The sequence below is a fragment of the Callithrix jacchus genome, chromosome 22 (assembly GCF_049354715.1).
Source record: "Callithrix jacchus isolate 240 chromosome 22, calJac240_pri, whole genome shotgun sequence".
Lineage (NCBI taxonomy): Eukaryota > Metazoa > Chordata > Mammalia > Primates > Cebidae > Callithrix > Callithrix jacchus.
The window spans coordinates 1,650,418-1,718,409 of NC_133523.1; the positions used below are offsets into that span (position 1 = coordinate 1,650,418).

At 60.9% G+C, this 67,992-nt stretch overlaps 2 protein-coding genes and 1 long non-coding RNA gene across 25 annotated transcripts in view; 1 reads left to right on the forward strand and 2 right to left on the reverse strand.

The window, feature by feature from the left end:
• Positions 1–14,778: 14,778 nt before the first annotated feature.
• On the forward strand, positions 14,779–41,971 carry ONECUT3 (one cut homeobox 3). Its single transcript, XM_054249354.2, has 2 exons — positions 14,779–16,122; positions 41,533–41,971. The coding sequence occupies exons 1-2, from the start codon at positions 14,937–14,939 to the stop codon at positions 41,823–41,825; spliced, it is 1,479 nt and encodes a 492-aa protein (XP_054105329.2). The 5' UTR covers positions 14,779–14,936; the 3' UTR covers positions 41,826–41,971.
• A 1,189-nt stretch (positions 41,972–43,160) lies between these two features.
• LOC128930421 (uncharacterized) lies at positions 43,161–44,999 on the reverse strand. Of its 2 annotated transcripts, none has more exons than XR_008478452.2 (3): positions 44,888–44,999; positions 44,722–44,793; positions 43,161–43,297 (listed from the first exon to the last, which is right to left on the reverse strand). It is a non-coding gene; the product is annotated as an uncharacterized LOC128930421 (long non-coding RNA). The 2 variants fall into 2 exon arrangements; XR_008478453.2 differs by having other exon boundaries at positions 43,189–43,325.
• A 2,654-nt stretch (positions 45,000–47,653) lies between these two features.
• ATP8B3 (ATPase phospholipid transporting 8B3) overlaps positions 47,654–67,992 on the reverse strand; it is a 25,787-nt gene continuing 5,448 nt past the window's right edge. For 9 of the 22 annotated variants that reach the window (XM_054249353.2, XM_078361413.1, XM_078361415.1 and 6 more), the window contains 21 exons: positions 67,605–67,687; positions 65,135–65,293; positions 64,558–64,646; positions 63,093–63,283; positions 62,798–63,006; positions 60,925–60,953; positions 60,680–60,836; positions 60,124–60,312; positions 59,930–60,042; positions 57,316–57,480; positions 57,093–57,204; positions 55,823–55,898; positions 55,272–55,368; positions 54,754–55,120; positions 53,932–54,155; positions 53,114–53,197; positions 51,829–52,068; positions 51,526–51,664; positions 51,169–51,296; positions 48,413–48,667; positions 47,654–48,140 (listed from right to left, as the gene is read on the reverse strand). In XM_054249353.2, coding sequence (XP_054105328.2) covers positions 47,847–48,140; positions 48,413–48,667; positions 51,169–51,296; positions 51,526–51,664; positions 51,829–52,068; positions 53,114–53,197; positions 53,932–54,155; positions 54,754–55,120; positions 55,272–55,368; positions 55,823–55,898; positions 57,093–57,204; positions 57,316–57,480; positions 59,930–60,042; positions 60,124–60,312; positions 60,680–60,836; positions 60,925–60,953; positions 62,798–63,006; positions 63,093–63,283; positions 64,558–64,646; positions 65,135–65,293; positions 67,605–67,687 — 3,400 coding nt within the window. In that variant the 3' untranslated portion in view covers positions 47,654–47,846. Of the gene's footprint in view, positions 48,141–48,412; positions 48,668–49,812; positions 49,921–51,168; positions 51,297–51,525; positions 51,665–51,828; positions 52,069–53,113; positions 53,198–53,931; positions 54,156–54,753; positions 55,121–55,271; positions 55,369–55,822; positions 55,899–57,092; positions 57,205–57,315; positions 57,481–59,929; positions 60,043–60,123; positions 60,325–60,679; positions 60,837–60,924; positions 60,954–62,797; positions 63,007–63,092; positions 63,284–64,557; positions 64,647–65,134; positions 65,294–67,604; positions 67,688–67,992 lie in introns of those variants that run through there. The other 13 variants (XM_078361417.1, XM_078361411.1, XM_078361404.1 and 10 more) reach the window with 6 other exon arrangements.

Here is a 67,992-nt window from a genome sequence, read left to right on the forward strand (position 1 = left end):
GGCATGGTGGCGCGTGCCTGTAATCCCAGCCACTCGGGAGGCTGAGGCGGGAGAATTGCCTGAACCCAGGAGGCGGAGGTTGCGGTGAGCCGAGATCGCGCCATTGCACTCCAGCCTGGGTAATAAGAGTGAAACTCCGTCTCAAAAAAAAAAAAAAAATTTTTTTTAAATTAAATTTTTAAAAAATTCACAAAAATTAGCTGGGCACGGGGGCACAGGCCTGTAGTCCCAGTGACTCAGGAGCTGAGTGTGGAGGAGAGCTTGAGCCCAGGAGTTCGAGGCTGCAGTGAGCTATGATCACACCACTGCACTCCAGCCTGGGTAACAGAGCAGGACCCTGTCTCTCAAAGAATTAAGTCAGCCACCCTCACACTGTGAGCCTCTCCATCACCACCACACCCTCCACACCCAGCTCCAGGCCTGGCATCCGTGGGCGCAGGAAAAGCTCTGTGGAACAAGTCCGAATCTAGGGCTCGCTTGTAAAATTAAAATTAGTGGAGACCCCCAGCCACACGCAGGCAGTCGGAACGCGGGAGACGGGATGGGCTCCGAAGGGTTGTTAGCAGATGCCTCGAGCCCCCTCCCGCCCCTCAGAGTCGGGGAGGATGGCGGGGGCCCTTTTAAGGACCCAGCGTCGCCGTCCCCTCTCGGCCGGCCCGGCACCCACCCACCTGAGCGAGCCTGGAGCAGCCCATTAAGCGATTTTTTTCCTCTACTTACACTTGGCAGCATTGACAAGCATGCTCAATATCTGAGGAGGTGCTGGCCTTGGAAGAGAACAAGCCGCCTCAATAAAATATTCCCTCTTGTCAGCGCCTCCTCCCACACCCAGCCCGGAGCTCCGCGTTTGATCCCCTCCCCTAATGAGCTCGGTTTTCTCCCTTCCAGGCGGAGGGGACGCTCCCCCTCATCCTCACCCGCCCAGCCTTTCATGTTCAGCAGGGCTGAGATTCAAGGTGGGGGCGGCGGTGCTGGAAGGAGGTTGTCACCTCCCCCAGGAAGTCCTCCCAGGCTTTCTGCAGCTCAGATGGTCTCGTGCATTTGTGGGGAGGGGGCTGGGGTAGAGAGAGACCGGGACCTAGGTATGGGGTGGGGCAGTTATACAGCAGTGTTCTGGTGCCAAGATTGTCATGTGTCCATTCATTTGACAAAGGGTTGGGGGGGTGCAGAGCTGGGCGCAGGTGCTCCCAGATGAGGACTGCACCGAAGTGAGGGGCAGGGCAGGGTTCCAGGAGGCAGCAGAGCTGCAGAGACCCTCAAGAGGAGATGGTGACCACCTGAGGAACTGACAGACACAGAGTGGCCAAGCCGGGGTTGTCCAGCCTACCTGAAAGTGGGGCACAGAGAGACGGAACCCCAACATGGGGAGAGGCTGGCAGGTGGCAGGGTTGGGAGGAAGCCCCTTCACAGACCAGAGACCCTCCACTCTGGTTTCAGCACCAAGAACAGCTCCCTGCCTCTTCCTCTCTGGAGCTCCAGAGGGACCCTCATTCGTCGGTGGCCCCCAGCGTGGGAGCCATGAAAGCTGTAGCCCAGATGCACCCAGCTTCTTCCCGCCGAGGCCTCCGGGGCTTCCTGGGACCTCCCTGGGCTCTAGCATCTTCAACAAAATGGGAATCGTGCCACGACCTTGGAGTGGGGGTGTGCAGGCACCAGCGCCATTTCTGGAAGATGGGCCAGTGGGCACCAGCTGATTTTTCTCAGCATCTCCAACATTGCAAAGTCTGCCCACGAAAGGGGCGTGGTGCCAGGCGCGATGGCTCACACCTGTAATACCAGCACATTGGGAGGCGGAGGTGGGAGAATTGCTTGAGGTCAGCAGTTCAAAACCAACCCGGCCAACGTAGTGAGACCCTGTCTCTGCAAAAACGTTTGAAATTAGCCCGATTGGTGGTGCCTGTAGTTCCGGATACTTTAAAATCAGATCCAAGCCCCCCAATCTTATTTTTTTTTTTAGACAGAGTCTCAAGTTGTTACCCAGGCTGGAGTGCAATGGCACGATCTCGGCTCACCGCAACCTCCGCCTCCTGGGTTCAGGTGATTCTCCTGCCTCAGCCTCCCGAGTAGCTGGGATTACAGGCACGCGCCATCACGCTCAGCTAATTTTTGTGTTTTTAGTAGAGACGGGGTTTTTCCATGTTGGTCAGTCTGGTCTCGACCTCTTGACCTTGTGATCTGCCCCCCTCGGCTTCCCAAAGTGCTGGGATTACAGGCTTGAGCCACCGTACCTAGGCCAAGTCGCTTGTTTTATTAAAACTGAACCTGAGGCCTGAGAAGAACTGGGCACCTCCTACCAGCCAGATTCCAGAATCTTCTTTCGAGGATGAAGGACCTCGTGGGCAAGAGGAGGCCAGGAGGGAAGAGGGCCTCCCAGGAAGGCTTCCACCCAGAAAAAGGAGTGCGGTGGCTCATACCTGTAATCCCAGCACTTTGGGAGACCCAGGCGGGTGGATCACAAGGTCAGGAGTTTGGTAACAGCTTGGCCAACATGGCACAACCCCGTCTCTACTAAAAACACAAAAAGTTAGCTGGGTGTGGTGGCAGGCACCTGTGTTCCCGGCTACTCAGGAGGATCGTTTGAACCCGGGAGGCAATTTGCAGCGAGCCAAGATCGGACCGCTGCACTCCAGTACGGCGATAGAGCAAGACTCCATCTAAAAAAAAGGAGGAAAAAGGAGCCCCATCTGTTCTCCAGATTATAATGTCGCACTTTACAGGGCGATGCTGAGGTCCTGGAGGGGAGCCAGAGCTCCCAGGAAGCTCCCCCAGGCTCAGGGGAGACAAGGGACACAAGACTGGGCCACAGGGAGAGTCCTGAGGCTGGGGGAACAGGAAGCAAAGGCACCTGCTTTCGTAGAGCGGGCATCGGAGCTGGGCTCTACAGGCCGAGTAGGAGTTTCTTACCGAGATGAGAGAACATGGCCCATGTGGACAGACTTGAGAGGGGCTGACACCTGGGCTCAGTTCGGGAGATGCCCCTTCCTCAGAGGGGCCTGTGGGGGTGGATCTGGAAGGCCGAGGCTTGGAGCCATGCTGGTCACCTGGGCTCACAGCCCAAGGTCTGCTGGGGCCTCAGCCAGGACGAGGAACAGGTGGCAGTGGTTGCAGGTTGGCTGGAGGAGCCGGGCCTGCCTGGAAGGAACCAGGCACCCTCGGAGCAAGCAGTGAGGGAGGAGGAAGGCAAAGCCTCACCCCCACCCCCTCCACTCACCAGACATCAAACCCAGCCTCCCACCTTTCGAGGTTATTAATTTTTCAGAGAAGAAAATGCTTTTTGTATTTTTTCCAGGCAAAATATTGATAATGGACTTAATGTGGCCTTCCTGCTTTTGTGTGTCGGGAGAGAGAGCTTTTCTGTCCTGGCGGCTGCAGAGGCTGTCCGCCCCCCTCCAGCCCCCGCAGCCCCCGTCGGCAGACCCCACGCGCTTGGCTGCTGAAGCCCAGGTGGAGGGGGGGGCGTTTTGATCGACACCGAGCGGGTTGGGGCAGCCCCCTCCCCACCTCGAGCCCCTCTACCTCCGCCTGCACAAAGCTGGATGCCCGCCCGCCCCGCCATGGGTCGATGCGTCCTGCCAGGGGACTGCTGCTTCCCGCGGCTCCTGGCTGATACATCTTCCAGTTGTTTGAAATTTTGCTTCCTTTCTCTTGTAGCAATGAAGAGGCAGAAAGGCAGGGGCCTCTGTGCATTCACTCCTTCATTCATTCACTCCATTCATTCACTCATTCACCCATTCCCCAGTCACCACTCACCTACTGTGCCCCAGGCTCTGTGCTGGGCGCTGGGGCAGCAGCCACTGCTGGGACAGACCTGGCCCTGGCCAACATGGTGAAACTCTGTCTCTACTAAAAATACAAAAACTTAGCTGGGTGTGGTGGCGCGCACCTGTGTTCCTGGCTACTTGGGAGGCTGAGGCAGGATAGGTGGAGGCTGCAGGGAGCAAAGGTGGCGCCACTGAACTCCAGCCTGGGTGACAGGGTGAGGTTCTGTCTCAAAAAAAAAAGGGCCGGGGGCAGTGGCTCACGCCTGTAATCCCAGCACTTTGGGAGGCCAAGGCGGGTGGATCACCAGGTCAAGAGATCAAGACCATCCTGGTCAACATGGTGAAACCCCGTCTCTACTAAAAATACAGAAATCAGCTGGGCATGGTGGTGCGTGCCTGTAATCCCAGCTACTCGGGAGGCTGAGGCAGGAGAATCGCCTGAACCCAGGAGGCGGAGGTTGCGGTGAGCCGAGATCGCGCCATTGCACTCCAGCCTGGGTGACAAGAGCGAAACTCCGTCTCAAAAAAATAAAAATAAATAAATAAATAAGGTCAGGAGCGGTGGCTCACGCCTGTAATCCCAGCACTTTGGGAGGCCGAGGTGGGCGGATCACGAGGTCAGCCTGACCAACATGGTGAAATCCCGTCTCCACAAAAAATACAAAGCTAGCCGGCCATGGAGACGCATGCCCATCATCCCAGCTACTCGGGAGGCTGAGGCAGGAGAATGGCTTGAACCTGGGAAGCAGAGACGTGAGCCACCAGGCCCGGCCCCCAGGAAGACAGTTATTACAGGACGGGGCGGGTGCACAGCAGGGCCCTGCTGGCCATGCCAGCCTCTGACTCGAGTCCCCCACCTGAGCCACATCTTTGCAGCTTCCTGGAGGTCCAGGTTGCTCCTGGCACACCTGAGTTTCCCTCGGGCCGCCCTCTGGGCAGAACGGCCGACATGGATGAGCACTGAACACATGCCACGGCCCGGGACAAGCATGCAACTTACATCAGCTCAGTAAGTCAGCGTGGTCCCCCTTTTACAGGGGGGAAACTGAGGCAAGCCAAGGGACCCGAGGTGGCCGAAGCCGGCAGCAGGGGAAGGGGCGCCAACTGAACTCAGGAGCTCCACTGCCTGAGTCCACACCCCAGTCTCTAGCTTCGAAGGAGCCGGGGCCTCAGTTTGCTCGCTCATAAAATGGGAAGGCGCACTCCCGCCTAGGCAGCCTGCTGGGAAAGGAAGGGACATGAGGCCCCCCCCATTCCTAAAGAAACAGAATCCAGGCCGCCACCCCAGCCCAGCTCAGCAGCAGGCGGCTCCCAGGAGGCCTGGACTCTGCCTCCAACGCCCATTCACTGGTGCAGCCCCAGCGTTTTTCGGCTTGTTTTACTGAGATGTTTCGCTCTTGTTGCCGAGGCTGGAGTGCAATGGCGCGATCTCAGCTCGCCGCAACCTCCACTTCCCAGTTAAAGTGATTCTCCTGCCTCAGCCTCCCGAGTAGCTGGGATTACAGGCACGCGCCATCGTGCCCAGCTAATTTTTTGTATTTTTAGTAGAGATGGGGTTTCTCCATATTAGTCAGGTTGGTCTCGAACTCCCGACATCAGGTGATCCTCCTGCCTTGGCCTCCCAAAGTTCTGGGATTACAGGCATGAGCCGCCATGCCCAGCAAGCGTTTCAACCCATTGAGAGGAATTGAAAAACAGCCCCAGCCCCAGGAAGGTGGAAGGAACAGAAGACCAGGGGCTGGTGCCCACAGGGAAACCACAACGAATCCATAAAACCGAGGCTGGCGAACCCCAGGCCTCCCAACTCCAACTACACGGGATCCCTGGCACCACCTCCCCTGGAATCTGCCCCTCGGGCCTCCGTTTGCTCACCTGGGAAATGGGGCCTGCACCACCCAGCTCCAGGGACTGCGAGGGAATCGGCAGAGGGGGACGGAGCACCCTCCCTTCCCTTTGTGCAGACTCTCTCCTCCTCAGCCCGGCCTCCTCCTGGCCTCCAGAGCAGAGCTGGCCCCACAGCTGCAGCTCCCCCAGGATCGATGGGAGGATCAATTCCAGCAGAAGCACCATGCTGTGGAGTGGGGGGGCTCCGCTGGGAAGCCTCCCATTCCCCTCTTCCCCTCCCTTCCTCCCATCCCCCTTCTGCTTCCTTCCCACCTCCCCTTCCTCTCATCCCTTCTTCCTCATCCTTTCCCTCCCCTCCCCCTCCCTCCTCCTCTTCCCCGTCCTCCTCCCTCCTCCTCCTCCCTCCACGCGCCTCCAGCTTCTGTCCTCTGAGCCTTGCCCAGGGTGCCTTGCCCTTCCACCACCCGTCTGCCCTTCCCGTTTGCGGGGTGGGCAGAGCCTGGTGACCACACCTGCCACGGCTTCTCCTGAGTGCTCAGATGTCCTCCGGCATGCACTACATGTGTTTTATCCCCACCCCACGGATAGGGAAACTGAGGCTCCAGAGGGGTCCCTGATATACAAAGTGAGGGTAGGGCTGGGCCTTCAGTCTGGAACCCACTCTCGACCCCCAGAGAGTGAATTCCTGGGCACCACGAAGGTGCTTGGCTATGAGGTACCCCAGGCTGACGGAGCTGGGCGGGCTGGGGTCAGAGGTCATCGCCCCAGAAAGCAGCCTGGGGAGGTCCTGGTGTACCTCTCAGGAGCCTTCTGAACCGCGGAAGCCCCCCGTGGAGATTCGGGGCTGGCTGCACACGCGCCCAGCCCCATCTTTCATTCCCCTCTCAGAGCTGGGGCCTCCAATTTCTCTCCAGGAAATGAGGCACCCTCTCTGGGAGGCAAGAACCTTGGACCTGCCTCAGTTTCCTCATTCGTAGAAGCAAAGGGTCAACGGGATGACCCCATCGCTCCCCAATCCGCTCTTCTTCTTCTGGTGCTGTGACCCCAAGGGAGCCCCTGCACCCCTCCCCAGGCCTGGCAGCCCCCGGGGGACCGTCCTTCTGGGGCCTGTGACGGGGAGGATGATGTCCCTGGCTTCCCACTCTCTCCCCTGCAGGCAGAGGTGGGGTGATGAGGGGCTGGAGGAGGCTTACTGGGAGTTCAAGAATAACATAAATGTTTCCTCTGGTTTTGTTTAAAGAGGAGGAGGAGGAGAGGGAAGCCGCCTGCCCCCCCCAGCCCAAGTGCGGGGATTGATCATGGAGATGATTACTGAGCAGTAATCGGGGGTCCCGCGCATGTTAGGGAGGTGGGAGAAACAGCAATTACAGCTGTTAGCTCAGAGGGGAGGGCAGGAGGCAGGAGGAGAGGGGAGCAGGGAAAAGAACAGGGAAGAGTGGATGGGGGAGGGAGGGGAGGGCTGAAGGAAGAGGGGGAGTGAAGGAAGGAAAGGGAGGAGACTGGAGGGAGGGGAGGAAGGGGAGGAGGGAGAGGAGGAGGGGAAGAGGAGAAAGGAGGAGGGGGAGGAGGGGGAAGGATGAGGAGGATGAGAAAGGAGGGGGAGAAGGGGAGGAGGATGGGGAGGAACAAGAGGAGAAGGAGTGGGGGGAGGAGTGGGGAGCGGGGGGGGAAGAGGAGAGGGGAAGAGTGGGGAAGAAGGGAGGAAGAAGGAGGGAGAGGTGGGGAGCAAGGAAGAGGGGGAGGAGGGGGTAGGGGGAGGAGGGAGGAGGACAGGGGAGGTGGGGGAGGACCAGAGGTGAGGAGGGGGAGGAAGGGGGGGAGGGGAGGAGGAGAGGGGAAGTGGGGGAGGAGAGAGGAGGAGGGGGAGGAGGAGAGGGGAGGAGGGGGAGGAGGAGAGGGGAAGAGTGGGGAAGAAGGGAGGAAGAAGGAGGGAGAGGTGGAGAGGAAGGAAGAGGGGGAGGAGGGGGTAGGGGGAGGAGGGAGGAGGACAGGGGAGGTGGGGGAGGACCAGAGGTGAGGAGGGGGAGGAAGGGGGGGGGGAGGGAGGAGGAGAGGGGAAGTGGCGGAGGAGAGAGGAGGAGGGGTAGGAGGAGAGGGGAGGAGGGGCAGGAGGAGAGGGGAGGAGGGGGTAGGGGGAGGAGGAGGTATGGGGATGAGGGAGGAGGACAGGGGAGGTGGGGGAGGACCAGAGGTGATGAGGGGGAGGAAGAGAGGGGAGGAGGGGGAGGGGAGGAGGAGAGGGGAAGTGGGGGAGGAGGAGAGAGGAGGAGGGGGAGGAGGAGAGGGGAGGAGGGGAAGGAAGAGGGGAGGAGGAGAGAGGAGGAAGGGGAGGAGGAGAGTGGAAGTGGGGGAGGGGGAGGAGGAGGAGAGGGGAGGAGGAGAGGGGAGGAGTGGGGTGGAGGGAGCAGGAGGGGGATGAGGGGGAGGAGGACCCTCAGAGAACCCCATCCTGCCCTCACCTTTCCAGAGCATCAAATCCCCATTTTCTTTCCCAGCGGGGGAAACTGAGCCAGAGAGAAGTCTCTGCTCCGACACCCCCAAGTGCTCTCCCCAACCAACAGGCCCCTCTGGGACTCCCTCTCTGCCCTGCCCTGGGCCCTGCTTCCTGCTGGCTCTCTCCAGGCTCGGGGCTCAGAGGTGGGGTGGCGATGGCCCCTTCCCCCCCCCCCGCCGTCTCTAATGATTAACCAGATGGCTGCAGGGAGGGGTGGAGGTGGGGAGCCAGCTCCTCAAATCCCTTCCAGGCCCTGGGCCGGCTCACAGGCCAGAATGGAGGCCCCCTCCAGCTCCAGAACAGCTCCCCGACTGCCGGATCCAGAGGGTCCCTTGTTCCTAGGATCGCCTGAAGGACTCAGTCAGAGGGGGACCCCAACGCAGGGACATTCTCTGTCACTGAGATCTGTTCAACCCTCTCCAGGGACCGGCCCCATCGCCAGCCAGCCTGGATGCTGAGTGTGTCCACACCAGCTGCACACACTGGACACCGGCTGGGACTCAGCTCCAGGTCTCACAGTCCCTCGGGCCTGAGGTCAGCTGGCCAGCTGGTGGCCTGAGGCAGATCTCAGGACCTCCCCGTGCCTCAGTTTCCTCACCTGAAAAACGGGAATAATTAAAGTTGCTTCCTCAAAGTACCCCCCCCCCACAGCTCCCTGCAGACACAGTGGGGACAGAAGGGGACCTGCAGGACGCACCCCTCCCCCAGGGAATCCGAACGCCACCCCCACACCTGGGGAGCCCGGAAGGAGAAAAACAAAGGGAGCAACAAGCTTCCTTCTAGCACAAGGTGACTCACCTGCTGGCCCAGGAACAAGCCCCCCCCAGCCACCCCACACCGCCTGAGACACACACGCGCACACACACAGGCCTGCCCCGGAGGGGGTGGGGCATTCTAGCCCCGCCACATTTGTGAGGCCTCCCTGGGTGCAAACTAAGGTGGACTATTCTAAGAGCCTCCTGGGACCCTCCCTCCTTGGCCTCCCAGCTGAAGAGAAGGCCCAACCCCTTCTGAGCTCGGCATTCAAGGCCTACCTTAGAACGCAGCCCCCACCCGCAGCAACCCCCAGTTTATTCAGTTTTATCTCATTGACTCATTCAACAAACATTCCCTGATGGAGGCCGGTTAGGGCCCCGAAACTGGGCTAAGACCGCCTCTTCCTCAGGTAACAAGGAGTCTTTCCGTCCTACCCTACTTGGACTCCTACACCACCTACAAAACCCAGCCTCAGGGCTCCTCCTGCAGGAAGGGAGGAGAGCCTCCTCCCCAGTCCTGACCTCTGGGGGATGGGGATGACTTTCCCCCTCCCTAACCACGGGAGCCCCAGAGGGAGCGGCAGGGCTGAGGCCGCAGCGCTAGGGTGGCTGGAGCAGGAGCCTCCTGAGAACTTTGTTAGATCCAGGGAATGGCCGGGTTCCCCTCCCCCATTCCCAGTCTGCAGATTCGGCCTAAGGAGGTGCCAATTCCTTCCCCTTTCCCCCTTCCCCTAGTTCAACCCTCCTCCCCACCCAGAGGCCCGGGAGGGAAACAGACCGAGAGAGAGGCGAGGACAGGGGCGTTGGTCTGTCTTACGGGAAGGGGGTGCCCTCCCCTCCCCGCTTCCTGACCCAGCAGAAAGGGCCCGGGCGTGTCCAGATAAACCGCGACTTAATGGAGGCTCAATCCCTGCCCTGAACAGGCCAGGCCCAGGTGAGGCTCAGAGCCAGATGCGCTCAGCCTAACCCACCCGGGGTCCCCCTCGGACCCTCCGGGGGCGGGGTCCTCACTCCGGGCCAGCACCCCTGCCCCTGTGTCTGCGGAGTGGGCGCCCCCGGCCTGTGCTTCCCCCACCTGCCGGTCGTCCGGTCTCGGCTTTCAGGGTGCGGATACTCCCAGGGGTCCGACCCCAGCCGGCGGCAGAGACCGCGGGCCAAGGGGGGCCCTGGAGACGCCCCAAGGGCAGCCCCGCTGCGGCTCTGCTCCGCTCCCCTCGCCCGGGGCCTCCGCAAACGAACCCACCGCGCGCCGCCGAGCGCGGGTCCAGGATCCTCGGGCCGCCTCCAACCTAGAGGAGAACGCAGATAATTAAACTGAGCTATTTACATTTTTAAAGGTGAAAGGAACCTGCCTTCTGGGAGGGCAGGGACGGCGCTCAGGTGGTTTAACTCGGCGCCGGGATCCCGCTCAGCCGCGGGGGGCCTCGAACCCCGCCTCGGGGCCGGCGATTGGGCCCCTCCGGAGCGCGGCGCCCAACGCGGGTTTCGTTGCGTCGGGGAAGTCCGTGGCCTGCAGCGCCCACGCGCCGCGCGCTCAGCCGAGCCCGGGATAAGGGCGTTCTCCGGCCCCCCAAGCCCTGATCAGGCCGTTCCACTTCCGCGCACCCTCCAGGGGCCTGCAGCCCGCGCCCCTCCCCGCCAAGCCTTTTTCCCAAACTGCAAACCGCAGCGCGAACTGGTTTTCTCCTGGGTACGCGCTGGGAGGAGACGGTTCTAACCGAGCCCAGCGAGGCGGGACCAGGCCTGCGGGAGGGGGCGCGTTCCTGTCCCCAGACCCCTCCCGCTGCGCCTCGGCCCCAGCCCGGCTCCCTGGTCCGCACCGGTCGGGCCGGGCGCAGAGGAGGCAAAGCAGGCGGAGGCGGCGAGGGGAGAGCGGCCAGACCTCCCGCCGGAGCCCGGACCCTTCCCCTCCCCTCGGGTTACTTTCTAGATGGGGAAACTGAGGCGCAGCCAGGGCGGTGCGGCGGAAGCCCCGCGCCTGCCTGCCGGAGCCCGGAGTGAAGGGCCCGGAATTCCTTCTTCTAATCGCGTCCCAGAACTCCCGGAGGACGGAGGCCGAGCTGCGGAGGGAAGGGACGAGGACGCGGGGCCCCGGGGACCACCCCCTCCGCTCCCCCGCGGGCCGCGGCCGCCCAGCCCCGGTGCCCCGGCGCAAACAGGCGCAGTGTTTGCCCAGCGCGCGGCGGGCGGCGCGGCCCGAGAGCGATGAGGATTCGATGGAGCCGCTCGCCGCGGCGGGGGCAACAGAGCCCGAGCGGGCGCGGGGATCGATCGCGCACAGCTGTCGCCGAAGAGCCCGCGGGAGCATCCACCCTCGGGCCAGATCTGCCCGGGCGCCCCGCAACTGCGGGCAGGAAATCTGGGACGCTGGGCCCGCCAGGGGCGAAACCCCAAAGTCACCGCACCCCGGTGGGGCGCTCAGGACGTCCCCATGGCCAACGTGGAACCTTGGGCGCCCCGCGCCCTGCCCCGCCGGAAGCCCCGCCAGGCCGAAAAAGCTCAGAGTCTCCCCCCAAATCTAAATAAAGTCCCCGGACCCCGCCGGAACGAAGGCGGCTGGAGCCCGGTGGGAGAAATCCCGGCAGACACTAGGCGCCGGCGGCCGGGATTTGGGGCGACCGCAGGTTTCGGGCCGGGAGTGGGCGCAGGGCGGATCTAGGGCTGGGGCTGGGCCTGGGTGCGGGGGCGTCCATGGCCATCACGTAGTAACAACCTCGCTTTAATAAAAGCAGCGACAGGAGTGCAGCGCCCGCTGACTCTCATTTCGGTGGGAGACAAATCGAATCAGAAAGACGGTTCTGGGGGAGCCCCAGGAAGGGACACTGGAGGGACCTAACTCTGTCTTTGATGTTTTTAGCTGCAATGAGAGAGTAACTACAGGGAGGGTGGCGCGTCCAAAAATGGGAAAGGGTGGAGGATTAAGGGGGGTTCCAGCTCAGGGGGTCGGTTTACGGAGGTTGAAGGGGTGAAGGCTGCACACCCCTGGGCCTGGGGAGTGGGTAGCGCCCCCGCAATTCCCCCCCTCAGGACTCTCCAAGCCCTGAGGTTAGTGGGGCCAGAGGCTGCCCTTCTTGACCCCTCCCAGACCCAGGCCAGGCACAGAGAGGGTGGTCTTTGGTCTGGGGCAGCCCAGCACCTGCTGAGGTCCTCTCCCCCACTCCCAGGCGCGGACTCGGGCTCTGGGAGCCAAATTCCAATTTTCCTGGAGGGGATACTGAAAGCAGAGAGCTTCCTCGAGGTGGCTGAAGTCCCTGTGGGGCGGGAAAGGGGTACTCCTTGTCCCCATCCAGCCCACCCCTCCCCTCGCCCACAATTTGCCTAATGACCCCGGATCGATTCGGGCCTGGGCAGCCGGCCTGCCCCGTGGTCGGCTCAATTCTATTTTACTAATTACTAAAAGGCCGCTGGCTGGTGGGGAGAAGCAGGCTGGGGGCTCCAGGGGGCCACACTCCCTCTCTTGGGGCCAGCAAATTTCTGTTCAGTCTCCCAGTGGGCGCACAGCCTCCGCAAGGAGTGAGATCCCGGACCCTGGGGAAGTCCAAGTCCCCATCAGCCTAAGGGGGGGATGAGGGGCTTCGCAGACCTGGATAGGGTTGGGTCCACCAGACTGGGCTGCCACTTCCAAGTCTAGGAAGCTTTGGAAGGGGTCTGTGGCCACCTTAGGGTGTCCTGAGGAAGCAGAGGGGAGAGACGCCCTTCCTCTCGGAGCCCCTGACCCTCCTCTCCTCTTTCTCTTTCCAGCGGGATGCTTTCCCTGCTAGAAACGCCACACACGCTTGTTATTAAAATGAACACGATAATCAAGCTGTAGAAAATACATGTAAAAGCAAGCCTGCATAATCCCAGTTCCCACGGAGCTCCCCCACGTCGGCATTTGGGGGAGCTTCCTTCCGCCTTGGTATCCTCCCACCCGTAGAGACCCCCCAGCCCCCACCTGGCGTGCGCTTCCCTGAGCCTGGGATGCTAGCGTTTTATGGCGGCTGATTGATTTTTAGATCTCACGATTATTTTTAATTATCTGTGATTGTTGGAGGGTGAGATTGAGGAGCCCAGGTTGAGGGTTCAGCGCAGCCTCTTCCCCCCGCCCCCCAGACTCAGCATCTTCATGGGGAGGGGGGCACGCAGCTGCTCAGACCTGCTCCTCTCTTCCCACCTGGAAGATGGGTGCAATTATGTAAGCAGTCCAGAAATTATACAGGAATCCTGCAACTGGCAAGTTGAGGGAGGCGGGAGTTAGCACTTAGGCAGAGGTAGAAATGAAAGGGGGGCTCTAAGGTCAGCACCCCCACCTTGGGACATAGGCACCCAGGAAAATGGCGACTTGACTCCCTCCTCTCTGGGGCTGAGTGAGGAGAGAGTATATGTGGTAAACAGCAGACACTAAATGCTGAGCCCTATGCAGCGAGTAGTAACAGGGCTTCAACCCTCCCCTCCCCAGGAGTGGGATCAGGCCACTTCAGGCTGCGGGCCCAGATCAGGCCCCCTCCCTCTCTGCTATTCTGGTCAGAACAGACCCGCCTCCAGCCACAGCTGGGCAGGCTGGAGGGCACCCCTCCCACATCAGAGAGGGGAAACTGAGGCACAGGAAGGTTCCCCGTTACAAAGCCAATCCTACCTAGTCTTACTTCAGCAAATCGAATCTCCGGTGTGTAGCCACGTCTCCAGGGGCCAGGGAATCTGGATGCAGGTGCAGAGCTGGGGGTGGGTGGGGCCCCCATGAAGATTTCCATGGAAGGGGAGTGACTCTCTCCTGTGCTCTTCCCTCAGCAGAGACAGGGTAACTGGAGGCTCCCACAAACCGGACGCAGCACCAACCTGACCCTCCCCTTTCCTTTTCTAGAAGGTGCTCGAGGGTTACCTGGGGGCAGACGCAATGGGGAAGCAGGAAGGCACTGAGGCTGGTTTTTGGACTCTGCATCCCAGACTCTGGCCCCCAAGACAAGGCCCCCTCTAGGTTCTGGTCTAGACCCTCCCTACCCCCAGCCCTGACATTACCCCACTCCAGTGATCTAGTCCCCTGGGGGTCTCTGTGACTACAGGAGCTCTACCGCCCTACCGCCCTCTATTCCAGTTCCCACGGGGCTCCTGGGCCTCACCTGTCTCCAGGTGCTGAGGAGAGCCCCGGCTTCCCCCACCCTGAGAAGTCCCAGGGCCAAAGAGTTTGCACCGGGGTCGTCTCAGAAGACGGGCAGGGAATCCAGCCTCAGTGGGCTGCAGGGTGACACAGGCTCTCAGTGGTCACCGCCAGGCTCCAGTGTCTCCAGCGGGCCCTGCCAAAGCGGCTTTGGCAGCCCTAAGACCGACAGCCCATTGTACAGTTGGGGACTTGGAGGCCCAGGTGACCACACCTGGGCAGATGCTGGCACCTGGGGCGCACAGAGGCCCTGATCTAGCCCGCGGACCTCCCTTTTCTCCCACTTCCCCCAGTAAGAGGTCGTGGGAAGGGGGCTGTGACTCCTTAGGTGTGACCGAGGGAAGGGGTAGCTGAGCTACTCCTTAGGTGTGAGCAGGGACCCAGCTCCTGGGGGTCTGCAGGGAAGGGGGGACACGTGCATCCGAGGTGACCGTCCAGCCACACTTCGAGAAACTCCCTGGAGATGGACTTGGGGGCTCCAGGCACGAAAGCCACATTCGGGACTCTAGAGAGAACCACACCGAGACGCGAAATCGCAGATGCAGGATCGAGGCCCCCAGCCCCACCCGGACAGAGTCTGTCCTCCGACCCCCGCCCGCTGTCCCCCGGGTGCGGCCCGCCCGGGGGGGAACGCTGAAGCCCCAAGTCTGCCGGACTCCGACCTGCCTGGTGCTCGAGGGGCCCGGGGCGGGCGGGGAGCTAGGCTGCGGGAGGCCGCGGCGGCGGGAGCAGGTGGGCGGGGGCGCTGACGTCAGACCCGGGCCCGGGCGCCGGCGGCCGCTCCCCTGCCACATCCTGGTGGCCGCGCTCGCAGCCGGGCCGGGCCGTGCGCCGCGCAGCCGGGCAGCCTCGCGCGCAGCCACCGAGGAGCGGGCGGGAGTCATGCGGCAGCCTTGAGCACGCGGGGCCGGCGCTGAGGAGCGCGCGCGGCGGGCGGGCGGCCGAGCATGGAGCTGAGCCTGGAGAGCCTGGGGGGCCTGCACGGCGTAGCCCACGCGCAGGCGGGCGAGCTACTGAGCCCGGGCCACGCGCGCTCGGCGGCGGCGCAGCACCGCGGCCTGGTGGCGCCCGGGCGCCCGGGCCTGGTGGCCGGTATGGCGAGCCTGCTGGACGGCGGCGGCGGCGGGGGCGCCGGGGGCGCGGGCAGCGCGGGCGGCGCGGGCGGCGGCGCGGACTTCCGCGGGGAGCTGGCGGGCCCGCTGCACCCGGCCATGGGCATGGCCTGCGAGGCGCCGGGCCTGGGCGGAACCTACACGACGCTCACGCCTCTGCAGCACCTGCCGCCGCTCGCGGCCGTGGCCGACAAGTTCCACCAGCACGCGGCGGCCGCGGCCGTGGCCGGGGCGCACGGCGGCCACCCCCACGCGCACCCACACCCGGCGGCCGCGCCGCCCCCGCCGCCCCCGCCACAGCGTCTGGCGGCCAGCGTGAGCGGCAGCTTCACCCTCATGCGCGACGAGCGCGCGGCGCTCGCCTCCGTGGGCCACCTCTACGGACCCTACGGCAAGGAGCTGCCCGCCATGGGGTCGCCGCTGTCACCGCTGCCCAACGCGCTGCCGCCCGCGCTGCACGGCGCCCCGCAGCCCCCGCCGCCGCCGCCTCCCCCGCCGCTGGCCGGCTACGGCGCGCCGGGCCACCTAGCCGGGGACAAGCTGCTGCCACCCGCCGCCTTCGAGCCGCACGCCGCGCTGCTGGGACGCGCGGAGGACGCACTGGCCCGCGGGCTGCCCGGAGGCGGTGGCGGCACTGGCGGAGGCGGAGCGGGCAGCGGGAGCGCCGCGGGGCTGTTGGCGCCGCTGGGCGGGCTGGCTGCAGCCGGGGCGCACGGGCCGCACGGGGGAGGCGGCGGCGGCCCCGGCGGGGGCGGCAGCGGCCCCAGCGCGGGCGCGGCGGCCGAGGAGATCAACACGAAGGAGGTGGCACAGCGCATCACGGCGGAGCTGAAGCGCTACAGCATCCCGCAGGCGATCTTCGCGCAGCGGATCCTGTGTCGCTCGCAGGGCACGCTCTCCGACCTGCTGCGCAACCCCAAGCCGTGGAGCAAGCTCAAATCCGGCCGCGAGACCTTCCGCAGGATGTGGAAGTGGCTGCAGGAGCCGGAGTTCCAGCGCATGTCGGCGCTGCGCTTGGCAGGTAGGAGCGTGGCGCGCTCTGCACATTCGCGGGGCGCCAGAGCCCGTCTCCCCAGCACCTAGCCGGCGGTGGCCCGGTGCCCAGGGCCCGCTCCCGAAGCTCCGCCCGTGCGCCCGGCCGCCCGGGACCCCCTAGCAGGGAGCTAGACCGCGATCCGCGCCCCTGCCCGTTTGCACCGTTGCCAAAAGGGAGAAAGGGATTGTGCCGCCTCCCCACCCCCCTGCCGCCGCTTCTGCCCTTTCGGAGCGGGTAGGGGTTCTCTAGTACTGTTTGGACTGCTGGGAGGCCCGGAGCCCTCCCCAGGCAGCCCTGAGGAAAGCTCATTGTGTGTGTGTGTGTGTGTGTGTGTGTGTGTGTGTGTCTGCGCGCGCGCCTCTTCAGGGGAGCTGTGTCCCCGAACGAGCTGCTGTTGTCAGCTAAGGTGCCACTCCCCTCCTCCAGCACTGGTGGAGAGGGGCTGCTGAGCCCCCAGCCCCAGGCCACAGAGCTCCGAGACGGTGCGGCGGGCGCCTGCAGCTCAGCAGCAGATACCGAGCCCGCGCTCATCGCCCCCCCCACCCGCCCCAGCGCGCGCTTCTTTGTAGTTCGGCCGGGCGATCGATACCCCCTCCCTCTCCCCTCCGGCCGCTGGCAAAGGTCACCCGAGAATGGCGGGGGAGGGGCGGCCCGAGGGACCCTCGGCTCGCGCGGCCCGGAGGCCTTCACAGCCGGCCCCGGCGCCCGCCCCGCGCAGTTTGGCCCTGGCTCGGGTTGCGCGCGCCCCTGCCCGCCTGGCTTTTGGGTTCTTGTCTCTCCTGTCTACTGCTCCCCTCTCTGGGTCGGAACACACTGTCATCTGTATTTTTCTCTCGCTGTCCGTGTTTCTCTTGTTCCTGCTCCTTCTCTGCTCCCTTTCTGTCTCTGCCTCAGTCTCTGTCTCACACTCAGCCACCGGCCCCCTGGGGACCCTCCTCCCTCCTCCCTCCCAGCTGACAACAGCTAAGTCCACACCTGCCCTGTGACCAGCCCGCCCGGGCCCCGTTTCCTAGGCGGGGGTGGGGGTGCAGGAGAGCCCCTGGCCTAGGTGGGGGTCACTTTCGCTGGTGGTGCTGGGGAGGGGCTGCCCACCCGGGCCACAGGGACAATAGCCGCGGCGGCTGGCGCCTGATCGATCGCTTCTCTGAGCACAAGGGCCAGAAAGGCGGGGGCTCTGGGAGGCGCCCCACTAGCAAAGAGGTTGGGGGGGGGTTGTGGCTGTGCCCCAAGGCAGCCCAGCCAGGCACGGGGGCGGGGAAGAGAGAACAGCGGGGGGCCCCTTCGCTGTTCGTCCCCAGCAGGCCATTTCCTCCCTCCACCCCAGGGGGACCAGACAACGCCCCCTAGCCTGGACCCACAGACTGGCCTCAGTTTCTCCCTTCTGCAGAGCAAGCAAGATGAGTAGCTGGAACCTCTTCTGGGATTCTTAGATTCCTCCACTTTGGAGCACTGGAAAATAAATTGTCTTCTGACTGTGGCAGGGCAACCTGGTGCCCAGGGAGGTCACGTGAACCTGGATGGTTTGAGTCTGTACTCTCCCCATGACACGTGCAGAGACACCCGTGTGCCCATCACAGACAGGTGGTCACATGCTCACCCAGCCACGGCCCTCAAGGTGAGGTGCAGCGTGGGGCCTCAGGTGGCAGAGGGCACACGCCTGGCTGCTACCTTCCTTTCGCTTTCTTTCTTTCTTTTTTCCTTCTTTCTTTCTTTCGGCCGAGTTTCACTCTTGTCACCCAGGCTGGAGTGTAGTGGTGCAATCTCGGCTCACTACAACCTCTGCCTCCCAGGTTCAAGTGATTCTCCCGCCTCAGCCTCCCAAGTAGCTGAGATTACAGGCACCGGCCACCACAGCTGGCTAATTTTTTTTTTTTTTATTTTACTAGAGACGGGGGTTTCACCATGTTGGCCAGGCTGGTCTCGAACTCCTGACCTCAGGTGATCTGCCCTCCTCAGCCTCCCAAAGTGCTGGGCTTACACAGGCCTGAACCGCTGCACCCGGCCTAGCTGTGACTTTTAGACACCAAGTGGCTGCCATCACACCAGTAAGGCAGGGACGGTTTCCCCATCGCGACACCCACTGCCTCCTGCCTCCTCCCAGCACGTATCTGGGGGCACTGTGTCCACCGTGGGTGCACCCGGAGTCCGAGAACTCTCCATTTTTCGTGCGCGACACGACCCAATCTGCAACATCGCAGCTACTGGAATCGCAGATTTGGGGGCCACAGAAAACATCGGCCAGAGCGTCACAGAAGGACAAACCGCAGGCGACAAGTTCCATGGGGGGGGGTGTCCCCGCAGCAGGGTCAGCAGCACCCGCCGGCACTGCGTGGAGACCTGGAGACCGCCTGCTTCCCCTGCACCCCGGTCCGTGTTCGCTCTTGCCCCATCCAGGCCGCCGCCTTCCCCTTCCCGCCGCGGGTGGAGTTGCAGGTGGGGAAACAGCCTGCGTTTGTGCCTCGGTTTCCTGACTTGTGACAATGACAGTCTCAGCTCTGGGTTCCCGGGCTTCCCGTCGAGGAAGGGAGAGTGACAACAGTCGCCGCCGTCTCAGGGGTGCGTGGGGGACCGGAGGGGTGGGCGCCGCGCCTGGCACCACCGAGTCTCCGGCGGGGCGCTGGGGTGTTGAGGATGGTAAAGCCGGACCACCCTGCCCGCCGTGTCTCTGCCGGGTCCGCGGTCCCCGCAAAGCGCCGTCCCCGCCTCCCCGGCCGCGGGCTTCACGCCCTTAGCGCCCCGCACCTGTGGCGTCTCAGGTGCGCCGAGGGCCGCGTCTACACCGCCGGACTCCGCCTGGGACGCACGAGGTGGCGCCGGCGAGGGCCGCGGGGTCATTAGGCTCCGGCCGAGGCCTTTAGTTCCGGTCGCTGCGCAAATGAAAAGCGGTTAAATGGCGGCAAATCGCGGCGGTTAGAGGGAGGCGGCCGGGCGCGTCCCCATCTCCACAGCGTCGCCCCGAACGCCCGGGCTCAGATGCGGAACTCGGCCCCCTCCGCCCCATTTCGGCCCCGCGGGGGACTCGCCGCCCTTCCTCCTCCTGCGTCGCCACCTCCCGCTCCGCGGGCACCGCGGGCCTCCCCGGGCAACTTTGCGCCCCGGGTCGCGCTTTGCGCACTCGCCTGGCCTGGGCCGGCCACGCGTTTCCGCAGCTGCCGAGCGTCCCGCCCGGCGCCGGGGCCTCGAGGGAGACGGGGACAGGGAGGGAGAGACCCGCAGGTACCGACGGAGAGGGAGGGAGAGAGGTGGAGACGGGGAGAGGGAGGCGGATGGAGTTGGAGGTGGGGGATAGGGAGGCAGAACCGGAGCCGAGACGCGACGGGAGGAGAGAAGCAGCCCGGAGAGGAACCGAGGTGCAGGCGGGACGGGGAGAGACAAAGAGAGAGAGAGGAAAGGAACTGGGCGCTGGGGGCCACCTGTGCCCACCCCCACATCCTCCTTCCCCATCATGGGGTAGGAACTGGGGAGAGAGGAATGGGTGGGTTCTTTGTGTCACCAAAGCACGCAAGGAATCCCACGGCAGACCTCTGGAGTCCCGGCCCCACTGCCCCTGCTACCTGCCTCAGTTTACCCATCTGTAAAATGTGCGTGTGGGGGCACCGAATTCCGGGTCTGACACTCTCAGATTCTGGGCCCCTCTAGTTCGGGAATCCTGCAGCCCCCAAGCCATTCCCACGGGCCGGGAGCCTCACCCCACCCCCACCCCAAGGTCCTCCGAGTCCCGCAGCTTCGGCGCTGCCGCCTGGTCGAAGCCTTCCCCCGGCGCCGTCTCCAACAGTAATTATGGGAGAGGGGATGGGGGAGGGGCGGGCGGGCTCCTGGCGGGGGTGGGGGCGGTCGATGAATTCGAATTACCGTCTCTAATTCATCACCGTCGCCGGGTCGATAGCTTCGGCCGTCTTCAAATATTGTTTAAATTGCAACTCCGGAGGAAAAGTATTTTTTGTAACTGATCAGAAAAAATACGTATGTGGATTATACAAAGTTAGGTGGAGGCGGGTAAAGAAGGGCCTCATCTCCTCCCAGGGGCAGCATGGGGAGGCAGGAGCCCAGAATCCCTGAAGGATGGTGGAGCCCTGTGTGGGGGAAACCGAGGCAGGGAGCCCCCCACCCCCAACAGGTGGATGGGATGCTTTGCCCTTAAGCAGGACAAATTGTCCTAGGACGAAAACCAGCAGCCGTCACGGAGCTGCAGGCTGAGGGCGTCTGGTGCAGGGATTGGGCACTGTCTGGTGGTGGGTGAGTGGGGGGAATGCCAGGGACTGGGGCCTGCGGGGGTGGAGTTGGGACGGACATAGCGGCAGAACCTCGTCCCCACCCAGGCTCATACCCGCCCTCCCTCGCACACCTCTTCCCCTACCGGATGCCAGCATCGAGGGCTGAGGCTGAAATGGGGGAGGCAATCCAGGAGCCCCCTCAAAGGGACAGGTGTCCACCCACTGCAAGCACTCTGGACAGCCCCACCCAAACTCTGGATGAAAGGAGAGATGAGGGGGGCGAGGAGGAGGAGGAGGAGAGGGAAGGGAGGGAAGGAAGGGGAAGAGGGGAGGGAGGTAGAGATCCCTGCGCCCTTTGCAAGAAACTCACTTTGCTCTGCAAGGAGTCCCCACCTCTCACGGACACCTCAGAGAAAGTTGCCCAGCCCCACTAGCCAGCGTGGGGGGCCTTGGAGACTTGGGTCTCCCCTGGGCTCTGTCCCTGGCTGATCCTGGGGAAAAGGGCTTGAACCTCAGTTTGCTTATCTGAGAAATGGACAGAATGAGATCACTCTGGAGAGGGTGTGTGAGGTGCCGGAGGGGCTCGGGGGTCTGCAGGGGCCGCTGCAGGTTCCCACAGGGATGCACGGAATGGGGACAGACCTAGAGCCTGCCCAAGCTGGGAGGACAGACCCTTGTGGGACTGTCCTCGAGGCACAGGTGACTCTGCTGCCACCAAACCAGCACCCTCCCCCTAAACCTCAGGGCCTGGGACGGAGCAGCCCAAGGAATCAGGGATCAGGTTCCCATCTCCCTGCAGAGGGGAAGGGAGAGGAGGGCAGGCTCTGAGGTGGGGAGGAGTCCCACTGGGTGCCCACAGCCCTCTCCCTCCTCCTCAGCTCACCCCCGCCAAGACCTGTAAAGCCCCATGTGGTTCCCGTGCTCAGTAGCAGGCTGAGGCTGAAGAGAAAGCCCTGATCCGGAGCCAGCTTGTGCCAGGAGGGGCCGTAACGGGACGGGGGCGTGGGGGATTCAGGCCCCCTACCCCACTGAGTCTGGTGGGTCTGACACTTGGCAGGGGATGCCCGGGCTCTCTGGCCTCCAGCAGAGTTGGGGGGGGAATCCCAGGCAGGTGGCACCTGGGGACAGAAGGCTGGTGGGGGGATTCCAGGCTGATGGCATTTGGGGACGGAAGGCTGGGAGGTGGACTGAGGGCAAGGACCACAGAGGAGGGACCAGGGCGTGGTGGCGCCTTCCAGGTTCCCAGCCGCTGGCCCGATCCTCAGGTGGAGACAGGTGACCAGTTCCGCATCCCCACCTCAGGAGAGCCACATCCTTTAGGGGCGGTGAGGCCTGCGCTTCCCCTGAAGTTCCTCCAAGCGTGAGTCTCCTCCCCTGGGAGACCACCCTGAAGACTCCCAGAGAGGATGGGGGAGCCAGGTCCCAGCTTCATCAAGTCCGGCTCAGAGCCCCCGGGACCACCCCCACTTCTGCTTTCCCTGGCAGACCTCCCCCTCCCAACACCAGCCTCAGTCCCAACCATTCCTTTCTGTAGCCTGGGAGACAGGGACGCTCACCCCCACATCAAAGAGGAACCTAGGGGAGTCGCTAGAGTGGTGACAGGCTGGAGCTGGCATTTGGCTCTGAAGTTCTCGAAATAATCATGAAGGTTCATTCTTCTCCCTGAGTCTCCCTCCCGTTCAGTACTGCTCCGCAACCATTACCACTCTAGTCTAAACCAGTACTGTGGTCTCCTCTTCCCCTCCTCCTCCTCCCTCTCCTCCTCCTCCCTCTCCTCCTCCCTCTGCTCCTCCCTCTCCTCCTCCTCCCTCTCCTCCTCCCTCTCCTCCTCCTCCCTCCCCTCCTCCTCCTCCCTCTCCTCCTCCTCCCTCTCCTCCTCCTCCCTCTCTTCCTCCTTTTCCTCCTCCTCCTCCCTCTCCTCCTCCTCCTCCTCCTCCATGGTCTCCCAGCTTCACTCCCCTTTCTTCTTTTTGTTTATTTTTTTCTTTTACCTTTCTTTTTTTTTTTTTTTTTTTTTGAGATGGAGTTTTGCTTTGTCCCCCAGGCTGGAGTGCTGTGTCAGCTCACTGCAACCTCCACCTCCCGGGTTCAAGCGATTCTCCTGCCTCAGCCTCCCGAGTAGCTGGGACTACAGGCGCCCACCACCACGCCCGGCTAATTTTTGTTTTCTTGGAGCGACGGGGTTTCACCGTGTTGACCAGGTTGATCTCGAACTCCTGATCTCAAACAATCCACCCTCCTCAGCCTCCCAAAGAGCTGGGATGACAGGCGAGAGCCACCACGCCCAACCCACTCCTCCTTCTCGATGCGTCTCCCCCACATTCTAAGGGGGCTTTTCATGACCGCTTTGGAGCTCCTGCCCCCCTGGCTGACCCTGCCGGTGGCTCCGCAGAGGCCTAAGATATAAATGTGTTTCCTTGATTTTTTTTTTTTTTTTTTTTTGAGACGGAGTTTCGCTCTTGTTACCCAGGCTGGAGGGCAATGGCGCCATCTCGGCTCACCGCAACCTCCGCCTCCTGGGTTCAGGCAATTCTCCTGCCTCAGCCTCCCGAGTAGCTGGGATTACAGGCACGCGCCACCATGCCCAGCTAATTTTTGTATTTTTGGTAGAGACGGGGTTTCACCATGTTGACCAGGATGGTCTCGATCTCTTGACCTCGTGATCCACCCGCCTCGGCCTCCCAAAGTGCTGGGATTACAGGCGTGAGCCACCGCGCCCGGCCCTTTAAATGTGGCTTCCTGTAACGTCCTACAGTGCCCGACCCTGGCCCCCCGCGCAGATGTGGGAGGGGACTTTGGCTGGTGGGACCAGCAGGGAAAAGGTAGGGAGGTGGGAAAGTCCTGAGCGGCTGTTAGGAGGGAGGCTGGGCCTCTGGAGGTCCCGGCAGGCAGCCCGGCTTAGCCAGGGAGCTGGTGAGGGCTGGAATCAAGTTCTTAATTGAATCTGGGCCCTGATCAATAGGGAGGAAAGCACTGGGGTGGGGAGGGGAGAGGCTGGACCAGGAGCCAGGGAGACCCACCTGACCTTGGGCAGTCCTGGGACACCTACAGCCTCAGTTTCCCCTCTGCCAACTAGGTGCCGATGTGAGGGGGGCTGAGAAACCGGCATCCTTCCTGAGCCTTGTCGGGTGGGCGGATGTGGGGGGCGACGAAGGACCCCACCGAGCTACCGAGTCACGAGCACAGAGCCACAGATTCTCAGCAGAGAGAAACAAGGACTCGGAGAGGTGCCTGGCTGGAGAGGCGTGCGCGGGTCACAGGTGTAGACGCACCCGGGGACAGGTGTGTAGACGCCCACATTCACACTAGGACGAGTACAGACTGACCCGGGCCCCCCGTGCGCCGGTCCCCAAAGTGGGGTGCAGGGACATCTGTAAGAACCCCCTCTCTCCCTGGACGCAGCGGCTGCGCCATCCGGAGACCCTCCGTGCCCTCCGTGCGCCCCCAGCCGCGCCCTCCAACCCTCCTGCCCTCGCGACGACCCTCAGGATATGGGACGCGTGAGCGGGGAATTTCCAAGCTCCCTTTCCCGTCCAAGGACTTGGGGTGGGGGTGGGGGGGATAGGAAATGATTGTGCCTCAGTTTCCCTCACCCAGCAAACGCCGTCCCGCAGCGCTCAGGAGGCCGCCGAGTAGGGCTGGGGCTTCCGTGTTCCACAGGTCGGTCCCTGGCGGGTGTGTGGATCCCGGAGCGCGCCCGTCCCCCACCCTCAGCCTGGCAGGACCTGGACGCACGTGCCCCGGCGCCAGGAGACCCGGGACCCAGGGTCCCTCGGAGCCTCAGGGTCACTGGCGGGGCTCGGCAGAAAAGCGCAGCTCCCAGCAGGGCCCGTTTCACCCCCGAATCCCACCCCCGGGGAAACCACGCCCGTGGGGCGCGAGTGGGCGGCCTCCCCCTTTTACCCCGTCTGGCGCTCCAGAACCTCGGCCGTCTTGGGTGCGCTCAGCTCCAGGGCGGTGGGAGCACAGGACTCGCTCCTCCTCGCCGACTCCACTGCCTCTTTTTTCCTCCCTGGTTCCTTGAAACAGTCTACGTTCTTCTGGCCAGGCCGGGAGGCTCGTGCCTGCAGTCACAGCACTTTGGGAGGCCAAGGTAAGGGGGTCACTCGAGCCCAGGAGCTCCAGACCAGCTTGCACAACAGGGAGACCCCCATCTCTATGAAAAAATTTATTTAATTAGCGAGATTAAATAATTAAACCAGGACGGGTGCCGTGGCTCACGCCTGTAATCCCAGCACTTGGGGAGGCCGAGGTGGGCAGATCACCTGAGGCCAGGAGTTCGAGACCAGCGTGGCCAACACGGCGAAACCCCGTCTCTACTAAAAATACCAAAATTAGCCGGGCGTGGTGGCGCGTGCCTGTAATCCCAGCTACTCGTGAGGCTGAGGCAGGAGAATTGCTTGAACCCGGGAGGCGGAGGTTGCAGTGAGCCGAGATCCTGCCATTGCACTCCAGCCTGGGTGACAGAAAGAGACTCTATCTCGCCAATAAACAAAAAAAAAGCAAAACAAAAATTAGCCGGATGTGGTGGTGCACACCTGGGTCCCACCTACTCAGGAGGCTGAGTCAGGAGGATCGCTTGAATGAGGGAGGTCGAGGCTGCAGTGAGACATGATCACGTCCAGCCTGGACAACACAGACCCCCGTCTCAAAAAAAAAAAAAAAAATTACATTATTTTGAAAAAGTTAACACATTCGCTGGGTTCCAAAGTTAAATGCAAGCCCAGGGGCCTCCAGTCCCCTCCCTTCTGTGCCGCAGTCTGTTTCTCCTTCTTGCAAAAGGCTCCCCTTAGGCGGCTCCGGGGATACATTCTCTTTATCTTCCTTTTTTTTTTTTGAGACGGAGTTTCGCTCTTGTTACCCAGGCTGGAGTGCAATGGCGCGATCTCGGCTCCCCGCAACCTCCGCCTCCTGGGTTCAGGCAATTCTCCTGCCTCAGCCTCCGGAGTAGCTGGGATTACAGGCACGCGCCACCATGCCCGGCTAATTTGTTGTATTTTTAGTAGAGATGGGGTTTCACCATGTTGGCCACGATGGTCTCGATCTCTTGACCTCGTGATCCACCCGCCTCGGCCTCCCAAGTGCTGGGATTACAGGCGTGAGTCACCGCCTCCAGCTTCCTCTTTTTTTTTTTTTTTTTAAACAGCCAGGGGAGCTCCAGACCCTCCTTGAATTCTGTGCGCCCTCGTCCTTTTTGCCGGCCGCGTAGTACTCCCCCGTTGGTCGGTTTCGGGCCTTCCCGAGCCGCGTCCCCGCCCCGCTGACATTTAGGCTCTTTCCAGTCGTTCCCGGTCACCATAGTGAATGCGTCCGGGGCGGATCGTTTTGCGAGCGTGTGTTTATCTGAGGATTAATTTCCCGATAATTGAAACGCTGGGCCGCCCCCCCCACCCCTTTTCTGGGCGGCCGCTCCGGCCGCTGATCCCCGATTCCTTTTCTGTCATCTTTTTCAAATCATTCTCACCGCGGGCGCCGCGTCTGTGGACATTTCCTCCTTTTAATCACGCTTTGCGCGCGCGGTGTGTGTGTGGGGAGGGTGTGTGTGTGTGGGGGGGTGTTTGCCAAGTCGCTGTGCCCCTGAGTGAGGGTGCCTGGATGGGGGGATCTCAGGGGCTGAGAGCTGCCCCTGACACCCCCGTGCCCCCCCCCCCGATGGAGCCACGAGGGAGGAGGGGGCAGCCCCAGACTCCAGGGAGGAAACCAGTTTCCCGGTGAAGTCTTTGAAAGGCTCAGAACTGATTTGAAAATGCAGCCATTAAAATCCCATCAGGGGCCGGGCGCGGTGGCTCAAGCCTGTAATCCCAGCACTTTGGGAGGCCGAGGCGGGTGGATCACGAGGTCAAGAGATCGAGACCATCCTGGTCAACATGGTGAAACCCCTTCTCTATTAAAAATACAAAAAATTAGCTGGGCATGGTGGCGCGTGCCTGTAATCCCAGCTACTCGGGAGGCTGAGGCAGGAGAATTGCCTGAACCCAGGAGGCGGAGGTTGCGGTGAGCCGAGATCGCGCCATTGCACTCCAGCCTGGGTGACAAGAGCAAGACTCTGTCTCAAAAAAACAACAACAAAAAAAAAATCCCATCAGGGGAGGGGGTCGGGGAAAGCTGGAGGGAGAGGGAGGGGTTGGGGGCAAGAGGGAGGCGGGACCCCTCCCAAGGCCCAGGTGGGCTCCGAGGTCACCTGAGGTGTGGGCGGGGGCAGGCGTGGGGAGGGGAAGCCTCCCGCGGGAGAGGGACAGAGGGGAGGGAGTGGGGCCAGATGGGCGGCTAGAGGGGCCTCTGGGGGTCTCTGCCCGGGGCATGATTCGGCCTCGACGCCTTCGAGAAGGTTCCAGCGTCTTCCACCCCTGGGAATCCGTTTTCCCGCTCCCCCAGGGATGCAGGTGTAGACGGAGGGAGTAGCTGGACGTGTGGCCGTGGGCAAGTCACCCACTGTCTCGGTTCTAGAGAGGCCATGGGAAGGTGCTCAGGGGGGCAGGACACCAGCACGGGGGCCATCCGTGCCCCCCACATCTGGGGCCGGGGCAGGACGTGTCGCCAAGGAAACCGGTCATCATTCCCGCCGGGGACTTGAATTGTCTGTTCCACGGGGCGGAGCTGGGTGCGGGAGGTGGTCGGAGGTGGGGACAGGCAGATGGCGGGTGGACGCGCGTGACTTGCTGGTTTGGGGCACTGCACAGACGGGCACAGGGATGGGGATTGTCCCATGGATCGGCCATCGCTGCGTCTTGGGGCCGTTTCTTCTCCCTGCTTTGGGCGTCTCCGTCTCTTCCAGTTGGTCTTTGATCTCCTCCCAAGACCCTGGGGACCCTCAGGAGCCTCCAGGGCGCCCTCCTCCTGGTGCCACCCTGGCACGTGCCTCTCCTGCCCTGAGAGTGCTGGCGTCCTCTGAGCGTCGGGGACCCTCCCTGCAGCTGTCCCACCGCCTGGGCTCGGTCTCCCGGTCCGTCCTCCCTCCAGCCGGGCGCGTTTTCACTCCGAGGCCCCGCAGAGCCCAGCGGAGCCCGCGCCTCCCCGCCAGTACCCGCCCAAAGCCGGCCTCCCTCCCCATTTTCCGGACTCAGAGCAGAGCGGGCCTTCTTGTTGGGAACAGAGTCCCCCCCCCCCCACCCCCGTGACTGGGAGCAGAACCCAGCTCCTGGACCTGCCTCTACCCGGCCTCACGCAGTAGGGAGGGAGGAGGGAGGGAGGGAGGGAAGGAAGGAAGGAGGGAGGGAGGGAAGGAAGGAGGGAGGGAAGGAAGGAGGGAGGGAGGGAAGGAAGGAGGGAGGGGGGAGGGAGGGAAGGAAGGAGGGAGGGAGGGAAGGAGGAGGAGGGAGGGAAGGAAGGAGTCAGGGAAGGAAGGAGGGAAGGAAGGAGGGAGGGAGGGAGGAGGGAGGGAGGGAGAGAAGGGAAGGAAGGGCTGCCAGTCTGCCAGTAGCTGCTCGGTGAATGCTGAATGAATGAATGAATGAGGGAATGAATGAATGAACGAGTGGGCTGCCGGTCCGTGCATAGACAGCTTCGAGGACTCTCGGGACTGCTGCCCGGGGGCGGGGGAGGGACACAGGGTTCTGGGTCACTGCGTCCACTTGATGAACCAGGAAGCCGATGTCCAGAGAGCCCAGGTGTGTGTTCAAGACCAGGAGCCCCCACAGGTCTCCGCTGCCCCAGTGGTGAGGGGAGCCGGGGGAGGCAGAGAGGAGCCACCCTGGGGTTGAGGGGACAGGGATACGCATCCCCCTCCGCGGGCTTAACCCACATTCACCCCAAGACTCTGCACAGGCTCAGCCCTCCTGCCTCACGCCCACACTGCGTGCCTGCTGTGCCCACCAACGGATGTCAGGCTGAGGTCCGCGGCCCATCCCCGGCCCCTGCAGGGCCCCGCAGGCTGACTCCCGCTTTCACACACACGCGCGCACACACAAACACACGCACGCACACACGTGAACACACAAACACACACGCACACAAATGCACACAAACATACGCGCACGCACACACAAACGCACAAACACGCACACACACACAAACACACGCACAAGCACACACAAACACGCACACACGCGCACAAACGCACACACAAACACGCACACACACGCACAAACACACGCACGCACACACAAACACACGCACACACAAACACACGCACACAAACACACGCAAACACGCGCACACACGAACACACGCGCACAAACGCACACAAACACGCACACACACGCACAAACACGCACGCACACAAACACGCAAACACACGCACACACACAAACACACACGCACGCACACGCACACAAACACGCACACACACACACGCAAACAGAAACACACGTACACACAAACACGCACAAACACACACGCAAACACGCACACACAAACACGCAGGCTGACTCCCGCTTTCACACACAAACACATGCAAACACGCACACACAAACACACGCACACACAAACACGCACACACATGCACACATGCAAACACACACACAAACACGCAGGCTGACTCCCGCTTTCACACACACACAAACACATGCACACAAACACATAACAAACACATGCACACACATGCAAACACACGCACACACAAACACGCACACAAACACACACACAAACACGCACACACACGCGTGCACACATGGCACCTCACTCAGACCTCGCCCTCCTCCCTGCCAGGGACTTGGGAAGCCTCGGGCAGCCCCACGCAGGCGCACCCGACAGTGGACGGAGGCTGGCACCCTCAGCCCGCACGTGGTCGGGGTCGGGCTCCTGCAGAGGCACCCACGGGCCCGCTGTGAGATTCAGGGGCGCGACGATGCTGCGTCTTAAGGCTCCCCGTGACAAGCCCACCCTTCCAAAGGTGTCTGGACGAGAGGAGGAGGAGGCGGAGGAAGGAGGAGAAGGCAGAGAGGGGTGGGAGGGGAGTGAGTGAAGGAACGGGAGGAGGGGAGGGGGTAAAGAGGGAGGGAAGGGGAGGAAGAGAAAGAAGAGCAGGGATGGGGGAGGGAGGGAGGGTGGAAAAGCAGGGGTGAGGGGGAGAGGGGCTGGTCCCCTCCTGGAGGAGGATAGGGGAGGGGGGACGAGAGGGAGGGGAGGGGCTGGTCTCTTGGAGGATGATGGGGGAGGGGCTGGTCCCCTCTTGGAGGATGATGGGGAAGGGGGGATGGGGGGAGGGGCTGGTCCCCTCTTGGAGGATGATGGGGGAGGGAAGTGGGGGAGGGGCTGGTCCCCTCTTGGAGGAGGATGGGGAGGGTGGTGGGGGAGGGACTGGTCCCCTCTTGGAGGATGATGGGGGAGGGAAGTGGGGGAGGGGCTGGTCCCCTCTTGGAGGATGATGGGGGAGGGAAGTGGGGGAGGGGCTGGTCCCCTCTTGGAGGATGATGGGGGAGGGAAGTGGGGGAGGGGCTGGTCCCCTCGGAGGATGATGGGGGAGGGCGGTGGGGCAGGGGCTGGTCTCCTCTTGGAGGAGAAGGGGGAGGGTGGTGGGGGAGGGGCTGATCCCCGCTTGGAGGATGATGGGGGAGGGTGGTGGGGGAGGGTCTGGCCCCCTCTTGGAGGCAGATGGGGGAGGGCGGTGGGTGAAGGTGCTGGTCCCCCCTTGGAGAATGATGGGGGACAGCGGTGGGTGGAGGTGCTGGTCCCCCCTTGGAGAATGATGGGGGACGGCGGTGGGGGAGGGGCTGGCCCCCGCTTTCAGGATGCTGGGGTTGGCAGGTGGGCTGGAGCTTGGGCTGCAGCAGTGAGTGAACCCAGGGCTCCTGCTCAGGTGCCAGCTTTCTGCTGAGGGCACTTGGGCAACCCCCACTGTCACACGCGGCGCTCCTCGATCCTCCACAGTGGCTGCGGGTCGTCCCCAGCAGGACCTTTCAGTCTGGGCTGAGACCCCCTCCATGCTCCACCACCCCCGTGTGGGGCAACCCAGGGACAGGTGAGCTGCTGCACAAACACTCAGCCACTACCACACCTGCCCTCCCGCTGGGCAACAGAAAGGTCTCAGTCCCTACGAGGCTGAAAGGAGGGACAGTGGCGGGTGGGAGTCCCCGAGGAGGGAGCCCAGACTCTGCAGGCGGGGAAGGGAAGGGCTTCCTGGGGAGAGGCCTCTGACGCCGGGCTTTGAGGAATGTGTAGGAGTTCCCTGGCTGGGATGACCTGATTTGCCGTTTTGAGACAGTGTTACTCTTGTTGCCCAGGCTGGAGGGCAATGACGCATGACTCACCACAACCTCCGCCTCCCAGGTTGAAACGATTCTCCTGCCTCAGCTTCCAGAGATGCTGGGATCACAGGCACGCGCCACCACGCCTGGTTACTTTTGTATTTTTAATAGAGACAGGATTTTGCCATGTTGGCCAGGCTGGTCTTGAACTCCTGACCTCAGGTGATCCGCCCACCTGAGCCTCCCAAAGTGCTGGGATTACAGGCGTGAGCAACTCGCCTGGCCCAGGAATGGCCCAGCTTTCCACTTTTGCCCTCGGTTTCTCCATTTCTCCCTCAGGAAGATCCCGAGAGAAATCCCAAGGCTCAAGGCCTTGCTCGAGGGAGGGCGAAGCGAGATGGTGGGAAGGCGAGGGGGCCCAGAGCCCAGCCCCTGTCCGGGAGCCCCCGCTGGGAGCTTGGAGCCTCGGGTGAGCCCCGCCCTTTTCATTCAGGAGTTCTCTGTCTGGCTAATCCCTTCCCCACAGCCCAGCCTTGATCAACACCATCTTTTTTTTTTTTGAGATGGAGTTTCGCTCTTGTCACCCAGGCTGGAGTGCAATGGCGCGATCTCGGCTCACTGCAACCTCCGCCTCCTGGGTTCAGGCAATTCTCCTGCCTCAGCCTCCCGAGTAGCTGGGATTACAGGCACGCGCCACCATGCCCAGCTAATTTTTTGTATTTTGAGTAGAGACGGGGTTTCACCATGTTGACCAGGATGGTCTCGATCTCTTGACCTCGTGATCCACCTGCCTCGGCCTCCCAAAGTGCTGGAATTACAGGTGTGAGCCACCGCGCCCGGCCTGATCAAGACCATCTTACAGCCGGGGAAAATGAGGCTAAGGGCAGCAGATCAGACCACCCTCTTCTGCCCTGGGGTGGTCGGCTGCCCCCAGTGCCTTTTAGAAAGTCAGGAAGGGGGACAGAACTGGTGCGTGGGGGCCCAATCCCAGGGAGTCTGCAGGAAGTGCCTTCGTCCAGACGTGAGGGTCTCCCCCACCGGCCAGCCCTCTTTGCCCCCGAGAGACGCAGCCTGCAGCCCTGGGCTGGGGCGGGGGCGGCTGCCCTCTGCTGGACACATCGGGAACGGCAGAGGTGCCTGGGCAGAGGGGCGGCCATACCCCCTGGGACCCCCCCCCAGGGTTCCAACTCCCACCTGCACAGCAAATAAAACACCGCCCTGTTGGTACTGGGGCCGCGGAGCAGGCCCAGGACGGTGCCCTGGGTCGGGAGGGGGGGACGCTATGATAAAGCCGCCATTACTCGTCTCAGATGTGGGCGTGGGGTCTCCGTCTCTTCTAGCTGATCTGTGAACTCCTCTCAGGGCCTTGGGGACCCCCTGGGAGCCAGCCCCAGATCCTCCTCATCCTTAGATTCTGAAAAGACTGATAACGGTTGGGGGGCGCACCTGGAGTTCTCAGATCAGACCCTCTCTGGGGGGTGACTGCTGCTGGAATCGGCATCAGTCCCTGGCGTCCTGGAGGAGGTGCAGGGCTGGCTTTGGGGATGGGGCCCCTGGCAGAGCGGGTGAACTGCTGTAAGAGCTATGGGACAAAAAGAAGAGGTGGCGGGAGGGGTGACACGGAGAGCTGTGGGATTAGACAAGGGGTGTCAGGGTAGCCTCGTAGGGAAGGAGATACCTGAGCAGAGGCTGGGAGGAGCCCAGGGGGGCGGGAGGGGACGTGGGGAAGGGCAGCCAGGCAGAGGGAACTGTCACGCCAAGGCCCCAAGGCTGGACTCTGCCAGGGAGGTGGGGCTGAGTGAGTGAGGCCAGGGCGGGAGGTAGGAAGGAGAGGCAGCTGGTGGTTGGTGAGGAGAAGGAAGGGCCTGGAAGAGCTCAGGAGCCCAGAGAGGACTGGCATGCACGGGGACATGCCTGAAGGGGGTGCATTGTCCTTACAAAGGAGGGGACTGAGGCCTGCAGGAGAATGGAACAGGTGGGGTCCCCGAGCAAGCTTGACAGCCCGGCCCGGCCCCGCCCCTCCTCCAGCTTGCTGACCAGGGTCTGTGTCCGGGGCCACTCTGTCCCTGTCCCCCCAAGTATGTGGCCAGCTCTGGATACTCAGCCTCGGGTTCCATCACCAGCGCTGGCCACATACTCGGAGAATCCCAGAGTGAGGATGGGGCTCAGCGGTGTTGATGAGGGTATGAAGATCAGGGAGGTGAAGAAAACAGAGGAGGGAGGAGTGAAAGAAAGATCGTGGGGGAAGTGCGGGGAGGTGGAAGGTGGCGGAGATGGAGGTGATGATGATGGAGGTGGAGGTGATGGAGGTGGAGACGGAGGTGATGGAGGTGGAGGTGGAGGTGATGGAGGTGGAGGTAATGGAGGTGGTGGAGGTGATGGAGGTGGAGACAGAGGTGGTGGAGGTGATGAGATGGAGGTGGAGGTGATTGAGGTGGAGACAGAGGTGGTGGAGGTGGAGGTGATGGAGGTGGAGGTGGTGGAGATGGAGGTGATGATGATGGAGGTGGAGGTGATGGAGGTGGAGACGGAGGTGATGGAGGTGGAGGTGATGGAGGTGGAGGTAATGGAGGTGGTGGAGGTGATGGAGGTGGAGACAGAGGTGGTGGAGGTGATGAGATGGAGGTGGAGGTGATTGAGGTGGAGACAGGTGGTGGAGGTGGAGGTGGTGGAGATGGAGGTGATGATGATGGAGGTGGAGGTGATGGAGGTGGAGACGGAGGTGATGGAGGTGGAGGTGGAGGTGATGGAGGTGGAGGTAATGGAGGTGGTGGAGGTGATGGAGATGGAGGTGATGGAGGTGGAGACGGAGGTGATAGAGGTGGAGGTGGAGGTGATGGAGGTGGAGACGGAGGTGATGGAGGTGGAGGTGGAGGTGATGGAGGTGGAGGTAATGGAGGTGGTGGAGGTGATTGAGATGGAGGTGATGGAGGTGGAGACGGAGGTGATAGAGGTGGAGGTGATGGAGATGGAGGTGGAGGTGGTAGAGATGGAGGTGGTGGAGGTGGAAGTGGTGGAGGTGGAGGTGGTGGAGGTGGAGGTGATGGAGGTGGAGGTGATGGAGGTGGTGGAGATGGAGATAATGGAGATGATGGAGGTGGAGGTGGTGGAGATGGTGATAGAGGTGGTGGAAATGGAGGTGATGGAGATGGAAGTGGTGGAGGTGGATGTGGTGGAGGTGGAGGTGATGGAGGTGATGGAGGTGGTGGAGGTGGTGGAAATGGAGGTGATGGAGATGGAGGTGATGGAGGTGGTGGAGGTGGTGGAGGTGGAGGTGGAGGTGATGGAAATAAAAGGGATGTGGGGCTAGAAGTGATGAGGTAGAGTTGGTGGAGGTAATGGAGATGGTCGAGGTGATGGTAGAGGTGGTGGAGGTAGAGGTGGGTGATGGAAGTGGTGGAGGTGGAGGTGGTGGTGGTGGAGGTGGAGGTGCTGGAAGTGGAGGTGATGGAGGTAGTGGAGGTGGTGGAGGTCATGGAGGAGCGAGTGATGAAGGTGCTGGAGATGGTGGTGGAGGAGGAGGTGCTGGAGGTGGAGGTGGAGGTGATGGGGTGGTGAAGGTGGTGGAGGTCATGGAGGATTGGGTGATGAGGAGGCGCTGGAGGTGGAAGAGGAGGAGGTGGAGGTGCTGGAGGAGGAGGAGGTGGAGGTGATGGAGGAGGAGGAGGTGGAGGTGGAGATGCTGGAGGTGGTGGAGATGGAAGTGATGGAGGTGGAGGTTGTGGAGATGGAGGTGATGGAGGTGGTGGAAATGGAGGTGTTGGAAATGGAAGTGGTGGAGGTGGAAGTGGTGGAGGTGGAGGTGGTGGAGATGGAGGTGATGGAGGTGGTGGAGGTGGTGGAGGTGGAGGTGGTGGAGATGGAGGTGGAGGTGGTGGAGGTGGAGGTGATGGAGGTGGTGGAGATGGAGGTGATGGAGATGGAAGTGGTGGAGGTGGAGGTGGTGGAGATGGAGGTGATGGAGGTGGTGGAGGTGGTGGAGGTGGTGGAGGTGGAGGTGGTGGAGGTGGAGGTGGTGGAGGTGGAGGTGATGGAGGTGGTGGAGATGGAGGTGATGGAGATGGAAGTGGTGGAGGTGGAAGTGGTGGAGGTGGAGGTGATGGAGGTGGTGGAGATGGAGGTGATGGAGATGGAAGTGGTGGAGGTGGAAGTGGTGGAGGTGGAGGTGGTGGAGATGGAGGTGATGGAGGTGGTGGAGGTGGTGGAGATGGAGGTGATGGAGATGGAAGTGGTGGAGGTGGAAGTGGTGGAGGTGGAGGTGGTGGAGATGGAGGTGATGGAGGTGGTGGAGGTGGTGGAGGTGGAGGTGGAGGTGGTGGAGGTGGAGGTGATGGAGGTGGTGGAGATGGAGGTGATGGAGATGGAAGTGGTGGAGGTGGAAGTGGTGGAGGTGGAGGTGGTGGAGGTGGAGGTGATGGAGGTGGTGGAGATGGTGGTGGAGGTGGAGGTGATGGAGGTGGTGGAGATGGAAGTGATGGAGATGATGGAGATGTAGGTGGAGGTGGTGGAGATGGAGGTGATGGAGGTGGTGGAGGTGGAGGTGATGGAGGTGGTGGAAATGGAGGTGATGGAGATGGAAGTGGTGGAGGTGGAGGTGGTGGAGATGGAGGTGATGGAGGTGGTGGAGATGGAGGTGGAGGTGGTGGAGGTGGAGGTGATGGAGGTGGTGGAGATGGAGGTGATGGAGATGGAAGTGGTGGAGGTGGAAGTGGTGGAGGTGGAGGTGGTGGAGATGGAGGTGATGGAGGTGGTGGAGATGGAAGTGATGGAGATGATGGAGGTGGAGGTGGTGGAGATGGTGATGGAGGTGGTGGAAATGGAGGTGATGGAGGTAGTGAAGGTGGTGGAGGTCATGGAGGAGCGAGTGATGAAGGTGCTGGAGATGGTGGTGGAGGAGGAGGTGCTGGAGGAGGAGGAGGTGGAGGTGATGGAGGAGGAGGAGGAGGTGGAGGTGGAGGTGATGGAGGAGGAGGAGGAGGTGGAGGTGATGGAGGAGGAGGAGGAACTGGAGGAGGAGGAGGTGGAGGTGATGGAGGAGGAGGAGGAGGAGGTGGAGGTGATGGAGGAGGAGGAGGTGGAGGTGCTGGAGGAGGAGGAGGTGGAGGAGGTGGAGGTGATGGAGGAGGAGGTGCTGGAGTGGAGGTGACGTGGAGGGTATGACGGGATGGCACTAACCCCGGTGGTGTCAGCAGCACGGATGATGTTGGCAGCACGGGAGACTGTGGGGGTCTCGTGGCAGAGGTGGCAGTGGCCGGCCCTGGCAGTGTGAGGCTGGTGGCTGGTACAAGGGCCTAGTCCAGGGCTTCCTCCCGGCTCCCGCCCCCACTCGGAGCCCCTCAGTCCTCTCCCAGCCTCGGTGTTCACTTCCGCACAGGGGGCCCATAACCACCATGGCCTCTGGGGTTGGCACAGGGGTGGCCCCCATGTCGGGTGGGGTGCGGACCGGGGTGAGGTGGCGACGGTGATGGGCAGGGGGTGCACGGAGGGGGCGCCAGGCGGCCCCCCACTCGGGCTCACGCCTCTGCTGGTGGCCGTGGGGGATGGGAGCGATGACAAAGCGACCCGCCGTAAACAGCTCCGACTGGATCGATCTGGGCTGTGAGGAGCTGTAATTAGATTGAACGCCGGGAATCGGGGCGGCAGAGCCTCTTTTTGCTGCGATCGACAAAACGTGAAGTTTTTTCAGACTCTGCCTGGCCCGGCCCCTCCCCCAGCCTCTGCCTCTGGGGTCCCCATTAGGCACCAGATTGGAGCCTGGGAGGGGTTGGGAAAGGGACCGCCTGCATCCCACCTCCCTCCCCGACCTGGGCCAGTGGACCCTGGTGTGTGGGCGGCCCTGGGGGGACTGGCTGGCAGGTGGCTCCCCTCTGTGTGATAAGGAGAAAAACCCCTGCCTTAGAGAATTGTTGCAGGGTTGAGGCCGGGCGCTGTGATTCATGCCTGTAATCCCAGCACGTTGGGAAGCCGAAGCTGGAGGATTGCTTCATCCCAGAAATTAGAGACCAGCCTGGTAGTGAGACCACGTTTCTTTTATTAATTATTATTATTTGAGACGGAGTTTTGCTCTTGTTGCCCAGGCTGGAGTGCAATGGCGCCATCTCGGCTCACCGCAACCTCCGCCTCCTGGGTTCAGGCAATTCTCCTGCCTCAGCCTCCCAAGTAGCTGGGATTACAGGCACGCGCCACCATGCCCAGCTAATTTTTGTATTTTTAGTAGAGACGGGGTTTCACCATGTTGACCGGGATGGTCTCGATCTCTTGACCTCGTGATCCACCTGCCTCGGCCTCCCAAAGTGCTGGGATTACAGGCGTGAGCCACCACGCCCGGCCTCACATTTCTTATATATATATAATTATGTATGTCATATACACGTATAATATAAACATATTATAAAGATATTGTATGTATAATATGTGTGTTTTTTGAGCAGGAGTCTCTCTTTTGTTCCTTAGTCTGGAATGTAATGGCACAATCTTGACTCACTGAAACCTCCACCTCCCGGGTCCAAGTGAGTCTCCTGTCTCAGCCTCCCAAAGTGTTGGGATTATAGGTGTGAGCCACTGCCCCCCGGATATATATATATATATAGAATTAGCCAAATGTGGCGCTGTGCACCCCTAGTCCCACCTACTTGGGAGGCTGAGGTGAGAGGATCGATTGGGCCCAGGAGTTCAAGGGCTGCCGTGAGACCTGATTGCACGACTGCACTCCAGCCTGGGCGACCGAGCAAGACCCTGTCTCAAAACAAAACAGGAATTACGGTTAAGGACTGAGAGACCAGATACCCGCAAAGCTCTGGACGCAAAGGTCGTGTGAGTTTTCAGAGCACTGGCATTTCTGTCCCCACTGTAAATGTAGGGTGCGTTGGAACAAACTGCTAAGTGAAAGAATGAATTAGACATTACAGCAGGTAAGCAGGAAGGGCCTCCCTTGGAATTTCAAAGCCCCAGTTGACTTTTTTCTCTTTTTTTTGAGACAGAGTTTCGCTCTTGTTGCCCAGGCTGGAGTGCAATGGCGCACTCTTGGCTCACACTGGAATCTACACCTCCCGGGTTCAAGCGATACTCCTGCCTCAGCCTCCTGAGTAGCTGGGATTACAGGCATGTGCCACCATTCCCGGCTAATTTTGTATTTTTAGTAGAGATGGGGTTTCTCCATGTTGGTCAGGCTGGTCTTGAACCCCCAAGCTCAGGTGACTCACCTGCCTCGGCCTCCCACAGTGCTGGGATTACAGGCATGAGCCACCTCGCTCAGCCTTCTTCCTGGTTGAGTTTTGACTCAGTAGTCCCTCTGAAAGAATGGGGGCTGGTCCTCTCCCATAACCCTCACAGGGTGGCCAAGTGCCAAAGAGGTGAGAGATCAATTCAGTTTTTTGCATTTTCTACCACGTCTCTTTATGCAGATAAAATATAAACATTGGTTCTTGCGTCTCCTTTCCTACATAAAAGGCTCCCTGGTACCCTGTTCATCTTTCAGGTTTTCCTTTGCCATCTTTCTAAATCCGTACCCACACCCTCCCCCTCTGTCAGTCTCTCAGTGTAGTTACAAATACAGGCTGTTGCCTGAATGAACATTTAGTAACTAACATTATTACGGTTTTGGTCCTCACCGTCCACAGCTGAGCCATGTAGAGTACTAGGATCGTATTTCCTTTCCTGCAGAACTCGGCTTTTCCAGGAGTTGCCAGTGGCCAGAGAAAAATTCTTCCCACACTCCCCAACAAAATATTAAACCAACCCAATAGGAACACATATTAGGTCGACTCTGATCTGGAGGGGCTGCCCTCCATGCCCCGGGTCCTTTTGTCTAGCTGTCTTCCACAGCCCTCCTCACTCTCATTTAGAGAATCTCTGTTCTCTTTCAGCTGTGTTGGATCACATTTCCTGAATCCCACACCATCCTTTTTTTTATTTGCCTCCTCGTTTGAGTGGAACACATCCTCCAGTAGCTTTCTGAGAACGTGTACGTGGGAAGTCAAGTTTCGGAGTCCTCGAACATCTGATTATATCTTTATTGCACCGTCGGGCTTGATGTTTTGATATTTAGCAATTCTAGCTGAATAGAATTCTTCCTTGGAAATTCGAAAGCCTTGCTCTATTGTCTGCTAGTTTTTGAGAACCCAAAACTGCTTTGATTCTTTTTTTTTTTTTTTTTGACGGAGTTTTGCTCTTGTCACCCAGGCTGGAGTGCAATGGCGCCATCTCGGCTCACCGCAACCTCCGCCTCCTGGGTTCAGGCAATTCTCCTGCCTCAGCCTCCCGAGTGGCTGGGATTACAGGCACGCACCACCATGCCCAGCTAATTTTTTGTATCTTTAGTAGAGACGGGGTTTCACCATGTTGACCAGGATTGTCTTGAACTCCTGACCTCAGGTGATCCGCCTGCCTCGGCCTCCCAAACTGCTGGGATTACAGGCGTGAGCCCCCGCGCCCGGCTGATGTTAGACGAGTTTCTGAAACGTTCAGTAATCCGCAGGCGCCACTTGCATTTAATCCTAAAATCTGAAACGGGGGCCAGGTGCAGGGGCTCATGCCTGTCATCCCAACACTTTGGGAGGCCAAGGCGGGCGTATGACCTGAGGTCAGGGGTTTGAGAGCAGCCTGACCAACATGGAGAAACCCCGTCTCTACTAAAAATACAAAAAATTAGCCAGGCATGGTGGCAGGCGCCTGTAATCCCAGCTACTGGGGAGGCTGAGGCAGGAGAATCGCTTGAACCCGGGAGGTGGAGGTTGCAGTGAGCAGAGATCGCGCCATTGCCCTCCAGCCTGGGTGACAGAGCCAGACTCTGTCTCAAACTGAAACCGCAGGTGGAAGCCCCACACATTCCAGGTCTGAGGGAGTGAACTGAGTGTCAGCTCACACCCGAGACGGGCAGAACTGCTGTCCCCGAGACGTGAGTCATGGCAGAGGGAACATTCATTTCTGTGTGGACAGACGTGTGTGGACATTTATCGAGCACGTCATCTATTCTAGGCTGTTCTGCAATGGAAAGAAAAGCCCTCTGTGCCATCGCAGTAGGCCACCATGGCTGGCACAGACAGGAGACAGGGCGCAGGAACCCACTAGTACCACGTGCAGCACCGGACACTTCCGGGTGTGACAGAGTAGCTGGGACTCCTGGATGGAGACCAGAGCAGGAAGGCCTCGCCAGCGCCACAGCCCCAGGCGGGGTGCGGGAGAGACTGAAATTCTGGTGGAGTTTCAAGCTGATGCCACAGATGAGTCCACCTGACCTGTGGCCCAGCTTTTCGGTGGGGACACCTGTGTTTGCTACCGACTGATGCCCACTGCACTGACGGGAGGGGTCGGCTTTGCCGCTGGGGCAGGAAGAGTAGGATGGGCTCAGCCCTGCGGCACCAGCCTGAGCCTTTGCCTTCCTCCTCTGTGAGTGTCTGGTCTGCTGTGCCGGCTGGGTGACCTGCTCAGCTGGGAGAGGAAGAGGTGGTCCCTGCACTGTCCCCTCCTTCTCCAGTCTCCTTCCTCCTGACCTCCAGAGGGAGGCCGAGTCTGTGTGGTCTCACCGTGTGGATAAGGGCACGGGCAGGAGGCAGGGTTCAGATGTCACAGGGTCCCTAAGGGTATCCGGCCTCACACAAGTGTCCCTGCTGCTCATCGCTGAGCCAGTTGCAGTGACACACAGCCTGTCATCCCAGTGCTTTGGGAGGCTGAGGCCAGAGGATCGCTTGAGGCCAGGAGTTCGAGACCAGCCTGGGCAACATAGCAGGACCTCCCCTCCAAAAGAATGGAAAGACCCTGGTTGGCCCATCGTTTCTGGGGAAGGCTGCTGGGTTTTGGGACGCACCCCAGGACCCATGCGTAGCCAGCGATCTCACCCAAATCTACAGTGAGCCCAACACTCCTTGCTGTTTCCGTGTCTTTTCCCCAATACCCCCAGGCTGGGGCTGCAGAAAGGAGAGGAGAAAGTTACCAACACCTATTTCTGTGGTTCTTAGGTTGGGAGCGTTTGAGGGGAGGATGGGGTTTGGGGGGCTGCGATGTTTGGGGGTGCCTGAGTGGGCGCCATGGAGAAGCCGGCTGGAGGGGGTGGTGGCCATGCCTGTTGAGGGGTGCTAACGATGTCCCCTTTTTTGCCCTCCCCCACCCCCACCGCCTCTGCTTTCCCTGCCTGTCCTCGCCTTCCCTTCCGTCTCCACCGCCCTCTGGCACCCTGGCCCTCCTGCTGTCTCCCTGTTGACCTTGCCGTTTCCCTGTCTCTGTGCGTCCCGTCCCTCCCTCTGCCTCTGCCCACATTCCCGTTGCTCCTGGGGTCTCCCTGGGCCCCTTGGTGCATCCACCTTTCCCCTCATCTCCCGTCCCCCCTCTTCCTCCTCCTCCTCCTCCTCCTCCCTCCCTCCCTCCTCCTCCCCCTCCTACTCCTCCCCCTCCTCCTCCTCCTTTCCCCCTTCCTCCTCCCCCCTCCCCCTCCTCCCCCTCCTCCCTCCTCCTCTTCCTTTTCCCCCTCCTCCTCCCCCTCCTCCTCCTCCCCCTCCTCCTCCTCCCCCTCCTCCTCCCCCTCCTCCTCCCCCATCCTCCCCCTCCTCCTCCCTCCCTCCTCCTTCTCCCTTCCTCCTCCTCCTCCCTACTCCCTCCTCCTCCTCTCTCCCTCCTCCTCCCCTCCTCCTCCTTTTCCCCCTCCTACTCCTCCCCCTCCTCCTTTTCCCCCTCCTCCTCCCCCTCCTCCTCCCCCTCCTCCCCCTCCTCCTCCTCCTTCCTCCTCCCTCCCTCCTCCTCCCTCCCTCCTCCTCCCTCCCTCCTCCTCCCTCCCTCCTCCTCCCTCTTCCTCCCTCCCTCCTCCTTCCTCCTCCCTCCTCCTCCTCCCCCTCCTCCTCCCCCCTCCTCCTCCCCCTCCTCCTCCCTCTTCCTCCCTCCCTCCCTCCTCCTTCCTCCTCCCTCCTCCTCCTCCCCCTCCTCCTCCCCCTCCTCCTCCCCCTCCTCCTTCCCCCCTCCTCCTTCCCCCTCGCCCCCCACCCCCGACGGTGCGCGCCGCCCGCCTCCCCCCGGCCGGCCACACGGTGGCGCTGCGTCCCGCTCGCCCGCCCGCCGCTCGCCCGCAGCCTGCAAGCGCAAGGAGCAGGAGCAGCAGAAGGAGCGCGCGCTGCAGCCCAAGAAGCAGCGCCTGGTGTTCACCGACCTGCAGCGGCGCACGCTGATCGCCATCTTCAAGGAGAATAAGCGCCCGTCCAAGGAGATGCAGGTCACCATCTCGCAGCAGCTCGGCCTGGAGCTCAACACCGTCAGCAACTTCTTCATGAACGCGCGGCGCCGCTGCATGAACCGCTGGGCCGAGGAGCCCAGCACGGCCCCCGGGGGCCCCGCCGGCGCCGCGGCCACTTTCTCCAAGGCCTGAGGCGCCCCGGCCCGCGCCCTCCCTGCCTCCACGGCCTGGGCGCTGTGCCCCCGCGTCTCGTCCCCCCATCCTGCCGGCCCGGAGCCCCGCCCCCAGGGGGCACCCGGAGGGGGTGCCGTCCGGACCCCCCACACCCCCCAGCCCAAGTGCACAAAACGGGCCCCCCTCCTCCCTCCATGCCAACCCCTCCAGGCCAAAGGAAGCCCTTCACCCCCCAGAGGGGAGGGGGTGACAGAAAGGGGTTCCCCAGCCCCCTCTCCATTCAGGCCGCCCAGAGGGCCCCGAGAAAATCCGGGGCTCCCTGTGTGGTCCCCGAAAGCGGGTCAAGAAGCACATACTAGAAATGTAAACCGGGTATTTGAAAAAGGAATTTTAGGAATAACCCTCCTCCGCCAGCGCCCCTGCCCCAGAGGGAGGGGGAGAAACCTCCCTTCCCCCACCCGCCCGCCCCTTCCAAAGCCGCCAAAATCCCACATCAAGCCGGATCCTTAGGCCCCCCGCGCCCCCCAAAGCCAACCACGCCCGCGGGCAGGACGCCCCCCCCAGCGGCCAGGCCTCCTCGTGCCAAGAACCGCCTGCCTTAAAGTCTGGGGAGGGGCCTGCGGCGAGCGCCCTTCCCGCCCATCCCGGCCGCAGGGGGCGTGGCTCCCACGCGCGGGTCACGCCCAGGCGCCCCCCGCCCCGCCCCCTCTGTGGAGTTCAGTTTAGCTTTAGGCACCTTCGTGGGCGCGCAGGGAAGGACGCGGCCGCCGACCGCAGAGAAGACGCCCCGAGGCGCCCCCTGCACCGGGCGTGGAGCCGCTTCCTGCGTGGAACTTGTGGAAGTCTCCGCCCGCGTCGGGGGCTGAACCTGGCCTGGACTGCAAGACGCCGGAGGAGGTGGAACCCGCCTGCCCCATGTTTTTGCCAAAAAAAAATTACAAGCGGGAAGGGTCGGAAATGAAGACGGGCGCCCCCCTCCCGCGCCCCTCTCATCGGGTCTGGGTTACCCCCGAGACTGGCCTCCCACGGGGGTTCAAGATCCGAGGCCAGAAGGAACCCCCTCCCTGAAGCCCCCTCCCCCGCCGGCTGCCTCCCAGGGAGGGGGCGGCCCGCCCACCCCCCCACCCCGAGAATGCAAAAGACACTTCTGGTGAAACGCGCCCCCACCCAGGTAAAGGCTACCTCACTCAAGCTCATGTCTGTGATTGGAAAATCACGCCTGATACCAAAGATTTCTCCCGAGGACTTGTGCTGGATGACAGGATTCCCCGGCCTGGGACCCGGCTTGGGCCGCCTGCCGGGTGCCACCCCTTCCCCCACGAGAGAGCGAGAGAAAGAGAGAGAGAGGAAAGAGAGACAGGGAGGGAGGGAGGATGCTGGGGTCGGTGAGTGCCTTCTTCTTGAACCAAAGACGTGTGTGGAGTGTTCTCTCGTCCTTGTCCACTCGCTATTCTCCCAGCTTTCCCCCCGACCGGATCTGAGTGATGCTTCTAGAACATTTGGGTGTTGGGGGGGTTCCTGATAGTAGAAAGGGTCCCCATGCCTGCTCAGCACCCCACCTCTGCCCCCACACACGCAGACACGCACATGCAGACATACACACCTGGAGACAGACACACAAGCAGACACATGCACACGGGTGCACACACATGCAGACGACACACAGACGCACATGCAGACACATGCACACGGGTGTACACACATGCAGACGACACACAGACGCACATGCAGACACATGCACATACCCAAGACGCACACAGACATGCACATATGTGCACACACGCACACAGACGCGCGTACACACACACCCTGGCTCCTGTTTTGTGCCGTCACTGGGTACCACCTCCCACTAAAACCTGGGCCTCAGTTTCTCTCCTGCCCCCACCCGCAAGTTCCTGATGAACCTAGAGCTGTCCTGCTCGCTCCAGGCCCAGCAAGTCCGGGGCCCACGTTTTAATTTCTTTTAAAATCAAAAGGGAAAAAAAGCAAAAAAGCTTTAGGTCCAGGAAGATGTGGGCCTGATTAACATCCCATGTGACTCGTCTTTACACCGTTTCTGTTTTAGAAACGGTTTTGCGGGCACCCAGGCTGGGGCGCAATCGTAGCTCGCAGCAGCCTCCACCTCCTGGGCTCAAGCGCTCCTCCTGCCTCAGCCTCCCAGTCGCTGGGACCACAGGCCCGCACCACCATGCCCAGATGAATTTTTTAAGAGTTTTTTGTAGAGTTTTATGTTGTCCCGGCCCCAAGGGGTCCTCCTGCCTCGGCCTCCAAAAATGCTGGGACTCCAGGTAAATAGACATTTAGTGGAGGAAGCGGCTCTCCGAGGCAGTGAAGTGGTTCTGATCCAGAGCGTCACGCTGCAGCCCTGACCCCGTGAACTTAGGAAATCCGTGCCTGGGCCTCGGCACTGGCCTTCAGGGCTCTGGATTTCCTAGATGTCCTGTGCTTGGCCTTCAAGGCTCCAGGGCTCAGATGCAACAGGGAGGTGGGGGGGGCGGGTCTCCAGTTTTGTCCCCTGCTGGAAATTTAGGGCTTGGCTTGGGATCGTTCTGGTTGTGGAACGTGTAAGGTGAACTGTGGCCGGGTCGGGTCAAGCCCCTCGGTCACAGAAGTGGCGCAGCAGCACTTTGGGAGGCCGAGACAGGAGGATCACTGGAGGCCAGGAACTTGAGACCAGCCTGGGCAACACAGCAAGACCCCACCTCTACCGAAATGTAAAGTGGCCCAGGACTCCTGGTTTCTTTTCAGGTTCATTCATATCACCCCACACACACGCACACACACGCCTACATCCGGACCCCACCCCAAACTTGGCCAGAACCCCACAGCAGGCTCAACCCCTGACCCGCCCCCAGCCCCTGGGGGGGCCCCCCTCGTGCCTCCCCCGTCCCGTGCCCACTTGACGGTCACATACCAAAGAGCATCGGTTCTCCACGCAGGGGACAGCACCTCCGGCACAATTCCTTCGAGCCTTTGACAATTTTCTCTGAAATACCTCAAAATATTTAATGTATAGTTTATGTGATTTAAAAAAAAAAATCCTTAGCTAGTTTTTGGAATATGTGACTGAAGCTTTATACCGTTAAATTATAATTTTGCAGACGATGGCATGTCGTTTCTTTGACGAGTTCCGTGGGAGACGCATTGAATGTCAGGGCTGGAGACCAGAGGGAGCGTGATCGGGAGAGACAGAGAGAGAGAGAGAGAGAGGAGGGAGGGGGGAGAGGGAGGGAGAGAGAGGGGAGGGGGGGAGGGGGAGAGAGGGAGGGAGGGAGAGAGAAGGGGGAGAGAGGGAGAGAAGGGGGAGACAGAGGGGGGAGAGAGAGAGGGAGACAGGGGGGAGAGAGAAAGAGGGAGGGAGAGGGGGAGAGAGGGAGAGAGATGGAGAGAGGGAGGGAGAGTGGGGGAGACGGGGTGGGGAGAGAGAGGGAGACAGAGCAGGGGAGAGAGAGAGGGAGGGGGGAGAGAAAGAGAGGGAGGGAGAGAGGGGGAGAGAAAGGGAGGGAGAGAGAGAAAGGGAGGGAGAGAGGGGGAGAGAAAGAGAGGGAGGGAGAGGGGGAGAGAAAGAGGGAGGGAGAGAGAGAAAGGGAGGGAGGGAGAGAGGGGGGAGAGAAGGAGGGAGAGAAAGAGGGAAGGAGAGAGAGGGAGAGAGATAGGGAGAGAGAGGGAGAGAAAGGGAAGGAGAGAGAGGGAGAGGGAGGGACAGAGAGGGGGAGGAGAGAGAGAGAAAGGGAGGGAGGGAGGGGAGGGAGAGGCACATTCTCTGGCTGTTCTGTTTCTTGTTTTTGGAGTCATGTCTTATAAGAGTATTTATTATTCTCTGTGTTCTGTGTTCAAATGTAATTTAAGAAAAAAAAGGAAGAAAAATGCAAAAAAAAAAGACAAATGGACTTGGAGCTGGTGCGTGAGTGACGTGCTTTGCTGCCGCTGACGGGGGTGGGGGAGGTGGGGGGGGTATGGGGGGGCCGTCTGTGCCGGTCGCTGGTTTCTCGTTGCTGCTTCTCCAGCCGGGACAGGTGGACAAGGCCCCAGGTCGAGGGAGCGGGAGCAGGGCCTCAGCACCCAGCCCCAGATGCCACCTACCTGCCCCAGCCAGGCGGGAGCCCCCAGCCCTCCCCCGCCGCGTTCCTGGCTCTGGGGTCACTGCGGTGTCGCCCACATCTTAGGCCGCCCCACCCCCCATCACCCGGTTGGTTTCACTGTAGCACGAACTCCCAAGTGTCTTCAGAGGAGAGAGACAATCAGCCTATTCCTGTCGCCCAGGGTGCTGGGGCGCCGGGGGTGTATCCCAACTTCCTGAGATCTGAGGACCCTCCTGAGGCCCCCCACGGCGGGCACCAGCACCCCCCACCTCCACCCAGACAGCCTCGGCCTCCCCTTCCTGGGCTGGGCATGGTCTGCCTCTCTGTCTGGTCCAGGAGGTGGGGGATGCCCGTCTGCCGAGACCCCTCCTTCCCAGCCCACTTTGGGAGCCTAGAAAACAGAGGGTCCCCCATAATCATCAGTGGGGGTTCTGGGACAATGTCCTCTGCCTCTGACTCCTCTTGTGCCATGAGGCCATGTCCCTGGGGGTGGAAGGGACGAAGATGGGCCGGCTTGGGAAGACCCCTCCTGCTTCGTTCCCAGGAGGCCAGAGGCTGGAAGAGAGGGTGGCGGAGGAGAGATGAGAGGGTCCCCTTTCAGGGACAGGTCCCAGTAGTGGGGGGCGGGTAGCTAAAAGGGGTGCTCCCCACCCCGGTCTGGAGGGCCGGGCCTGGGGCTGAGGGCTCAGCCCACCTGAAATCGGAAATGAAGCCCCCGCACCAGCGGGAGCCTGGGCCATGTCACTTTCTCTGCCCCGAGCGATTTAAGCAAAATCCGGACTCCCGGGGCTCCTCCTCGTCACCCCGTGGGTCCCCACAGGGGCTGATTTTGGTGGAATGAGCTCAGCCTGGGGTGAGGGTGAGCCCGACCACTTGGACCCGCCAAAGTCCCCTCCCCTCCAGGGACAAAGGGGAGAGAAGCCCTTCTCCACCCTCACCCTCAGGCGACAGGTTTAAGAGTTAAAAAAAAAAAATCTCGTCATTGTTAACCATTGCTGTGCTGGGTTTGTTGATTTGTTTTTCTTCAATAAATCGTTTTCTGGTCACTCACCTGGGCGTGTGTGTTGGCCGATGGGTGGGGCACAGATGGGGGAGGAGGGAACTCGCCCACCACAAAGCCTGGGAGGGAGGACAGGGGTGCAGGGACGAGGGACTTTGCCTCCACCCGGCTCCGTCCCGTCTTCCTGTGGGCCCGGGCGGCCGGCTCTGAACCTCCACCACCCACCCGCAGGGAATGGCTAAGAATCGGAAAGAAAAGCTCGGTGCCTGCCCGGCTGTCACTGCTCCTCACCTTCCAAAGTCTAAGGTGAACGAGACCCCAGTGAGCCAAGGTTTATTCGAAGGCGAGAAACCAGGGCTTCCCAGTGGAGGAAGAAGCCAGATGGTACCAGGCCTGGAGTTGATAAACCTCCTTGGGAGGGCCCAGCTGCCAGGCAGTAGGGGAGCCACGGCTTTTAATAAGCAACTTTTGGGCCTGGCGTGGCGGCTCACACCTGTAATCCCAACACACCGGGAGACGGAGGCGGGTGGATCACCCGAGGTCAGGAGTTCGAGACCAGCCTGGCCAACATGGAGAAAACACCGTCTCTAAATAAATAAATAAAAAGCAGCTTCTGAGAACAATGAAGCTTTACCAACGCGGTCAACCCCAGGGTGAAGAAAAGCTTTCCCTGCAAATACCCTCCTGGGCCACCAGAGGTCAGAGCTTCGACTTTAAAAAACAGGAGGGAATATCCCATCACAAAAGAAGTGTAGGGAAAAGTGTCTGAGTTAGCGCTGGGGTCAGATGGACCCTGGTTTATTAGAAAAAGAAAAGTGTGCAGACGCTTGTCTTCAGAGGAAGGCCTCCTGAACGCTGGGGGGCTTGTATAGGGCAATGACTGCTCCTCTGGGGGCAGGGGTGGCTGCTCCTCGACGGGCACCAGCAGCCACTCCATGCATGATGGGCGGGCTCCACCTACATAGGCCGCTGGCTCACGGATGATTCTCCCGGACTCGGTGGCAGCGTCTCCACCTGAGATTCCTGGGTGTCGTCTGAGAGCGGCGCCATCCCCTCCCGAGGGGGGTGGGGCTCCTTTTGCCAGCTCCTCCGGAACGGTGTCAAGGGCCTCAAAAACACCGACTCCTCCTCCGAGGATTCTGCCTGGCTCTCCAACGTCAGCTGGCCTGAAAGCAATGACTGGCTCGCCAGAGGTTGTGGCCGGCTCTCGGAAGATGACAGCTGGCTTCTGCTGAGCAACGGTGATCTCTCCTGAAAAGAATGTGACCTCTCCTTAGTCAGCAGCTTCTCAGGTGGCCTCTGCCTGGGTGACAGTGGCCTCTCCTGCACCCCCGGCAGTTGCTCCTGGAAAGACCCAGATAGCCTGTTGGTGCTGGCGAGCAAATTTTTGAGAAGGGCGGGTCGGTTTTCTGAATGAAAAGTGGAGACTATCCATTGAAAACAATGAGCTAGTTGCGGAGGGGGACCGTATCTCCTCGGAGGACACCCTCCCGTTGCTGGCGCTTCTTCCCCATGGACGATACCTTCCTGAGATGCCAGTGTGACTCCTTTGGGCTCAAGGACGCCTCTCCATCACATGGGACTGGGGAATCAGAGGCTATGTCATTGCTGACCCCTGGTCCGGTCCGCAGAATTGTGCCATGAGTGATGAGGTCCGCATATCCCTCATGGTGGGAGAAAGCGTAGCTGGAACGCCGGGCGTGAGACTCCCGGTATAAATGAGGCACGGGCTCCACGGTGAAAATGTCCTCTCTGGGGCCCTCCTCCACCTTCTCTTCCTGAAGAGCAGAGGGAAGAGCAGGGGAATCAGACTCCCATGCTTGGCTGATGGCTCTCGGGTGACCTGTCCCCCAGTAGGAGAGGCGGCATTCACAGCCCTCAGCCACTGTTGACTGCTGTGTTCTTCTCCACCCAAGTTGAGCCAACTACCGTCCTCGACTCCCATTGTAGAGTCCTAAGGAGAACTCGGGTCCTTTGCTCTTCAACACCCACTAATGGGCCTTGCCCTGGAAACTAATCCTGGATCAGCCAATCAGAGTCCTTCCCTGGGACTTAACCCTGGATCAGCCAATCAGAGTCCTTCCCTGGGACTTAACCCTGGATCAGCCAATCAGCGTCCTTCCCTGGGACTTAACCCTGGATCAGACAATCAGAGTCCTTCCCTGGGACTTAACCCTGGATCAGCCAATCAGCGTCCTTCCCTGGGACTTAACCCTGGATCAGCCAATCAGAGTCCTTCCCTGGGACTTAACCCTGGATCAGCCAATCAGTCCTTCCCTGAGACTTGACTCTGGATCAGCCACCAGGTGCCTTGGCTGCCCTTTGGCGGCAAATCCAGAAGAGGTGAGTCTGGGACAGCCGTGTGTCCAGCCTGCGCAGTAAAGGTGGCAGGAGCTGAGCAGGGAGAACAGAGGTGGCAGGGCAGGTACACCATCCAGGCAATTCTGGGGCCCATCTCGGCTGCAATCTGCTTTTCCACGCATGTTTTCGTTACATGGGCGATTAAGTCCCCCTCCCTTTTTTTGAGGGGGGTCTCGCTCTGTTGTCCAGACAGCAGCCCAGCAGCACAATCATAGCTCACTGAACCCTCACCTCCCAGGCTCAAGTGAGTCACCCGCTTTGGCCTCCCAAAGTGCAGAGATTACAGTCATGAGCCACCACGCCTGGCCGCCCTCTTGACCATTTTTATGCTTACAGCTCAGCAGCATGAAACACATGCACACAGTAGGGCAGCCACCATCACCATCTCCAGAACCTCTTCATCTTCCCAAACGGAAACCGCCCCCACAAAACACTCACTGCCCGTCCCCAGCCCCAAGTCCCTGGGACGCGCCATTCTACTTTCTGTCTCTGAATCTGAGGACTCTGGAGACCTCATTTAAGTCAATCAACTAATACTTCTTTTATGTCTGGCTTCACTCACTGAGAATCATGTTTTCTTTTTTTATCTGCAGAGACGGGGTCTCCCAAATTGCCAGGTTGCTCTTGAACTCCTGGACTCCGGCGATCCTCATCTCGGCCTCCCAAGGCGCTGCGATTACAGGCACGGACTACCATGCTCGGTTGCTCATTTATACTTTTTTGTAGAAACGGGGTCTCACTATGTCACCCTGGCTGGTCTTGGACTCCTGGGCTCCAGCAACCCTCCCGCCTCAGCCTCTCAGAGTGCTGGGATTACAGGTGTCACCGCGCCTGGCCTTGGGCACCATGCCCTCAAGGTGCGTCCACACTGTGGCCTGGGCCAGAGCCTGGCTCCTTCTCCCAGCTGTGTGCATGCGTGTCGGCCCACCCATCTGTCTGAGCTCCTCCTCTTGCCTAAACCATGTCGAGGCTTTTTCCGCCACCGCGACCCCCAACACCCCCATCATTCGTGGCAGAATCTGATGGTGTCGGCCAGGAACGGTGTGGCTCATGCCTGAAGTCCCAACATGTTAGGAGGCCAAGGCAGGAGGCTGCTTGAGCCCAGAGTTTGAGACCAGCCTAGACAACATAATGAGACCCCATCTCTAGAAAAAAACGAAGAATCTAGCTGGGTGTGGTGGTGCATGCCTGTGGCCTCAGCTACTTGGGAGGCTGAGGTGGGGGGACCATCTGTGCCTGGGAGGGGAGGGCTGCAGTGAGCCGTGAGTGCACCACTGCACTCCTGCCTGGGTGACAGGGTGAAGCCCCACCTCTAAAAACATTAATTAAATAGATAAAAACATTAAGTCCAGGTATGGGGGCTCACTCCTGTAATCCCAGCACTTTGGGAGGCCAAGGTGGGTGGATCACTTGTGGTCAGGAGTTCGAAACCAGCCTGGCCAACGTAATGAAACCTCATCTCTACTAAAAATACAAAAAATTAGCCGGGAGTGGTGGTGGGCACCTATAATCCCGGGAGGCTGAGGCAGGAGAATCGCTTGAACCTGGGAGACAGACGTTGCAGTGAGCCGAGATCACGCCACTGCACTCCAGCCTGGGCAACAGAGCAAGACCCTGCCTCAAAATATAAAAATAAATAATTAAATGAAAAGCCTGAAGATTCCGACAGCATCAGCATCAGACCCAGCGTGGCCTTTGGGTGCTCTCGGCCGCTGTGCCTGGGGAGTGAGGTCTCCCTTCCTGGGAAACCGGCCACCGGGGGCACTGGGCGTGTGTCGGGGGCTCTGCCCCAGCCCTGCATCTTGGAGGGCCCAGAGGAGCTGGGACACCTCATGGCCCCTGCGCCCGCCCTGTGTGGCTCCCCGACCGCGGTCCTGGAAGGTGGCAGGTGAGGACCCGAGGCCCAGGCCCACCTCACCTCGGCGCGCGCCTTCTTGAGGGCTTGAAAGATGATTCGGAGGCCCAGGACAGGCAGGGTGTTTGAGGACACGGTCAGCAGGACCAGCAGCAGGACGGACGGGGAGGACAGCACGCTGAGGTCGGCGTCTGCGGACAGGGCAGGGCCACAGGGAAGCTTGCTCGGGACATGCTGGGGGACGGGGCCTGTGACACCTGCGCTGCCCCCAGCTCCGAGGACGCCCGCAGGCCATGGAGCGCCTTTGCACCTTTGCACCCAGTCCTAAAGGAACCCCTTCCCCAGGAGACTCGGCTGGACCTTTCCCATGGTGGCCTCCCGCATGGCGACCGCCCCCGCCACTTCCCCACGGGGGCTCACACAGAAATGGGAAGGTCTTGGGGGACATTCTGAAGAGCCAGAGGCACTGGGTGGCGGTCGTCATGACGGCATAGAAACCCAGGCTGAGGAGGATGCTGAGCACGCACACGGCACTCCAGTACTTGATGATGAGAATGACCTGCACAGGCATCGAGCGGTCAGCGCGGCCCAGGGGCGCTTGCGGCTGGACTCCAGCCCCCGGGGCCCAGGAAGCGCACTGGCAAGGCCCCCAGAGCAGGGGTCCCTGGGGAGGAGACCTCGATGGCCATGTCCGAGGCCCCTGGGAGGGGGGACGTTGCCCACCTCCATGGTGACGGACAGGAGGCAGGACAGGGCCACCACGACCGCAAAAGACTGGTAGTCGCTGAAGCTGGCAGGTCCCGCCGTGTCCCAGCTGGTCCACAGGGTCATGAAGAAGTTGACCAGAGAGGCGGCCATGCCGTGGGCGACAGCTTGGAAGAAGACCCAGTAGTTGAAGAGCTCATCCTTCTGCCCCACCATGTACAGCTCCGGCTTCCCCAGGCTCTGCTCCGCACTCACGTCCTGGGGGCAAGGAGAGGCTCCTGGGACTGGGTGGGGGTGGGGGCCCCCAATAGAAGTCGGGACCTCCTCCGGCACGCCAATCGGGCGCCACTCTGTGTGTGGCTCCTGCAGTTTAACCGAGTTAAAGTAACGCCGGGCGCGGTGGTGCACACCTGCAACCTCAGCAAGCTGGGAGGTCAAGGATCGCTTAAGGCCAGGAGTTCGAGGCCAGCCTGGAAGACATAGAGAGACCCCCTATCTTTTTTTTCTTTTTTTGAGACGCAGTTTCGCTCTTGTCACCCAGGCTGGAGTGCAATGGCGCGATCTCGGCTCACCGCAACCTCCGCCTCCTGGGTTCAGGCAATTCTCCTGCCTCAGCCTCCCGAGTAGCTGGGATTACAGGCACGTGCCACCATGCCCAGCTAATTTTTTGTATTTTTAGTAGAGATGGGGTTTCACCATGTTGACCAGGATGGTCTCAATCTCTTGACCTCGTGATCCTCCTGCCTCGGCCTCCCAAAGTGCTGGGATTACAGGCGTGAGACACCGCGCCCGGCCAAAAGTCTTTAAAGTAGCTGAGTGAGGTGGTATCCCCCTGTAGTCCCCCGGGTCGCACTGGCCACAGCACAAGTGCTCCTTGTTGGCCACGTGTAGCCCGTGGCTTCTGTGCTGAGTTGCGAAAGTGTGGGACACTTCCATCATCCAGAACGTTCCCTGTGACCCACCCTCCCGTCTCCAGATCACGTAGCCGGGGCCTCCTGGGCCTGGGGGGTGATAAACCTAGCAGAGTCGTCTGTTCTGATCCCCTCCCCTCATTGCACGGATGGGTAGACAGAGGCACGGGGCCTCCAGCACAGGGTGGGGGCTCCCACACACAGGAGGAGCTGCGTACCCCACGATGAGCGTAAGCTCCACCGGGAGCAGCGCAGTGGCAGTGGGCAGGGAGAGGACCCTGCAAACACTACCCCAAGGTCTGAAGATCTCCCAGGCCCACCCCAGAACCAGGCCTCAGGGACGAGAGGATGAGCAGAGACCTGGAAGGGAGGCCTGGCCTCCCCCTGCTCACCTGCTCGAAGAGCCCAATGTAGAGAACCGGGGGGGTGCTGTAGAGGAGGTTGTAGAGGGCCAGGAACCATCCTTCGTACAGGGGCTGAGCCAGGGAAAAGGGTAAGGAGAACAAGTCAGCCTTCAAGGACCCTGCCAAGCAGGCACCCAGGGAGGCTCCAGGTGAGGCAGAAAGTGGAGTTACACTCAAGGTTGGAGGTGAGACTGGGGTGGGGTAAAGTGTAGCCTGACAGATAAAGGGTGGGAGGAAAGCGCCGTCACCCTCCCTCATTCCAGCACCTCTGAGCCTTTGATTTGATTGGATGGCTGTGCAGGCCGGGGCGGCGGCTCACACCTGTGACCCCAGCACCGTGGGAGGCCATGGTGGGCGGATCATCTGAGGCCAGAAGTTCGAGACCAGCATGGCCAACATGATGAAACCCCGTCTCTACTAAAAATACAAAAATTAGCTGGGCGTGGTGGCGCGTGCCTGTAGTCCCAGCTACTCGGGACGCTGAGGCAGGAGAACTGCCTGAACCCGGGAGGCGGAGGCTGCGGGGAGCTGAGATGGCATCACTGCACTCCAGCCTGGGTGACAAGAGCGAAACTCTGTCTCAAAACAAGGCAAAGCAAAACAACAGAGCCAGGCAGGGACCGTCACCTCCCTTCACCTGGTCTCCAGGCCTCTACAACTGCAGCCGTGCCATGTGGCCTCAGGCAAGCCCTGCCCACTGAGGGTCCTGGGGTTCTCAGCACACCCAGCGGGGCTCCGGGGGTCTGTGGGAGGGGCGTTGGCCCCCCAGAGGCCCCGGCCATGGGGCAACCCCGGGCGGGGCGCACCTGCGCGGTGAAGCCGTTGTAGAAGGCGAACCAGACCTGCACCATCATGCTGGCCATGGTCTTGTAGAAGAAGTAGCGCAGGAACTTGGAGATGCGCATGTAGGACCAGCGGCCATGCACCAGCAGGAGGCGCTGCAGGAAGCGGAACTGGCCCAGCACGAAGTCGCAGTTCTGAACCGCCTGCATGCCCTCCTGGCCCGCCAGCCCCACGCCCACGTCTGCAGCTGCAGGGCACAGGCAGTTGGTCAGTCCCCAGGCCCCCCCCAGTCCTGACCAGCCCCTTTCCACCCATTCCAGGCCCCCACACCGTTCTGCTCCCTTATCGGCTGCCCCCCACCTGCCCCAGGTCCCCCCCAATCCCACCACCGGCCCCATCAGGCACCCCCAACTCACCCCAGGCCCTCCCAGCCCTGCCATCCCCCATCAGCTGCCCCCCACCCCAGGCCCTCCCAGCCCTGCCATCCTCCACCAGCTGCCCCCCACCCCAGGCCCTCCCAGCCCTGCCATCCCCCACCAGCTGCCCCCCACCCCAGGCCCTCCCAGCCCTGCCATCCCCCACCAGCTGCCCCCCACCCCAGGCCCTCCCAGCCCTGCCATCCCCCATCAGCTGCCCCCCACCCCAGGCCCTCCCAGCCCTGCCATCCCCCACCAGCTGCCCCCCACCCCAGGCCCTCCCAGCCCTGCCATCCCCCACCAGCTGCCCCCCACCCCAGGCCCTCCCAGCCCTGCCATCCCCCACCAGCTGCCCCCCACCCCAGGCCCTCCCAGCCCTGCCATCCCCCACCAGCTGCCCCCCACCCCAGGCCCGCGGCTGCCACTCACTCTTGATCATGTTGACGTCGTTGGCGCCATCCCCGATGGCCAGGGTTACCACCTGGTGGTACTTCTTCACCAGCGCCACGATCAGGGCCTTCTGCTTGGGCGTCACGCGGCAGCAGATGACCGCCTGGCAGTGGGAAGCCAGGTCCACAAAGGTGCGCTCCTGCAGCTCCTCGGAGCTGCAGCGGACTCTGGAGTCCTGGGACGGCGGCGGGGCCAGCGGGATCCCGAAGCTCCGGAACATCACGGACAGGCGCTGGCCGTGGAGGAAGTCCGTCCTGGACGGGCCAGGCTCCTGCCACTCCTTGTCCACGTTCACGTTCTGCACCAGGGCACGCGGCTCCCTTCTCAGGGACACTAGAAGCTTGTCCTGGCCAGCCAGCGGGGAGGGGGCTATGCCAGGGCCATGGCCTCCAGCCCAGACTGACCCCGCCTGGCCTCGCCAGCAGTCCCCACCCTGAGCATGCAGCTCCTGCAGGCCCCGCCCTGGCGCCGGGACCCCCATCCACCCTGCTGCTCACCAGGAAGTCTCCGTTGATGACCAAGGCCAGGTTGACCCGGGGCAGGGACTTCTTGGTGAGAAAGTTGCTGCTGCCCCAGGAGGACTCGAGGACGCGGCTGCAGGCGCAGGGGCCACAGGCCAGGGGAGGGCGGGCTTCTCCCCGCCTCCCCCGGGCTCCACTGCGCCTCCCTTCTCCCGCCCCTGCCCCACCTCTTCCCCTCCCTCTCCCCCCACCCTCTGTCTCTGCCCTTCTCCCTCTACTGCCCCCTCCCCTTCCCCCATTGCCCCTCCCCCTCCCTTTCCCCGCCCCTCCCTCTCCCTCCACTGCCTCTTCCTCCACCCCTCCCCCGCCCCGTCCCTCCTCTGCTCCTCCCTCTCCCTCCTCTGCTCCTCCCTCTCTGCCTCCCGCCCTCTCCCTCTACTGTCCCCTCGCTGTCCCCTCCACTCTCCCTTCCTTCCACACGTCTCTCCCCCTCAGTCCCCCACTTCCCACTCTCGAGGCATGCACCTGGGTGCCCCTTGTCCTCACCTCCCCACCCCCCTCGCTCACCCCCAGCCCCCATTTCTTACGTGATCTCCTTCTCCTCCAGAATGACCGTGTTCTCTGACAGCAGCTCGCAGGCGAAGCCGATGTTCACAGCCGTCTCTGCAAAGCAGACCCGCTCAGCACGTCTCGGGGCCCTGCACCGGCTGGGGGGCCACGCCCACTCAGCCGGTGAACCCACCCCCGACCAATGGCAGCCGCTTGCCCCATCCCCTGGCCATAGTGATTGGTTCAGAGAAGGGCTTGTAACCAAGGCTGGCCAATGAGAGCCAGCCCTGAGATTCTGGCCGGGCCCTGGACTGCCCGGGGATGTCTGAGGCCGGGATCATCAGGCACATGGTGTAGCACCCACGTGCCTCAGGATCCCACAAAATGTCTTAATTTCCTTTTTTCTTTTTTCTGAGAGAGAGTTTCACTCTTGTTGCCAAGGCTGCAGTACAATCGTGCAGCCTCCACCTCCCAGGTTCAAGCGATTCTCCTGCCTCAGCCTCCTGAGTAGCTGGGACCACAGGCAGGTGCCACCACGCCTCGCTAATTTTTTTTTTTTTTTCCATTTTTAGTAGAGAGGGTTTCTCTATGTGGGCAGCCGGGCTGGTCTCAAACTATGACCTCAGGTGGTCCACCTGCCTTAGCTCCCGAAGTGCTGGAGTATAGGTATGAGGCACCGCGCCCGGCCTTAGTATCTTTTTAAATCAGAAGGGAAAAAACTTACTGTTTTTGCCTGGGCTGGCTCCTGGCCAAAAGAGGCCACCCTGAGAATCACTTTTTTTTTTTTTTTGGTTTGTTTGTTTGTTTTTGAGAGAAGGGCTCATTCTTTCACCCAGGCTGGAGTGCAGTGGCACAATCACAGCCCACTCAGTCTCCACCTCCTGGGCACAAGCCAGACTCCCACCTTAGCCTCTGGAGCATCTGCCACTGCACCCTCTGAGACTAGCAGCCTTTTTTTTTTTGAGATGGAGTCTCACTCTCTCCCCCAGGCTGGAGTGCAGTGGCACAGTCTTAGCTCACTGCAACCTCTGCCTCCTGGTTCAAGCAATTCTCTGCCTCAGCCTCCCACGTAGCTGGAATACAAGGGCCCACCATCGCACCTGGCCCATTTTTGTATTTTCAGTAGAGATGGTGTTTCACCATGTTGGCTAGGCTGGTTTCGAACTCCTGACCTCAGGTGATCCCCCTGCCTTGGCCTCCCACAGTGCTGGGATGACAAGTGTGAGCCACTGCGCCCCGCCTGGGACTTGGGGAAAGATTTAAGATCCACGCTGTGGGGTTCAGCCACCCTGAGCCCCCAGGACTCACCCTGCTTGTCCCCGGTGAGCACCCATATTTTGATGTTGCTCTTCCTGAGACACTTGATGGTGTCAGGGACGCCGTCCTGGAGTCTGTCCTCGATCGCTGTGGCTCCCAGGAGCTGGTGGGGGGCAGGCAGGACAGGGAAGACACTGAGCAGATGCCCAGCTTCCTGGCAGGGGCAGGAGAGTCCCAGGGCCCCCTTGGGTGCCCCCGCCATGCACCCACCCACCTTGAGGTTCTGTTCCATTTCACTGTACACCTGCTGCAGGGCCTGTGCCCGGTTATGCAGCAGGAGGCTGGCCTCCTGGTGGCGTGGCTGCCACTCCTCGTAAATGTCCTCAGGTACCTCCCTGTAGGCCAGGCACAGCGTCCGCAGGGTCTCCTGGGCAAAGGCCTAGGGGTCAGGCAGGGGGAAGCTGTCACCATTCTGAACCCGACATCCGAGGCCCAGCCCTCGCCAGTCCCCTGCTGGGCTCTGGAGCCTGCGCCCCTCTCCTCCACCAAGAGTCTGTTGCCTCCCCTACCCACAGCAGCCAGAAGGGGCTCAGAAAACTTGTGTAAGGCCCGGCGCGGTGGCTCACGCCTGTAATCCCAGCACCTTGGGAAGCCGAGGCAGGAGGATCACGAGGTCAAGAGATGGACACCGTCCTGGATAACACAGTTAAATCCTGTCTCTACTAAAAATACAAAAAATTAGCCGGGTGTGGTGGCACGCGCCTGTTGTCCCAGCTATTGAAAGGCTGAGGCAGGAGAATCGCTTGAACTCAGGAGGTGGAGGTTGCAGTGAGCCGAGATCACGACACTGCGCTCCAGCCTGGATGACAGAGTGAGACTCTGTCTCAAAAAGAAAAGAAAAGAGAAAGTGGGGAGGGGGGCCGGGCGCAGCGGCTCCCGCCTGTAATCCCAGCACTTTGGGAGGCTGAGGTGGCGGATCACCTGCGATCAGGAGTTTGAGACCAGCCTGGCCAACATAGTGAAACCCTGTCTCTAGAAATAGAAAAAACTAGCTGGGCGTGATGGCGCCCGCCTGTAGTCCCAGCTAGTTGGGAGACTGAGGCAGGAGAATCACTTGAACCCAAGAGGTGGAGGTTTCAGCAAGCCAAGACCATGCCGCTGCGCTCCAGCCTGGGCGACAGAGCAAGACTGTCTCAAAAACAAAAGAACAAAAGACATCTGTCTTGGGGCGGTACACTTCGGGGTGCAGCTGCCTCCCCCTGTGTGTGCGTTGTTGGGGACGGTGTTTTGTGCCGTGCACAACCTACACAACTGTACATACCATCCCAGGTGCCTCAACCATGCAGTCCTCTGCAGTCTCCTCCCTTACTTCCTGTCCCTACACCACACCCACACTGCCCCCACACACACTCTCACACACCCAAACACATGCCCCCAACCCCCACACACACTCATACACACCCCACACACCCACACACACTCACACCCCACACACACACGCCCCCAACCCCACAACACTCATACACACCCCACCCACACACACCCAAACACCATACTCACACTGTCCCGCACACACACCCATGCATACCCACACACACCTACACACCCACACACACCTACACACCCACACACACTCATATACACACCCACACACCCATGCACACACACACACAAACACCACACACCCACACACTCAGCCCCACACACCCACATGCCACACACCCGCACAGCCCCCACATACACCTACACACCCACACACCACCCACTCACACCCACGCCCACACCCACACACCCCCACACACACCTACACACCCCTACACACACACTCCCAAACACACCACACTGACACCCACACACCCACACTCAGCCACACACCTACACACACCCCACCCCCCACACACCCATGTCCACACACACACACCCACATACCCTGACGCCCACACTCATACACACCCCACACACCCACACACACTCACACCCCACACACACACGCCCCCAACCCCACACACACTCCTACACACCCCACACTCAGCCACACACCTACACACACCCCACACACACTCATATACACACCCCACACACACCCATGCACACTCACCCACACCCACACACACCTACACACCCACACAACCAAACACCACACACCCACACACAGCCCCACACACCCCCACAGCCCCCACATAAACCTACACACCCACACACCACCCACTCACACACTCCCAAACACACCACACTGACACCCACACACCCACTCAGCCACACACCCACACACCCATGTGCACACAGACACCCACATACACCAACACCCACACGCACACACTCACACCCCCCACACACACCTACACACACCCACGCACACACACCCACGCACACGCACACACACCCACGCACACACACCCACGCACACACACCCACTCACACCCACACCCACACACCGCTACACACACACTCCCAAACACACCACACTGACACCCACACACCCACTCAGCCACACACCCACACACCCATGTGCACACACACCCCCACATACCCCAACACCCACATGCACACACTCACACCCCCACACACACCTACACACACCCACAAACACACACACCCACGCACACGGACACACACCCCCACGCGCACACACACACACCCACGCACACACACCCACGCGCGCACACACACCCACGCACACACACCCACGCACACGCACACACACACCCACGCACACGCACACACACACCCACGCGCACACACACACCCACGCACACACACCCACGCACACGCACACACACCCACGCGCGCACACACACCCACGCACGCACACCCACGCACACACACCCACGCGCACACACCCACGCGCACACACACACACACCAGCCGTCCCCCCTGCAGGGACTCACAGCCAAGGCCACCTCTGTGGCGAATTCCGTCGCCCCTCTGCTGTGCAGACGCTCGAAGATGACCGTGTCAGCGCCCTTGGTGTAGAGGCAGATGGTGCCCTCTGGCTTTCGGACTGCAGGGGAACGGGCGCTGCTGCCCACAGAGGCCCCTGCTGCCCACCCCCTGGGGGCCCGGGACGTGGCGCGGGGCTCACCCAGCACGGACATCCGTTTCCGCGTGCTGTTGAAGTCCATCATGGCCAGGACCCGGTACACCCGCTGCTCCCCCAGCTCCATGACAGTGATGGTGTCCTGGGTGCGGGACAGGAAGACGTAGCCGAAGTTCCGGGCCGCGGTGACCAGCACCTCCTCATCCGGGGAGGCCGCCTGGTACAACAGCTGGCCTGTGGGGGGGGCTGTTTTGGGGTCACACGGTGGAGTCCCATCACCGTCTCCGCAGTGCAGGGGGGGAGCCCAGTGCGCGGAGGGAAGGGTGGCAGGTCCCTTGGGCTCCAGCTGCAGGCCCGGACGTCCTTTGGCCCTCCCGCCCCATACTGGGCCATGTTGCCTGGGCTCCAGGCCCGGACACCCTCAAGGTGGCGCTGGGGTCACCGGCCCGAGTGCCCCCTAAGCCAGATGGATGGAGCCCTGGAAATGGGCTGCGTGAGCGGTGAGGCTGGGGACACGGTGCCCAGGGCCTGAGCCACCGCAGCGACGGGGAGGTGGGGAGGTGGGGAGGCGGGGAGGCAGGCAGGGGCCGGGGGCGCTCACTGCAGCTGTCCCGAACCGTCACCGTGTGGCAGATGGCCAGCAGGCGCCAGAACTCCCGCACCGCCTCGTCCCGGTCGCTCCGCACCAGCCGCAGCAGGGCCGCATTGTGGAAGAGCAGCTTCCCATCCGAAAACTCATTCCACAGGTAGGGGTTCTCCTGGGGTGGCGGGGACGGCTGGCTGTGGGGCGCCGCTCCCCTGCCCCAGGCTCCTTACCGTCCCTCGCTGCAGGGTGGGCAGGCTCACCTTAGGTCCCCTGGCCTCCGAATCCGGCCCTGGGGAAAGACCCAGCTTCAGGCCCCCACTCTGTCAGACGCCCCACGTGGGATCCCACAGCCCCTGCCCCCCAGTCTCAGGCTTCCTGGGGCCACCAGATGCAGCCACACAAGCCAGGCCCCCGGCTCCAGAACTCACACCCCAAGCAATCTTGGGTGAAAGGTGACCTCCGTTTCCACCATCGACACAAAGTGGGGAACATGGGAGCACCCCATCCTGTCTCCCAGGGACCCCAAAAGGACAGCCAGAGTTGGGTGCAGCCCTGGCCAGAAAACGTGTTTTGTGCTCCTTCTGGGGGTTTTCTTTTTTTCTTTTTATGAGATGGAATCTCGCTCTGTTGCCCAGGCTGGAGAGAAGTGGCAAAAACTCAGCTCACTGCAACCTCCACCTCCCGGGTTCAAGTGATTCTACCGCCTCAGCCACCCGAGTAGCTGGGATTACAGGCGTCTGCCACGACACCTGACTCATTTTTGTATTTTTAGTAGAGACGGGGTTTCTCCATATTGGTCAGGATACTCTCGAACTCCTGACCTCAGGTGATCCGCCCGCCTCAGCCTCCCAAAATGCTGGGATTACAGGTGTGAGCTACCATGCTCAGACTTTTTTTTTTTTAAGACAGAGTATCGCTTTGTCACTGAGGCTGGAGTATGCGCGATCTCGGCTCACCGCAACCTCCGCCTCCTGGGTTCAGGCAATTCTCCTGCCTCAGCCTCCCGAGTAGCTGGGATTACAGGCACGCGCCACCGTGCCCAGCTAATTTTTGTATTTTTAGTAGAGACGGGGTTTCACCATGTTGGCCAGGCTGGTCTCGAGCTCCTGACCTCAAGTGATCTGCCCGCCTCAGCCTCGGGCCCATTTTTCTGTGGCTGAACCTGAACCGTTTCTTGGGGACTGGTCACTGCATTAAATTATGACCCAGTCAGGTGTTCCGAGATCCTGGTCTAAACCACGCGCGCCGCTTATAAATTAGACCCAGGATTGGCAAACTACACTCCACCCCATCATCAATTTCTATATGGCCTCCGAGCTAAGAATTGTTCTTACATTTTTAAATGGTTAGGGAAAAAATGACAAGATACTATTTTGTGACCTGGGAAGTACTAAGAAATTCGAATTTCAGCATCCACAAATAAAGGCTTGTGAAAGTCAAAAGGAGACTAGTGGCCAGGTGTGGTGGCAGCTCTGTAATTCCAGGGCTCTGGGAGGCAGAGGCAGATGGATCGCTTACACCCAGGAGGTCAAGCCCAGCCTGGGCAACATAGGGAGACACCCCCTCTTGACACAAAATACAAAAATAAGCCGGGTGTGGTGGGGTGCTCCTGGAGTCCCAGCTACGTGGCAGGCTGAAGCGGGAGGATGGCTTGAGCCCAGGAATTCAAGGCTGCGGAAGCCACTGCACTCCAGTCTGGGTGACAGAGCGAGACCCCCATCTCAAAAAAGAAAATACTTTTTAAAAGTTTGGCCGGGGGTGGAGGCTCACACCTGTAATTCCAACATTTTTAGCATTTTGAAGGCTGAGGCAGGCGGATCACCTGAGGTCAGGAGTTCGAGACCACGCTGGGTAACATGGTGAAAACCCATCTCTACTTAAAAAAAAAATAAGAAAACTAGCCAGGCAGGTGGTGCAGGAGGTGGAGGGTGCAGTGCGCTGAGATCACACCGCTGTACTCTAGCCTGGGTGCCAGGGTGAAACTCCCTCTAAAAAACAAAACTTTGCTGCCCCTCCAAAAGAAAGCAGGCCATGTAGCTCTGGTTCCCTGGTGGAGATTTGGGTGGGAGTGCTGGGCATGGGGCCAGCCGTGGCTCTGGTCCGTGGGTCCCCGAGCTCAGGTGCCGCCCGCACCGTAGACGCGGCCGTCGATGCAGCACTGGTTGAAGGTCAGGACGTTCTGAGTGAGCGTCCCCGTCTTGTCTGAGAAGATATATTCCACTTGGCCCAGGAGGTCGTTGAGGCTGGTGCTTCGGGCCCTGGCCGGCACGTCCTGCGCCTCATGGTACATCTTCACGTCCCAGTTGATGAAGATGCTGTTCCCCAGGTAGAGGAACTCAGATCTGCGGGGGCGCACGGGGGCTCGGTCAGCCCCGACTGCTCCCCGTTCCGCATCTGAACCCGGGACGGCCGGCCAGCGGGGACTCACATGATGAACATGGCCATCGGGATGGAGACACTGAGCAGGATGAGGAAGCCCCAGAACACGAGGAAGGCGTCTGCGGCCACGCTGCTCCTGTGCAGGGCGGTGACGTAGTGGTGTCTGTCTCTGAAGTCTCTGGCCCAGAAACCCGAGCTGAAGGCCAATACCAGGGAGACGAGGACCACGGAGATGAAGATCTGGGAGGCGGGAGAGCCCGGAGTGAGGGGCGAGACGGGGCGGGTGAGGGGGAGACGGGGCGGGTGAGGGGGCGAGACGGGGCAGGTGAGGGGCGAGATGGGGCGGGTGAGGGGGAGATGGGGCGGGTGAGGGGGCGAGATGGGGCGGGTGAGGGGGGAGACGGGCGGGGCGGGTGAGGGGGGAGACGGGGCGGGTGAGGGGGGAGACGGGCGGGGCGGGTGAGGGGGGAGACAGGGCGGGCGAGGGCGCGGGCCTCCACTCTGCCATCAGGACAGGGTGAATGCAAAGGTAAGGCTGGGGCCGGCGCGGTGGCTCACGCCTGTAATCTCAGCACTTCAGGAGGCCGAGACAGGCAGATCACTTGAGGTCAGGAGTTCAAGACCAGCCTGGGCAACAAAGTGAGACCTCATCTCAACAAAAAAGCTCACAAATAAGGTAGTCAGGCATGACGGCACACACCCGTGGTCCCGGCTGCTCAGAAGGCTGCAGGAGCTACAAGGACGGCACCAAACTCCATCCCATCCCGGGCAATACAGCGGATGGAAACACATTTATTTATTTTTTATTTGCATTTGCTTTTTGAGACAGTCTTGCTCTGTCGTCTCAGTCCCCTGCAGCCTCCCCCTTCCAGATTCAAGCAGTTCTCCTGCCTCAGCCTCCCCAGTAGCTGGGATTACAGGCAAGCACCACCACACCTGGCTAATTTTCAACTCCTGACCTCAGGTGATCCTCCCACCTCAGCCTCCCAGTGTGCTGGAATTGTAGGCATGAGCCATCTCTCCCAGGCTAAAAAACATTCTATTTTATAAAACTTTTGTGAAAATTTATTATTATTATTATCAATATTATTTTGAGATGCATCTCACTCTTGTCACCGAGGTTGAAGTGTAGTGGGGCAATCCCGGCTCACTGCAGCCTCCGCCTCCGGGGTTCAAGCAGTTCTCCTGCCTCAGCCTCCCCAGTAGCTGGGATTACAGGTGCTCGCCACCACGCCCGACTAATTTTTGTACTTTTAGTAGAGATGGGGTTTCACCATCTCTACTAAAGATAGCCAGGCTGGTCTTGAACTCCTGATCTCAGGTGATCGGCCCGTCTCGGCCTCCCAAAGTGCTGGGATTACAGGCGTGAGCCACCGCGCCCAGCCAAAAAATTATCTTAATCAAAGACCTGCCCACAGGATCAGGCCACACATTTTGCAGAAGAGGGAAACTGGGGCCTAGAAGATGATATCCCTGCTCCGTCGGGCCCCTCCTGTGTCCCTGGGGCAGCTCACCACGACCACCAGCTTGTTCATCATGAGATCTAGCTTGGTTCTCTTCAAATGGATCTTGCCACAGTTCTTCATGATTTTTGTGTCAAAACCTGCAGGGTTTACAAATATGTATCCATCCACCCATCACTCACCCACTCACCCATCCACCCATCTACCCACCCCACCACCCATCCACCCAGCCACACATCTGCTCACCCATCACCCACCCACTCATCCACCCACTCATCTACCTGTACCCATCCATCCACCCATTCCATCCTCCCATCTACCAATCCATCCATACACTCACTCACCTATCATTCATCCATTAATCCATCCATTCACCCACCCATCCATCTGCCCACTCATCCACCCACCACCTCACCCACCATCCACTCACCCATCCACCCACCCATCCACCCATCCACTCACCCATCCACCCACCCAGCCACCCACCCATCCGCCCACTCATTTATCCATCTATCTGTCTATCCATCCATGCACCCGTCTACCCAGCCGTCCGTCCACCCATCCCCACATCCATCCACCACGCCCCCATCGGGACAGCTCCTGCTCAAGGACCCTGGTGTGGCGGTACCAGCATAAATCACCAGCCCGTAACAGGTGTCTGTGTTGCGAATCTTGCAGCCTCGGAGGAGGAGGTTACCAATGTCCAGGGAATATTTCTTGTCATTCCATTCCAGGCACCCCACGAAGTGGTGCAGCCGGCTGTTGGGCGCCTCACATGTCACTGTGCCTGTGGGCAGCCAGGTGGTCAGTGGGTCAATGGGCTCCGGCTCCCCGCACCCCCCGCATTGGGAATGTCTGAGCTCCATGAGAACAGGTGCCAGCCTCATCTCAGCTATGCTCTGACCGCAGGGCACAGCCCAGCACCTGCACACAGTAGGTGCTCAATAAATGTGTCAAAAGGGAAGAGGAGAAGGAACACCTGCTCGAGGAGCCTCCTCCTGGGTGCCGGAGACCATCCACCATCCCCCCGTTCACCAACACCCTACAATGGCCTCACTTCTGTTGGAGAAAACAGGTTCAGACTACACAGACTGGCCCAGGGCAGCGTTCAGTGAGGGTTAAAATGATATTGGGGCATGAGGCTGGGACCCCAGAAGGGAGAGGGGCCACAGGGGTCCTGACAGGTCCTCCTCTGCCTCCTCGTCACGCCTTAGGGATGGGAGCCTGACTGTCCTGAATGTAGGAACTGGAGACATCTATGTCGGGAGGGCAGAGGGCAGAGGAGACACAGGGCAAGCGCACACCCCACGCCTCTTCCTCTGAAGAACGGGTTCGTGCCCAGTGACGATGCTGGGCAGGTGTCCAGGGCCAGGCCCGCAGAAACCCTCCTTGCTCACCCAGGAAAAGAGGGAAAGGAGGAGTCACCGCCTGTCTGTGAGTCTGTGCTCCAGCGGCATGAAATAAAGGAGCCGGCTGGGAGCCGCGCCTCATGCCTGTCATCCCAGCACTTTCAGAGGCCAGGGCAGGCGGATCACCTGAGGTCAGGTGTTCGCGACCAAGGCTGACCAACAAGGTGAAACCCCGTGTCTACTAAAAATACAAAATTAGGTGGGTGGCAGGCGCCTGTGAACCCAGCTGGTCTGCTGGGGAGGCTGAGGCAGGAGAATCACTTTAACCCGGGAGGCAGAGGCTGCAGTGAGCCGAGATTGCACCACTGTACTCCAGCCTGGGCAACAGAGACTCTCTCAAAAAAAAAAAAAAAGTGAAGCTGCAGCAGTGACTGTTTCCACCCCACTCGTGAAACACCTCCAGGTGGAAATTAACAAACAGCCAGGCCAGGCCGTCAAGTGGGGGCAGCGCTCGGTTCTTAGAGGCCTTTCCCACCACGGGAATTGCCAGCCGACGCACACAGGGCGTTTTCAATAAAACAACAGAAACCTGGGCCAGGCGTGGTGGCGCACACCTGCAAACCCAGAACTTTGGGAGGCTGAGGTGGGCGGATCACCTGAGGTCAGGAGTTCAAGACCAGCCTGGCCAACACGGTGAAACCTCATCTCTACCAAAAATATAAGAAATTAGGCGGACATGGTGGCAGGTGGCCGTAGTCCCAGCTCCTTGGGAAGCTAAGGCAGGAGAATCGATGGAACCCTGGAGGCGGAGGCTGCCGTGAGTTGAGGTCGCACCACGGCACTCCAGCCTGGGCAACGAGAGCAAAATTCCATCTCAAAAAAAAAAATCAACAACCAAGCATGACTGAGTTATGGGTGAATTTCGCACTGAATAGAATATAGCACCTGCTTTTGGTTTTGACACAGGGGTCTCACTCTGTTGTCCAGGCTGAGTGCAGTGGCGCGATCACAGCTCACTCCAGCCGTAGCCTCCCCCCCACCTCAACCTCCCAAGTACCTGGGACCACAGGAGGGTGCTACCACGCCCAGCTCATTGTTTTACTGTTTGTAGAGATGGGGTCTCGCTATGTTGCCCAGGCTGGCCTTGAATTCCTGGCTCAAGCGATTCTCCTGCCTCAGCCTCCCAAAGGGCCGAGATTCCCGGCGTGAGCCACCATGCCTGGCCGGCACAGTTTTACTGTTTGTAGAGATGGGGTCTCGCTATGTTGCCCAGGCTGGCCTTGAATTCCTGGCTCAAGCGATTCTCCTGCCTCAGCCTCCCAAAGGGCCGAGATTCCCGGCGTGAGCCACCATGCCTGGCCGGCACAGTTTTACTGTTTGTAGAGATGGGGTCTCGCTATGTTGCCCAGGCTGGCCTTGAATTCCTGGCTCAAGCGATTCTCCTGCCTCAGCCTCCCAAAGGGCCGAGATTCCCGGCGTGAGCCACCATGCCTGGCCGGCACAGTTTTACTGTTTGTAGAGATGGGGTCTCGCTATGTTGCCCTGGCCGGCACAGTTTTACTGTTTGTAGAGATGGGGTCTCGCTATGTTGCCCTGGCCGGCACAGTTTTACTGTTTGTAGAGATGGGGTCTCGCTATGTTGCCCTGGCCGGCACAGTTTTACTGAAGCAACAGCAACAACAGCGACGACAAGGAGATACCCCAACTTTTCCAGATTTGAGGGACATGACTCTGCTCACTGCCTCTCACCTTGAAAGGACGCCATCTTCCTCACGGTGGTCAGTTCCTGGTGAGTGACCGTCAGGGCCTGTCTGAACTTCAAGTTGGTCTCCCTGGTGGGAGGCAGGGAGGGAGGTGAAAAGGGAGGTGATAGAGGCTTCGAGGAGCCCCCAGGCCCCTTCTGGAGTCACTCAAACGCTTTCACTGAGCACCGACTGTTTGCCAGCTGCTGGTCAGATGGCTGAGGCCCAGAGAGGGAGAAGGCCTTGCCCAAGGCCACACAGCACATTTGCCTGAGGGCTGAGGCCAGGGCCTAGGGTGTCCTGCCCTTGGGAACACAATGGGGCCTGCAGCAGTGAATGCCCGGGAGGGTGGGCTTCTTCCCCTGGACCCCTCCCACTACCCCTGCTGGCTGGAA

Bases quoted from the DNA above. Each gene is read 5' to 3' on its own strand.
- ONECUT3 (XM_054249354.2), top strand. From the start codon at position 14,937: ATGGAGCTGAGCCTGGAGAGCCTGGGGGGCCTGCACGGCGTAGCCCAC. The intron at 16,123-41,532 runs GTAGGAGCGTGG...GCTCGCCCGCAG, and splicing joins GTCGGCGCTGCGCTTGGCAG to CCTGCAAGCGCAAGGAGCAG.